Raw genomic sequence first — 67,786 nt, forward strand, 5'->3', positions numbered from 1 at the left:
CTATTTTTGAAAAATGAAATTTCATTAAAAGTCAGTGTATCTGATTTTATTAATTCTATTACATTACAACATGAAACGTTTCATCAGGAAAAAAAAAGACTGAATCAAAACCAACCCTATACTTTGATAATACAGATAAAAAAAATCTACTGCTTTCACTTCTCAATCTCATTTTAAACAGTGCAAAACTTTCCTTGTGTGAAGTTCTTAAATCAATAGAGAATGACTTATCACATTCTCCTAAAGAAATGTATTTTGTCTAATTTTCTGGGGATTTTTCCTCCCGAAAGCACTATGAAAGGCCAGTGTACCTCACTAAGCCATTTTTTCTTCTTCTTGTAATTACAAAATACTAGATAAATAAATTGATATCAGCTACCTTTGGGAAAACCAGGTTGGACTAAAAGACCTTTTAATAATTGGAATGGCAGTGCACTTTGCATGCTGTCAGTGCTCAGTGACAATTGCCACAAGACAATTGATATGCAACGACATTTTCTTTGTCACTGCTGGACAGTAGAGACTTTAGAGCCAATGATTTTCTGCCATCATCTTAAAGTGATAGGGGCCTATGAATGGTTTTAGCAAGATAAAGGATCCCTTGATATCCCATAGAGGAACTGAAATGCTTTGCTACTCTCCTGACTTGTTCCGCAGCTGTGACTCCAAGCACACACAGCTGAATGGTTTTGCTGAGGTTAGGAGTCCTCTTTTTCCTGTGAAGCTACTCCTCGGCATCAGGAGTGCCCTGCTTGCATAAAGGATAGATCATGTGGGGTGGTAAACAGCAGCAGAAATACTGGGCCTCATTTGTTGCTGCCAGGGGTAGAGGGGTGCCTATTTTACAGATTTAGAAGAAGAAGCCATAACCCATTTGGACAGACATAGCAGAATATATAGACTGTGTCAGGAGAGTGAAAATTTCACTTGTAAAACACACAGTGGAATTACTTGTAGCACATACCTAACTGACTCAAACTGCTTATTTTGTTTTTCTGTAAACCACAAATTTATGTCACATAATTTCATCTGCTTTCCTTGAGCAGCAGTTTGTCATAATAGAAGGATGTGAGTCCCTGAAATTCCTCATACAAAAACTTTCTCCAGACTTCTTTTTCTTGCTGGCATGACTGAGATAGAGTTTTAAAGATTTAGGAAGGATAAAGGACTGTTTCTGATAATGCTTGATCCTGCCTATTCCTTCACTTCATACCATTAATCATAGCAGGTGGAGTTTGTAGACAACATTTTTAGCTCAAGTCACCCCCAGTAGCCATCTCTTTTGCAAGTAACTCAGAAGTATGCTGTGGTTGGACAGACTGTCTGGCATTAGAAGCAGTCTGTTCAGGAGCATCTCACTCCATGCCTCTTGCATTTCTACACATACAGTGAATACGCGGACAGCAAATTAATCATTTACTTGAATTCAATGCTTCCTATGAACTAAAGATTCATTGCAAGTAAGGCCAGGAGTGTCTGGTTTTACTTGCACAGTACTCTGATGGAGATAAAGCATTCACTGGATGCACTGTTTTGCAAATGGGACAGTAAACAATGGGGACCATTCAAAGACATGCTTCCCTTAGGGCTGAAGCAAGGTTATACAGCCTGCCATGCTGAAAAGTCCAGAGCTGTACCTAACATTTCTCAGTGAGACCGGGATCAGGGCAGTAGGCCTATCTCATCCCTGAGCTGACCTTTGAAAGAAAGCAACTCATTTTGGCAACTCTCTCCCAACCCTCCAAACTGCATAGCAATAAGGAAAAATATGGGCAAGAGACTAGGAACGTGCCAAAATGAAATGTAAGTCTGGCTGATTTTGCCAGGTGGCAATTTTCAGCACAAACTGACAAATAAATGAAAATGGGACAAAAAAAAAAATCCCAATATAAACATTCATGAAGATTTTCCTTTTCCCTGTCAGATCCAACAAAGGTGCTGTGTCAGTGATGGCAGTCACACCCGCAGTACTTGGCAAAACATCAAGCATCTCAGGCACAGTCCTTCTTGGAGGAGATGCAAAAGGATGTTTCTATCTGTTTGCCATCAAAAATTCATTTCAGCAAGTAATCAACAAGTGAAAACAAAGAAAAATCTCCCTTCCAAACAATGCAAATCCAGGATAATGGCTAGGACGTTTGACTAGAAGAATAATTAAGCCTATCAGTACCTGACCTTGCAGGTCCTTCAGAGATTTCACTACTTACATGATCTTCACAGCCAGCTTCAATGCTGTAAACATTGCCTTTTGTGAAAATCAACACTGAAACACATTTAAGACTCTTCATTCCAACTAGCTCTTCTCTATGCTGGTCAGGTTGATAACTCTGCAAGGACAAAGAAACACAAGGAGACAGTCAGATATGGCACAGCATGCAGGAAGCTTGTGGTTCCACAACCCAAACTGAAGGCATATGTACTAAGTAACTATCCTCTGCCTAATGTTTACTGGTTGGTTGCTCTCATTTTGTTCCAGAATGGAACAAAATCCTTCCCCTCTAGAGGATAAACAGAGGCTGTGAAATTGCTCTTAAAACGCAGCCTTGATGTGAGCAAGTACATACCTCTCACTATGCTTCTAGGAACCCAAGCAATGTAGACACCTTCAACTGTCTCCAATTCCAAGGTTATCCTTTCAATCATAATGCACCACTGAAGCACAGGCTCTGCTGAACTGTGTAAGCTCTGAAATGCAAGCATCCAAGGACCTGTCTCACTTGGGGCATACAGTTATTAATACACTTGAAATTGGGCACAGTATAAGTCAAGCTCCAAGTCCCTGACCCTCTGGCTGAAGACCAGACTGCATCTTTTTGCTTTCTCTACTATTACTTTCTCCTTACTGTTTAAGAATATGATAAAACCCAGAAACGCTTCCAAGGATAATCACTTGCATAAAAACATGTCACTGAGATGATCTAGAGAATCCAAGATATCAAAAATAACAGAGGATCTGTGGAAGAGCTGAACCTTCCTAGAATGACAGGTAGGATACCTCAGTATTTAAAGTGCAACAGAGTGTCTGTATTCATACATCCCTCACCTACATCTTTCAGTGGGATGAATAGAATTAAAACATATGCAACAAATTCTGGTCATGTTGCTTGACAAATCACTGCTAACAATATCCAAATATTGCTATGGTATGAATTATTACTCACTCGTTTCAGTTCTTGGGATTTCTCAGATAATCTGGTGAAAGACAGTTGAAGAAGTGGCTTTTGGATTCTAGGTGCAATGAGAGTTGCATATGAATCAATTTGATTTTTTGTGTGTGTGTGTCTGTGTGTGAAGGAATTCTGATTTAAAAAAGCTTACACTATTATTTACAACAATAAAAACAAGATAAAATGACTGCTGTTCTAAAGGCTAATAATGCTACAGGGATTACAAACTGCAGTTTCAATAGAGTTGCCTTCATTTGCCTGCTTGAGAAGTGGCCTTTTTACACTATGAAGAAGCTAACAATTTCTTAATATCAGTACTGAAAGTATTGCTCTTCCATTATAACCCCATTTTACGTTTAAGGCACAAAGCAGAGTCTCTGTTTCATTATTGCTTAATTCCAGAACAAATGTTATCCTCAGCCTTTCAGAGAATTATAAACTGTGTCTTTATTTACTTGCATGGCACAATTTTCACACATTTGACAGACCATTGCTCATGTTCCTCATTGTCATGGTATTAGTGAAATGTAGCATAAGCTTTAAATTTCCAACTGCTGTCCAATCAATGAGAAGATCACACCACCCGAGTAAAACTATGATATGTGACATTATCTGTTCAACTGTTCTATTCCTTGGAACTTGAGAATACTGTCACAATGAAAATGAACACCATTTGTACTGACAGATTCTTCCTCTATTCAAGACTTTTAATGAATGTATTTCAGAATGAGGTATCAGATTAAATAACTTTCATGTCATATTAAAACAGAGACATTAACATTATTTGGAGCAGCAAAGTTCCAAGTAAATTACACTGAACTTACATATGCAATGCATTTAGCAAGAATAGGGTTTTCAAACATCATAAATTTGTTGGATGTCAGCTCGCCATAGAATCAATATGTAGACCTTATTCTCCATATTTTCATGACAAGAACAAAGTGAGCTCTGGTATAGTTTTCTAATGCATCAAATTAGTATCCAAAGCAGAATTCACTACTAATGCTGGAATTCACTAAAGATAACTCAGTAAAAGACTAGTGTATTTTTGATTGCCAAACAAGGCTATTATTATGCATTCTTGACATAAGACATTCTATAGAGATATTTTTTTCTTGTGGCTATTCCCTTTTAATTTGTGCATTGCATTTAATAGTAGCATTTTTATAGACTCATGTCATTCATGAAACAATGGCTCATGGTTTAGTTCTCGTTAGATATACAAAAACCTATTCGGTATGGTACAGTTCCCATACACACAGCAGACTTGTGTGGAATTTTTTTTAAATGGATACATATTTTGTTGAATAAGCTACTAGGTGCAGGAAGGCTTTCAGAATCTTCAGGTAAAGTGTCTCTGTCTTTCAGGAAAGAGAGAGAGAAAGGGTTAAATGAAATGTATGGACTTTTAGGTAAAGTCAACACCGGAAATTATGATTGGAGAATGGTGTATCAAAACTTATGCAATTGGAGAGTGCTTCAGCAGCCTGTTGTACTTTAAGAAAGGAAATTGCAAGAAAGATGTCATTCTAAGAACTCCAGTCTCACTGTATAGGGCAAGTAAATCAATTCACAGTGCATTAAGGTAATAAGAAATATACACTGTAATAAGACACAAGAAAACTGGAAATATAATGTAGCGTTCCCACCACAAACCCATTTATTATTGGTGTGAGGTTAAAAAAAAAAAAAAAAAAAAAAGTTTCCAGTTATGTTTGACACTAGCTTAATCACAGAATCACAGAATGGCCAGGATTGGAAGGGACCTGAAGGACCATGAATCTCCAAACCCCTGCCACATGCAGGGCCACCAACCTTCCCATTTAATACTAGACCCTAGGCTTCTGCAAAATTCTCCTACAGTAAAGGCTGGACTTTCATTTGCAAACAAAAGAATGCTCTCTTTCTTTATCAGCTTCCTTCCATAGGTCTGCAGATGATGAGTAAATCTCTACTCAGCTACTCTGAGTGGCCGCCATACTTTCCGAACCAAAAAAGCACGTAACCATTTTGGGATCATTGTTTTCAGTGGCACAGTCTACAATGATGAGAACAACTCTCACATACTGGCCAAGAAGTAGTAGATGTCTGCAAAAATTAAAACTGAGTGCATATCAAAATGTCAGTGATCAGAAAACTAATCATATCCTTAACTGCAGCACAATCTTTCCCTAACATTGCAGCGCTTCTTAAGAGCCCCTCAGAAATTAATCTCTAAGCCTAACATGAGGGAGTATTTCTATGACATTATTTTTAAAGAAAAAGCAAAAAGAGGTTCAGCATTATAAATGATCACCTCTCTCTCATTTTATCCACTTGAAAAACAAAAAGTTGGTACTCTTGCATTAGGTGAAGATCACAGAATCACAAAATTGTAGGGGTTGGAAGGGACCTCTAGAAATCATCGAGACCAACCCCCCTGCCAAAGCAGGTTCCCTAAACCAAGTCGCACAGGTAGGCATCCAGGCGAGTCTTGAATATCTCCAGAGAAGGAGACTCCACAACCCTCCTGGGCAGCCTGTCCCACTGCACTGTCACCCTCACCATAAAGAATCACATAATCACAGAATCACAGAACTATAGGGGCTGGAAGGGACCTCCAGAGATCATTGAGTGCAACCCCCCTGCCAAAGCAGGCTCCCTACACCAGGTAGCACAGGTAGGCATCCAGGCAGGTCTTGAACATCTCCAGAGAAGGAGACTCAAAAGAAGTTTTAAAAAAAAGTTCTTTAAAAAGTTTTAAAGAAGTTCTTACGCACATTTGTGTGGAACTTTCTATGCTGCAGCTTATGTCCATTTCCCCTTGTCCTGTCTCCATGGACCACTGAAAAGAGACTGGCCTCCCCACTATGGCCCCCACACCTCAGATATTTATAAACATGGATTAGATCCCCTCTCAGTCGTCTTTTCTCAAGGCTGAACAGACCCAGTTCACTCAGCCTTTCTTCATAGGGGAGATGCTCCAGGCCCTTTACCATCTTTGTGTCCCTCTGCTGGACTCTTTCCAAGAGATCCCTGTCTTTTTTGTACTGGGGAGTCCAGAACTGGACACAGTACTGCAGATGAGGCCTTACCAGGGCAAAGTAGAGGGGGAGGATCACCTCCCTCGACCTGCCGGCCACACTCTTTTTAATGCACCCCAGTAAGCCATTGGCCCTCTTGGCCACAAGGGCACACTGCTGGCTCATGGCCAATCTGTCGTCCACCAGGACGCCCAGGTCCCCCTCTGCAGATCTCCTCTCCAGCAGGTCATCCCCCAGCCTGTACTGGTGCATGCAATTATTCCTCCCTAGATGCAAGACTCTACACTTGCTTTTGTTGAACCTCATCCCGTTTCTTACTGCCCAGCTCTCCAGCCTGTCCAGGTCTTGCTAAATGGCAGCACAGCCTTCAGGTGTGTCAGCCAACCCTCCCAACTTCGTATCATCAGCAAACTTGCTGAGGGTGGCCACTATCCCCTCATCAAGGTCATTGATGAAGATGTTGAACAAGACTGGACCCAGCACAGACCCCTGGGGGACACCACTGGTTACAGGTCTCCAGCCAGACTCTGCACCGCCAATGACTACCCTTTGCGCTCTGCCAGTCAGCCAGTTCTCAACCGACCTCACTGTCCACTCCTCTATCCCACACTTCCTCAGCTTTGTTATAAGGATGTCGTGGGAAACAGTATCAAATGCCTTTCTAAAATCAAGGTAGACTACATCTACCGCTCTCCTCCCATCCACCCAGCATGTGACAACATCATAGAAGGCCGCCAGGTTGGTTGAGCACGACCTCCCCCTGGTGAACCCATGCTGACTATTCCAGATAACTTCCTTTTCTCCCAATTGTCTGGAGATGGCATCCAGCACAAGCTGTTCCATCACCTTTCCAGGAACAGAGGTGAGGCTGACAGGCCTATAATTACCCGGATCTTCCTTCTTGCCCTTTTTGAAGACTGGAGCGACATTGGCTATCCTCCAGTCTTCAGGGACCTCCCCCATTATCCAAGACCTCTCAAAGATGATGGAGAGCAGTTCAGCAATGACCTCTCCCAGCTTCCTCAGCACACGTGGATGCACCCCATCAGGTTCCATGGATTTGTGGACCTTAGTGCTGCCTAGGTGCTCGCGGACCACCTCTTCCCTGACTAAAGGGAAGTTTCCCATTCCCAGAGATAAGAAACAGAGGTAGGTCTTGATTACACCTACAAATAGGTAAACATTTTATTTATTTGTATAGTGGGAAAATAAAACAGATTTTAACTAACTCTCTTCACAAACACAGTGAATTAGAAATAATTTATCAGATTAACAAGCCCTTTAAGAAAAAATATTAAAACTTTGTCATGATTACTCCAATTCAAAATGCTACTGTACCTCAAACTCAATTTCTACACTTTGTAATTAAATAATAGTGGCAGAGCATTATGATCAACTAACAGAGGAGAATACAGACTTTCTTGTTTCCATGTTTGCATTATTCTATTGCATTGAGAGAGTAATAAGCAAATGATAACCTTTAAGATAGCTCTTAACAATTACTGAGTTAGAGAGCTGCACAGGGAAACTGGCACATATCATAAGTAACATGCACTTTTTGTGTAGTCTTTGGGAGCCTGATGTTTCCAACTCTGTTTTTAGACTTCATGTGCAATTACCCAGCAACAGAGAGCATCCATTTACAAACTTGTATAGTTCATCAACATTAAATTGTACTAATCTGATTTTTTGACAGGATCAAAAAACAAATTGTGTACACCTAAAGCAGTATTACGTGACAGGAAATCTTTCCAGCCCTCCCTCCTCCCTCCCCCCCTTCTTTTTGGCCAAAAAAGATAATGCAATAATGCAAATAAGTGAAGTTAAAATGCCATGGCATAAATTATTTAAAAGAAAAAAACAAAAACAAAAACAATCAACCAACTTTTCAGGAGATTTTATATCTTTTGTATCATGTTCACAGAAAGTCACATCCCCATAGAGGAAAGGAAATTGAAACATTTTAAGGCTACATCCCCTTTTCAGGGACCAGCAGGATGTGTTTTTACAGATATAAAATTCATTGTCTTAAAGGATCTACTAAAAATGCCATGTACGATGATTTCTTTGTTTTCAGTATTTGAACAAAAATCCTGAAGTTTAAAGTATTGTTTTTATTCTCTCTCTTTAATGCTTTTCTCTGAAGTTTATTGTACTTCAGTCTCTGTATTATAAACCACTGAGAATGATTCTATACTAAGGAACGGTGATCACTACTGAATATGGTACTCCAGGTGAAATATATAACCAGTAATTAGGTACTATTAATTCTATTTAGTGCGATTTATAATGTGTTTCTCCAGGAATTAAATACGGCATTTATTTGACATGTGTACCACAGTTAGGGATTTGACAGCAGGTTAGGAGAGATTGCTGTGATAATTCCTTGTTGGCCACCACATTGGAGATTTTTTATTTTTTAAAAAGTATTAACTGTGCATAACCTACTGGCCCATTTATATATATAAATATTAATAACTGAAACTTTTGACCTTGACGAACGCTGATCACTAGTACTTGAGCTATCTTGAATCACTTCATTTGTGATATTCTCATTAGATAGTCAAATTAGCTCTAAAATATACCTTCTAATTGCCTCTAAAAAAAATCCCGGTCCTTTGATGAGTTGATGTATTGTTTTGACACATGTAGCTGAATTTTTTGTATGAAAGCTTTTTCATCTGAGAAAACTTTTCCAAAATGAAAATTTCTGAGAAAAAATTGATTTCCAGTTTGTTTGGTTGTTTTTTTTTTGTTTTTCACTTTAAATATGATTTTCCTTACTTACAGTAGCAGATCTCATTTCTATCTCATTTTTCATTTCTACTTAATATCCCTGTCTTTCCCATCCTTCACTTTTTACTATTATTCAGTTAAAAGATGTAAAGTAGTAAGAAACCTGACAACAGAACTCCCAACTCTCACTCTCTCTATAACTTCCTGAAGGGAGGTTGTAGTGAGCTGGGGGTCGGCCTCTTCTCTCGTGTCATTAGTGATAGGACCAGAGGGAATGGCTTCAAGCTACGGCAGGGGAGATTCAGGCTGGACATGAGGAAGTATTACTTTTCAGAAAGGGTGGTCAGGCACTGGAATGGACTGCCCAGGGAGGTGGTGGAATCACCGAGCCTGGGGGTGTTCAAGGAAAGGCTGGATGTTGTGTTGAGGGACATGGTTTAGTGGGAGCTACTGGGAACAGGTGAACGGTTGGACTGGGTGATCTTGAAGGTCTTTTCCAACCTTGGTGATTCTATGATTCTATATTATATTCTATATTACAAAAGTTGTCTTCAGCAAGTGGAAATGGAGGCCTAACACTGTGCAACAGCTGAGCTTAATTTCAGGGGACTTCAAAGACTACAACCAAAACTAACCTTGTCTGAGCAGACTCTTTCTTCACAACTCCAGACCGAATTCAGGAGACCAAAACAAGGCTAAACAATTAGCTTTAATAGATCACTCACATTTTGTTGTAAAACAGTGCAGCATCAGCAAACTGGTTGGAAGAAAAACAAACAAAAAAAACCCTCAAAAATCTTAATGGTCTACATGTAAATACATAACTCTGCAATAGGTAATGTTTTTAAGCCCTTTCAAGATGAGAAAGAACATAAATCCAAGTGTCCTGCATCCCAGATTATTGCTCTAGTATGGGCCAATTAAATAATTGAGGAAGTCCTGAGGGTATTTGTTTCTTTTAAGCAGACTACAGGTGTACCCTGGGAAATTTATCAGCCTGTGGCTACCTTGTTAACTCAAGCAGCTGTGTGAGGTGGTATATAGAATACCTAGCCTTAGGATCCCTATCAGCTTGCTACAGATAGATTTCTTCTATGCTTGTTGGCCTTTTTTGTATTCTGTTTCCAGGTCTGTAAACCTGCCTCCGTTATGGCCTTGAACTTAAGGATGGAGGAACAGAAGCCCTGTCTTAGAGCTAATCCTTTAAAATGGGCACTATTTCTTGAATTGTGGTCTACAGAGGAACATCAATTACGGTTTTAGGAGAAGTTTCTGCTTGTGGCACTTTAATCACAAACTGAGAATTAACTAATCACTTTAAAGTCAAACAACTTCTAACATTACTTCCTATAAACAGATGCACTGTGAAAGCTGTTTTGTTTTTAAAGTGATTTTGGAGATGTTAATTTGTGTGATCAATTAGTAGAGAGCATGAGGAATACATGTGGCTCTATGCAAACATTTAAATTTTTTATTTAAACAGAACAGAAATGAAACATACCCTCTTTAATACTCAGATGACCTTCCAGACTTCCATGTACAATATCTATGGATTTTTAAATATAATTAACAACTTCCATTTCAGTATTTAAGAGCTTCAAGTTCTGTTTCTTTGACAGTCAAAAGCTAATCAATCTTGTTCTCAAATGCTAATACAAGCAATTAAAAATAACATTAATTGAAATACTGCAGGGACTGTTAGTTTTTTTTTTTTTTAACCTCATGGCAACACTAATTTACAGTACTAATTAGTGAATTGCCCTTTGTATTATAAATCTTTAGAAGGGAGAACTGGCCTTTAAAGCCCAACAGAGTGATGCAGATGGTCACTTCAGTAAGCTTTCATGCTAACTATCAGGATATTCGGTTCACCATGCGCACCGAATATGATGGATTATATTGTTTACAATGAAGAATATTAATTTCTGCATAGAAAAATGCACTGCCCATTTGTCCTGTTGTAAAATATGCAAATATCCTTTATAGGATAGATGATATTCTGCCCAGTTGTCCTAATTAGAAGAATATAACTTCCTTATGCAAAACACAGGAGGGAAAAGTAAACTGACAATATGTTATAAACTTGGATAAGACAACCTGAGGAACAGATAAAAATATACAATACATAAATATACTTAACTATATTTGATAATTGTTTGCTGTGAAATAAAAAATGATTAAAAAGTAAAAAAAACAGCTAAAAAGCAGTTTAAAACAGTATAACTGTTTAACCACTTTTTTTTCCACAAAATCATAAAATCTAGTTTAACATAGCAGTGTGCCATTTTTACTCTCAATGCCAAGACTTTAAGTGTAGTTTATTGGCAGAAGGTTATCACAGTCTAAAGGTGACTTTGATTTAAAAGTAAAGCTGGGAATCTTTAGTGATCACAATGAAGTCTGCACAAAATAAATTCTGATTTATCTTTGATGTAACATTATAGCACTATCCTATATGTAAACATGAAATTATACTTAGCTCTTTCTATAGTCTTGAAGGCTAATTTTTTTCATGCTGCATTACCATTGTGGGCTTTTGGAAATCTTATATGCATTTGTAGATTTTAAATAACAGGGAAGTGGAAATATATCACATTGCATTTTTTAGGGAAGTCATCACTAGATGAGAGGTGAAATGAAGGTAAATGAGTACAGTAAGGTGTCATCAACTTAGTACACATACACATCCTGAGGGACTTGTGTATGATCTACAGAGGTCATTGCTGAAGCTCTAACCTGCCAGAAATGCAAATATTCCCTTAAAATGGAATATCACATCTGGTACTAAATTGCTACCAGAAGTATGCTTTCTACTAGTGATGTCAGCCCTCACAAACAGAAAAACATACGTATGGACAGACCCTAATTTAAACCCTTAAGGCTCTGGATATGAAACTACTAACTACTAGCTTTTGAATAAGGATATGAAAATAGGCATTTACTATAATCTCACTCTTCAGGCAGTGAAAGTAGGATATTCAAAACCGATAAGGTAATGATTAGTTACTACTAAATGCTGATACAGATAACTTTTATTTAAAATGTTTCTTTCCTATTCCTGAAAGAAGAATATTTCTTAGGATTCTCTCCTACCACAGCTTTTTTTCAGAGAAACTTGTGTGTAAATAACCACAGTGATAATCTGATGCTGGCTGCAAGTTTATGACCTGGTTCTTTGGCTGAAGCTGAAATACCCAGAGAATAATTTATTGGAACTTCTCTGAAGTGCAGGATGAGGGTGGCCTTAAGGGATCAATATAGCCACACATTAGTGATACCAGGTATATCCACATTAACAGGGATTGTGCTTTTACCACACACTCACAGCCCCCACTATGCAGCAGCACTGCCATTGCCAGTATGGACTGCATAGCCCTCTGCAGGTCTCCTTGGAAATGATGCACTAGGAAGTGTTGGGGTAAGAAAAGGAGAAGAAAAGAAGAAAAGTAAGGGAAAAAAGAGCAAATTTTACAATGAGACAAAGAAAACATGGTTTTGGAGTCTAATCTTGATCTTAGCACCACTCTGAAGTAATTATGAAGAAACCTCGATCTGTAGGTGGTGAAATCATCTCTGCCATCAGTTGTATCAAAGGTCAGAGGCTAATATTATGACAAGAGGCTGGCCAAATATTGAAATATTATTGCAGCTTGTAGCTCATTTCATTCCTGGATTCTGAGATTCCAAACTGCATAGAGGTGACACGGGCCAGCTACAAGAAAAGAAGGAGCAATTGTACAGTTAACTATCAGCGTAAGATCTGAAAGTAAAGCACTTATTTTTCATCCAGCTCCTTCCTCATCTGCAAAATGTGGAACAGTTAGCACTGTCAGTTTTAGAAAGATACTTTAATGTTGAAGCATGGAAAATTCTTCTCAAAGAAAAAACAAAATATTACTACCTTTTCCTTCTAAATGCTAAAAGGAGAAAAATAAAGTCGATTCAAGGAGAGTACCTTGATGTAACACTGGGAAGTGTCCTTTATAAGAAAAGGAGGGAACAAAGCCAACAACTGTACTTGCTTATGCATTAAGTCTTCTGGTCTTTTGTGAACAGCTGTGGATTTTAAGCATTGTGTTTAAGAGTAAAACAACTTGTTTTTAATCTAAACATCAGAGCTGTGTGTTTGTTGGTGGTGGTGTTTTTTTTTTTTCCCTAAGAATTTATAATTTTTTCACATTATTTTTTCTGTTGTAAATCGTTTAAAAAAGCTAAAAAAAACTTTTTTTTTCTCTCTTGCCAGAAGAAGACAGCTGCTTAGCTGGTGCAATGAACCTCTTACTCTGAGAGTATGCTGAAGCAAGAGGACACTCATGAAACATTTAAAACAGTGTTAATATAATTTACAGGGATGGAACAGCAACATTTTATGCATTGCCTAACAAGCCATAATGAAGAGGTGATGTACTGATTTAAGAAGAATTAAACTCAGTGGCAATGGTAGCTAGTATCATGACATACTGATTCACCTTGAGCCTTGCTTGTAGCTGAAAGAAATGAGCAAAAAAAGAACATCAATATTTCACCTTCTTTTTGTTAACTTACATTGTTCACTTGTCAACATTTTCTGTGTAATCGCTTTTTCTTTTGCAGTCATTTCACTTTGCATGACTGCAGCCTTCACAACAAGGTAAAGAAGAGCATTTGAAAATAAAAGATTGTGACCCTAAAATGACAAAAAACAAGCAAGAAAATTCACAGGCTGTGAAAGTGGCAGCTAAGTTATTGCTTAAGACCGTCTCAATTTCAGGTTGGCAGCATCCCTCTAACATGCAGTTTAAACTGCAGTTGTCAATTCTGTAAGTAATCTCCTCTGTTCACAACATCAGATATTCCTGTTTCAATTTATTTACTATACAAAATCACTGGGTCAGTAGGTTGCTTTCCAATTCCAAATGCTAGTCTTTGCTTTATTATATAAAATTTCATGAGAAGGAAAGTTACTGGTACCAGAAAACATTCCTATTTCTGTTGTTTAGCTGATCTTGTTATTGTTAGTCAGTTTGTTTCTATGTCTTTTGCATAATCTTTTGCTGACATATAAGGAATGTTTGAGTCTTCAGGGTTGATGTGGAATAGTCCAAATCAACTCTTCCATTGGCACACGCATTCAAAGTAATCAGAAGGATCACAGAAAACATACGGTAAGCTGGACAGTATCAACAGAAATGTCTGGAACTAAAATAAAACACAGCTGCAAATGTGGAGTGTCTATAGGTTCAGGTTTTTAAACTCTACTTTTAAATGAGTCAATGTCCCAAATGCGTCTCTTCTATGAATAAATTGTCCTTTTGTGAATGCAATCCAAGGGATTTATCTTTTCCTGCTGTTCATAAAGACAGCTTGGAAGCAGGGTTGGCAGACCTGGACACAACATTGTTTTCCTAATGGAGGTTGTTTAACTCCCTGCCCCTACATTTGCACATGCTCAAGTTTATAGTGGGTTGAAGGACTATAGTAGGGCAGCAAACTTCCATTCCTTTCCTTTACAAAAGGAAGGGTTGTTCTGGGAAGATACCAAAACCAGTATATAGAGCATTCTTCTACTTCTAATGCAAACTAGCGAATACAAGACACCTCTTCCCGTTTACAAAGATTTTTAAGGGTTGGTTTGGGAGCCCAATGTGGGAGATGCTTTAATGTTGTGAAATTCAGGTTGAGTAAAGCACACAATTTCTTTTTTTTTTTTAATTGTTTGTTTTTTGTCTTTTTTTTTTTTTTTTGGTAATGCTACCTTTTGCAAATTCCACAGCAGCTTTTATGTGATCCTGCCTGCAGTGCACTGTATGTAAGCTAGAGACAAGGTTGCACACCAGTTCCTAGTTACACTCTGCAGCATAGTAGAGAAGCAGTAGATATGATTTAGCCTTTATACAACCTCTTACAATGAAATGCCTGTTTAGGTAATGCATGAAGTTACTGCTTGAATTCTCTTCTCTGCTTACACATGTTTTGGTGCAGATAACAAAGGCAGGGTTTAAAGAGCTTCCAGCCACCCTTTACCTCTTTGTTCTTTCATTAATATCAGACTATGTGATATTAATTGGTGAGACATCTCCCTGTCTTTATCTAAAACCTTGAGCACTTTAGTTTCACTGTATCATCTGCTCCCCTTACTTTGAGGAAGGGGAATGAGAAAGTGGTTGCAGTGGAGTTCAGCTGTCTGTCAGGGTGAAGTCACCATAGTTTGTTCAAGTAAATATGAATAGCCATGAGACAAGGCTTGCAAAAGAAGTTGAATACCAATTGCCTAGGCAGCTGTTTGGAGATTTTCTTTGAAAAAAAGAATCATGAGAAATTACATGAAAATTTGCAGTGTTCATATAAATTGATAATGGAAATCAGACAAAAATTAAGTGAAGAGAACCTGGATTCCTTTGACTGTTTTAACAAAGAAAATAAAGCAAGTCTAATCTGTTTCTTTCTTTCATACTCCTAGAAACATACATGTCACTTTTTATACATAAGCATAATATTTAAACAAAATGAAATACAGAAAATTGATCTCTCGAGAATAGCTTAACATTGCTACTGTAAGGCAAAATAAAATGATCTTTAGAAACACCACTCGGTTCACAGCTGGTAAAATTATATGGCTTTGATAGTGGAAATATGGCTTTGATTTTGTGATAGGAAAACACTGCCTGGGTTAAAACCACAAAAATAAAATGTTAGAAAATAAGCTATTGAAGAGCCTACAATACATGCCTATCTGTATCCAATAGACTAAATAGGGAAAGAAGTAACATCCTGTGGCTTGTCTATTTGATTTATGAAGTCCCTAAATCTTGGGGAGAAAAAAAGCTTTTGCGTAACAAACCTTCTCAAAACAGTGTTGCATGCAAAGATAACTGAGACTGAGAACGATGTCTGTTAGTCCAATGAAGCTGGAACAGATGTGATAAGCACTGCTCTTGTCTTGTTTCTACTGCTTTTGACTTAAAACTATTAAAAGGGAGGGGCGAAAGCAAATCTAATTCAAAGATGAGACAAAAAATAATATCTTCAGTGAACTTTTGATACACTGCTGCCTTAATAATAAGATGGTCTCCAAATACAGTGAATTTCATGCTGATACTTTGATTAGAAAAACACATTAGGAGCTCATTATTTTTAAGCCCTAAGCATGATTTTCTAACACTGCTAGTGAAATTGCATGCCAGCTTCTTTTTTTTCATAGGTTGCTTTTTTTTTTTTCATAGGTTAGTTGAAGGGTTTTTTTTTTCCTTCAGAAAGAGTAACCGTTAAATCATAGAATCATAGAATCATAGAATCACTAAGGTTGGAAAAGACCTAAAAGATCATCCAGTCCAACCATTCACCTATTCCCAGTAGCTCCCACTAAACCATGTCCCTCAACACAACATCCAGCCTTTCCTTGAACACCCCCAGGCTCGGTGACTCCACCACCTCCCTGGGCAGTCCATTCCAGTGCCTGACCACCCTTTCTGAAAAGTAATACTTCCTCATGTCCAGCCTGAATCTCCCCTGCCGTAGCTTGAAGCCATTCCCTCTGGTCCTATAACTAATGACACGAGAGAAGAGGCCGACCCCCAGCTCACTACAACCTCCCTTCAGGAAGTTATAGAGAGGGGAGGTTGTAGTGAGCTGGGAATAAAAATAAAAATAATTTTATAAAATATAAAAAATAATTTTATAAAATTTGCTTTTTTATTTCAGCTTCAAAGCATGAGTACTTCCAATTCCTAAAGAGGTACACTTCAGTGCAGGGAGACATCCTCTGCTTTTGTCATGCCTGATAAAATTTTGCTGATTTGGAATATGTTTTTATACCAACTAATCTAACCAAAAATAAAGAAAATATTCTGCTACTGGATAGTGACTTTCTTTCTTTAACTGACTACTGAGATACTAGATACTGAGATCACAGGCACTTTATAAATAGGCATAGATCTCCTTGCCCCTATCATGCCATTTATCACTGTGTTTGGAAGATCATCTAATTACTCTGCCAATGTAGGTGGTCGCAGAAGCTGAAGGAGTTGCTTTAGGTGTACTGCCAAGTATCTAATTTGTCTTGTCATCCTTCACATTAAGCTCCTATTTCTTGTAGGTTCATTTCCCTGTGCTCATTCCTGCTTGATAGCTGTGTTACCTTTGACTCTATAGGCCACATACTTCTCCACAAGTAACTCCCACCCTTTGGTTTCTGTGACATCAACTTATTGTTTCTTCATGTGGCTGACAGCACTAGGGAATTACTGCTGATAGATCCTCTATTTCCCCTCTGTCTCTGTTAGCATCTCTTTAGTCTCTCTCATCATTCCCTTTCCACTCTTTCCAGACACCTCCTGGGTGTCTCTGTCAGCTGTCCTGGACTCACTTATTCCCCAGCATTAATGACTCTTAAATGTACTTTTCTGCCTGTCCAAGTTTGCCTCTGTGGTACCTGATACCGGATGCCCATAGCTTCCTTAGGATGAATGTGCAGTCCTATCTGTGGCAGATATTCATCAGCTTGTGGAAGCACCTCGGTTATTTTGAGTGCTCCATCAGTTCTTTGTGCTTACAATCAGCAAAACTTCTTCCGTCTAAAATATAGTACCTTCTATCACTATTCTTCCAAATTCTCTGCCTAAATTTTATCTAAGTTCTTTCTAACTGGAATGATGTGAACATTCTTGTACCTTCACTCTCTTCTTTGCTGTTTGCCTCCTGTTCCATTTTGTTATAAAACTTGTTCACCAAGGCTATTCCCTAATACTTTCAAAATGAGCAAATTTAGCATGTGTATCTGCTAGAGTCTTTTGACACAGGATCTGAAAAATGTAAAGGAGCTTATTTGTTCACAATATATTATTTCTTCAGGCCAATATGGTCAAAATATTTGACAAGATGAATATTTACAATACTAACAGAAATGTTTAGTGTATAGTAAGTTGGCAAAGTAACTCCCTGGCTCTGCAATAGTACTGTTCATTTCTTCATGAAGAATTTTCTATAGCAATCTGTTTTACAGTATTTTTAAATTATTTTCATCTTGAACTTACAGTTTAATTTGGGCACCTCATTTTCTAGCCTGCAATTTTAGCAAAGCTAGTCCTATAAAACTGATTTGGAAAACTCTGCCTAGTGTTATTAAAACATAGGGAGTGGATCCCTGTCTTTTTCCTCACTGAAACATTATACTCAGTTTATCTTTGGGCTTTAAAAGGGATGGAACAGCTTTAGCCAGAGGAAAAGAAATTTCTTACACAGTGGAAAGCATTACTTCTTGTAAACATTCTTCTGAAAGTTGGGAAGTGAGAGTTAATGTCACTGAGAGCAGAGATTAATTTTCATCACAAAATCATGGAGTAGTTTGGGTAGAAAGAACCCTACAGCCCACACAGTTCTGATCCTTTGCTATGAGTAGGGTTGCCACCCACTAAATAGAGGCTGCCCAGTACTGCATCCAACCTGGCATTGAATGACTCCTAGAACCTGCTGAGTGCCTCAGTCTTCCCCATATCTATTGTTACTAGTTCTCTCTTCTCATTTATCATAAGAAGAATTTGCAACCCAAGAGTTAAATTACATGCAAATATTCTCATAGGCCACCTCTTCTGTCTTCTGGGATGGTAGATAGAACACTTGTTTTCCTCAGAGAAAACACTTTTAAATCCACTTTCATGCAGTTATATGGCTACACAGGAAAATAAACTTTTGACTCATCTGGCAGACAGCAAGGGCACATAAGCATGTGACATAGAGTTTTGTAACTGGTGATGATGACTAAATGTTTGGTCATTTTGAGTGCTCCAAACCTTAGCAGTTAATTCAACAACCAACTGCCCTGCTTTGTAGGATGAAATATTGAAATTATTTAGTGACTACTCAGAGATTACAAACAGTGCTGCTGAAGAGTATTTTCCACTTTTCTCTATTTTCAGTTTCATTTTACAAGCTGCATTGCAAACTTAAGCAATGAAGATCAGCCAAGAAAAGTAATGAGAAATAGCGAAAATTTCCTGAGAACAGCATTTCTAAAAGTGTTGTTCTGAAAGTGACATCTTTATAGCACCTAATGTCTGCAGAACAAGCAGATTTGTGAGCAAACATTATCAATGAATCACTTGGCATATTAATAAGGCAAAGAATAGGGGGAAACCCTGGATATAATGCAGTAAATCTGTTTATTACAAATATCCAGGTTTTACCTGCTTAGAGAAAGTGAAAAGCGTTCCAGGTACAACCATTGACAACAAGGATCATGAAGATTCATAACAGGTGAACAGCAGTGCTTTATCTAGACATGGATGGTTGAGACTTTGACCTCACACTCATACCGTGCAGGTGTCTGTAAGAGAGATTCCAGGCCTAGAAAAAAAAAGCTTGAAATTTCTGTCATTCAGTATCGAGTTAGAGAGTTTAATCTGTAGGGGAAGGGAGAGATACGAGTTGAATTGTGTCCCACCATGTTCTAAATGCTATTCCCTTGTATAGAGCACCTTTTGCTCTCTTTACCTTAGGGAAAGGCACCCAGCTTTTAGGATGCTGTTATTAACAAACATTGGACGGAGCTCAATCTGAGTTGTTCTGCAATAAGCATTTAATCTGAGTGATAGTTATATCTACAGTTATACCTACCTTGCTGACTCCTATACATATGGAAAAATGGTAGGCTATAGTATTTGCTATGAGAATACTTGTTCACTGTGAAGCTCTTCTTGTCAATTTGGGGTCCATTTCAGGAAAAACAGGCCATTCCTTACCAATTCAACTGGCAATACTGGATAATTTCATCAAAATCTGTGAACACTGGAAATCCACAAATAGTGTCCCATACTCAAAATGAAAATGCCAAATCTTGAATTTCTTACTGTTTTTGCAGAAGTCATTGTATATCAACATAGGCCCTTAAGAAATTTTACAGTGAGTACATCACAGGAGTCAGGGTATTTCTATCCTATTGGACTGCCACAAATGATCTTGTTCATCATCAACCAAGCTCTTTCTTTCTGAATAAAAGCTAAGCTTGTACATTTGTACTATGTAATCAATACTTGCTCAAAAAATAAGATTCCTCACAGACCACAAAGTGAAAACTGTGAAATACACCTCTCCTTGAAAACTTCTGGAGCTTGCATATACAGAATATGCCCCACTATCAAAAAGCTTTCAATCATGCAAATGAAATTTAAAGGCAAATGATATATATGGATTTAAATAGATGTTTAATAATCAAGAGAATAGAAAAAAACATTAATTTAATGCCACATACATTACTGTGCCTCATACCTACGTAGAGTTAGCATATTTGGCATATATGCAAAGGGGAAAAAATTAATCTGTGGAATGAGATTAGACAGAGACATAGGTTTCAACTGCACAAACTAAGAAAGTACAAGAGAAAGGTCAAAAAAGCTGATCAAAATTCCAGTAATACAATAATGATCATCTGACTTTCTAACATAGAAATATGACATAAGAAAACAGTAATGCTGCATCACAGTTTTCAAACTTATATGAGTCTAAATATTTGAATTATGTTCCACTGCACAGAAATACACAAAAATAATCACGAAATACTGCAAAAGTACACCTAAAGAAAATTTCAAAAGATTCAGACATATCCATTCCCTTTTGTGACTGATGAATGAATGTATGACTTCCTATTGAATGTAATCTGCATTCAAGTATAATTACTTCTTGGTCACATTGCAGTTAATGGTAAAGCTGTAACTAAATCTGGAATCCTGAATTTTGTCTATGTGGCATATTCAGCCATCCATGCCTGACAATATCACTCACAAAAATTATCAGTACACACTTTGTTAAGTGAGAAAATGCCCAGCTAGGCTGATGCTCACCGAATGGAGATTTCAGAGTGTTGTAACACAGGGACAGATTTACCATATCATGCATATGTACCTAAACAGCACTACACAAAAGACACTCCAGAAAAGCATGCTTGAACTGAGAAAACAGAAGGCTGGATTTCTGTTCTGACTTATAACCGTTCATTGTAAGGAAACAATTAAAAAGTGAGTTTGACTTTTCCCCATCACTAACCAAACTTGTACTTCTTCTCTCAAAACTAACTGGGGGTTGGAGGAGGAGAAGCAGTATTAGCAGTCCAACAACATTCACTCATTTCCCAAAAATAGATGGACAAAGACAAGAAAAAAAAAACATTTTTGGTACAGAAACAGATTTGAGTTTAAAGCCTCTAAGGAATTATTAAAACCCTAATGAATGTTTTAATTAACATTCACAGTGTCCTTTTAAGTGAAATCATTTAAGAGTTGCAGTGGAAACCTGTTAAACAAATTGCTACTTGGAAAAAAATCTAACTCTGCTTGTTAGTAGGTCTTCTATTTCAAACAGCTCCATGCAAACTACCTGGCATTACTAGAAACTGACTGTGGAAGATTTAACCAGTGTTTTGTTGTTTTACACCCGGATTGTGTGAACTGGTGTCTGTTGAACAGATATGCTAGGCTACGCTAGCAAATAGGCATCTTTCTGCACCCTGCACGAATAAAGAGAATAGATACTCAAAATAGATCACTTTCTTTAATAGATCAATATTGTATTGTTTTACAGGTTCAGGTACACTCAGTGGTTTGGCTAGTAAAAAAATCAATACCCACATACAGTGTGATATTTTGCAGCTGGGATCTTTGCAGGGCAGCTGGATTCTGTAGCCAACTTAGTCCTTTAACTCTTCTCTGTTTCTGTAAAGTCTCCCTCAATTAGTCAAATTCTAACATGCCTTTCAACATTTCATGAAGTGAACAACTTCTCACTCCCAGAAAGAAAAAAATAAAAGAAAAGCCACCTCTGGAGCAGGGCAGGGTTGTGGTTATTACTAGTAGTGGGCTAAATCAAAGGTTTGTTTTCACAGCGTCTAGCTTGCTTCTTTTTTTTTTCTTCTGAAATCTTTTGCATAACTATAGCAGCCATGCAGTACACTCATATTTCTGGCTATCTGTGACAAAGAGGAAAGTCTCCTGTGTTAGAAATGGGTTTTGCCTCTTGCACACAGAACTGATGTTACCTTTACGGTATGTTTTGTATGCAGTTTATAAACGCTACTTATATATGAATAAAACTAAAGTCATGGGAAACCTTTGTGTTTAAGTGAAGACATTTTTCTTGTTGTATTAATCTTCTCTATTACAACTTTCAAACTGGTGCACACGCTTTGCTTATTTAAAAGAGATAGATTAAGACTGAGAAAATTGAAATGGACTTTCCATGGCTAAAACTGACTACAGAAAGGACGCAGCAGAACACTGCCACCTCCAGTTACAGACCATGTACAGAACACACTGTCTGCATTATTCAGACACTCTGAATAAATGAAAAACAGGCGTGAATTCTGGCACTGGGCTCACACTGACTGCCAGCAAAGAGCCACATGTACATTTGAGCCTTTGATCGAGGTTGACTTTTAAGAAAATAGTAACAAAAACTGATCCTACAGAAACAAATAAGCTATCAGTCCACATACTAGTAACAGCATGTTGCCATGTTATTGAAATTCTTCTGACTAGAGACTATTCAACTAGAGTCTCTAACTTCAATACTTTCCCCACCCAGCTCACATTTAGTCTTAAGAATTTGCTTTTCCATTTTTCACATATCCTTGCTTGTTTAGTTGTCTTGCATTAGCTACAGATTGAATGCTAACAGAACTTTGGGGATTGTATGTGACAGAAAATCTATAGAGGGAGGATATGTCCGGGCTCTAGCCATGAGGGCCTGTGCCCCACGGAGAAAATACAGGTGGTAGTAGATAGAACTGAAAGATTGTATTGATTTTTTAAAATTATTGTTACTATTACTATTATTATTATTATTATTATTAGTCAATGTGAAGGAAGACTTTGTTATCCAATTCTATGTAAGACAAAGGGGGCAAAGTTGAAGCTGATGAGATAAAGAGGATGCCTATGGCTGCTGTTAATAGCACTAAAAAGAGAAGATTGCAGTAAAACAGGTAGAAAAGCATGAGAATTCATCTCCTGATGTCCAGGTGGATAAAATCTTGTGAAATTCCTGTACCTAGTACTTCTTTCACAGTTTCCAACTTTTATGCAGCTAAGGTCAGTTACTGTCACATTCTACTTCTCCTTACCTGTCATTTCTTTCTAATCTGCTTCAACCACAGTCATGAGACCTTTTTATTCCTGCATCTGCCACTGCGCTTTTGCTATATACAATTTGGCTTTCTACGCTGAGCTGATATTTTTTTCATTTATCCATTCCCCAACTTTAGACATAAGAATGCAGCTTCTATTTTCCCAGGGTGAAATTGCATTGGAGTTTGCTTGAAACACAGCAGCAATCATGACTATGCAATAAATGACATTAGTGTGATCCTATGTATGACATTTTTGGAGAGGTGATGAAAAACTGAATGAAGTTGAAGAAAACAAAACAAACAAACAAAAAAAGATTGATAGAAAAAATGAATTATCTGCTCAGACTAAGAAGAAAAGATAAATATGTTTCACTTGGCTATGTGATGTCTACGGCTATGGAAGAAACATGGTTACAAACAGTTGGAAGAAAGAACACAAAAGAAAAAGAGAAATTATTTAGCATTAAATTTAGCATTAGGACTTGGAAAGCAAAGCAATAACGAGAAAAAAATAAGGAAGTTTATTAGAATTATAGGACATATATTAGACTGGGGAATTGCTTTCCAACTATGGGTCTTACAATAATGTTAACACTGTACTTTTAAAACAATTTGTGGAATATAATTAACCTTTTAAAAAATCTTTATCTTAAAGGATAAAGCCATTACCGTTTCACACCTATATATGATTACATCATTTAAAAAACTATCACTGCCTGCATAAGTGATAATGATTCTCAGAGAGGAGAACAAGTGAGAACAACCAATGAGCATTAGGGTGGAACATGTTTCCCTGTTATTCTGGACAAATCTTTAGTGATGTTCTCATGAAAATAAACATGCTGTAAATTCAATCATAGTGAGATGGGAAGAATTCCTTCAGCCAGAAAAAAAGCAATGCAAAACAATCTGGGGAAAATATAAATATTCAAGTTTAAAATCTCCTGGAAGAAACAGCTTGATATTTATTTATAAAATATACATTTTCAACTTGTTCTGACTTGAAAAATGATATTAATTTAAAATAATTTAAGCATTAATATGTTAAATGCTCTGCATCAATCCATTCCATTAATTTTTTTATTAAAAAAAAATGTTATTTTTTTCCCAATCATTATTTAAATACATCTACTTCGACAAAACCACTCTCTAGCTTCTGCAAGGTTATACTTCAGTCCAGCTTGATTTTCATAATATATGGACAGTTATTGTTGTCAGTACTTTGAATTCATAGAATCAAAGACAGAGAGATCATAAGATTGTCCAGTTTGACCTTCTGTGTATCACAGGATCTTAAATTTCAGTAGATTCCCTGTAATGTATCTAACATCTGGGTTTGGCTAAGGCATATCTTCCAAACTACACTCATCACTGATGTGAAGACAAGAGGCACAGAATCCAGGACTTATGTAATTTGTGCCAATGTTTAATCACTTTCCCTGTTAGAAAATGTGTCTGATTTCTCATCTGAATTTGTCTGGCATTCGGCCATTGGCTCTTTTTATTCTTTTCTCCAGTAGATTAAAGAGCCCTTTAGTATCCTGTATATTTTCCCCATGAAGGTTCCTGTACGCTGTAATCAAGTCCCCTCTCAATCTTCTTTTTTGATAAGCTAGACAGACTGAGCTCTTTTTGAGTCCCACCATAAGGCATTTTCTCCAGCCCTCAAATCATTTTTGTAGCTTCTTCCTGAACTCTCTCCCATTTTTCACTGTCTTTTTAAAAAAGTGGACACTAGCACTGATGAAATATTCCAGTAGCTGTCTCACCAGTTCCTTATGCTCTTCACTGTACTTATTCATCCTCTAAAGAAAGGCAGAGCTAGTCAGAAGGCACCATCTGGTGAGGAAGTCTGGCTGGTGGGGGGCAGATTTAAATACTTAAAGAGTAGCAGAGGGGAGGGTGGAATGAAAAAGGATCTTTAAAGACTGACTTGCTAGACTATGATCATTTTTAGTATCCCCAGGAGGTTAGTGAATTCTTCTCCCTTGGACTCCTATTGCCTGTTTTTAAAAAGGTGAATAGCAGCAGACTATAAAATATGGAAAATGAAAATTTCATTGGGATTACACATGGATGAGGAGAATCAGCATCTGCCTGCTGGAAAACACAGGATTGACAGGGGTAAGGCAAGCAGGGAATAGAGAAGAAGAGAAATACCATGATCGTCAAATAAGAACAGAAAAAAATCACAATAGTCAAAAGATTACAAATGGAAAATGGGATTTCATGACCCTAATTTAAGTAGTAACATATATAAAGAGTATTGAATTGCTGAAGTTTCAGGATGCAAGTCCTGTACTCAAGCCAATGCTCACCCTGCAGAGCCAATACCTGAGAGAGGAGACTGATTAGCTCCACTCCGGCACTGAAAATTGTACATCTTAGTGAAAGATCCCTTTCTGAAGCTCATAAAGATGTTGAGTCAAGGGCAGGATGCAGAACCTGTGAACTGTTTACTTGTGCACCCAGCTGATCATAACTGCTGGGGTAGCTCATGAGAAAAAGACAGCCAGACAGCCAAAAAGCTGGATGCTGAGATCAGAGGTGACATTCAGAGTTTCAGATATAAAAGGCATGCAAGTCCAAGTGAGCTTTCAAATCACCATTTCAGAAGCTGTGGAAGCAAAGTACTCTTTCCTTCTTCTGCAAGAGCCAAAGCATTTGTCCCTGGCACTGCATTCAGCTATGCGTATTCATTCCTTTATGATCTTTAGATTGGATTTCTACAATGCAGGATGGCTGAGAATAAACTTGAAAAGTGCACGGCAGCTTCAGTTGTTACAGCAGGAGTGTACTTACTGCTGGGCACATATTAGTCCAAGCAGAAATTATACCGCATGAGCCCTGCACTGTAAGCCCCGACCCTGCATTCACAGTAGGAAAAGTATTGTTTTGCCTTTTTTTAAAATCATCCAAATAATCACAAAGTATTCCTTAACAAGGACACGTAGTAATGAAAAATGTGTAATTCTTGTCATTTTTTTATAACAGTGATTCATACACTTCCATAAACTTCTAAGAAAAGATAATACACAATACAACTTTTGGCTTCTGACCATCTAACTTTTTTTAGAAACATTCAAATACCAAAGGCACATATAGGCTTCAGTTGATCCTTTCTGAAAAATCAAAGTGTTTCTTTGTTGCTTAAGCTCTTCACTAAAGCTCCCATAGCCCCTACTAATATCCATATAAACTTCATCATTCATTTAACATCGCCTGAATTCCAATAAACTAGGCAATGCAAAGAATGGCAACAGCATAAACAACATTTTTGCTGAAGAAACAGTGTTTCCAGGAATTCACCAGCCTTTGCTATATCTGGCTCATTGGCGTTACTAGGTGAATGCAAAGAAGGGAAGGCTAACATGGAAGTATGTAAAAGGCTTCTTAAAAACTGAAACACGGGTGAGGTACAGTGTGGGTTGCAGGATAAAGAAAATTTCCAGACATCCTTCCCTTTCACATAGACTTCACAGGGGTCTTAATTCCCTTGTCAATTAATGTCAATTAATCCAATGGGACACCAACACTAACAAATACTTTTCATGCAAGTCCAACTCATTCCAGATTTTATCTCCCATGCAAGATGGTTTAAAAACCATCTCTCCATATTCTGATGCTTTCAGTCACATTCACACTGGGCAAATGTGACAAATGCACAGCTTAAGATTAGAACACCAAATTCCTGTAAGTATCAGGAAATATTTTTAGGTTTTACTTTTCCAAAACAAAATTGTGCCAGCAAGAGAGGATTTCTCCTCTCAGGAAACAGCAAGAAAAATGCATTTGATTGTTATATTGTTGTATTAAAATTAAATGTAAAAGTAAAAAGTAAATAATTTTTAAGCGTACATGAACATCAACTATTTAATTCTCCTCTATATGATTACATTTTCTTACACTGATTTCTTGCTGAAGGAGAGCTGTTAGGGAAGTCCAGAAGACTTCATGTAGCTAGTTTTTTGTTACCTCAACATGAATAAATAAATGCTATATTTTTTCTTAAGAAACCTCTATATTCTAAATTGTGTTGCATCCAAACAGATTCAACATTTTCATAGAGGTATGATGACTTGCAGATATTTTACTATTTGGTAGTTTGATTTTTCCATTTGCCAGAAATATAACTGTCCACCTACTTTTCTGGAGAAATGATTCCACAGTATCATAGAATTATTAACTCCTCAAAAAAATTCTGTTCAAGCATCAGAGTTCCTTCACTTAAGATAAGCGTATTTAGTATATTTTAAATAGTAACATTTTGCATTTAATTTCCAGGTTCCATATAGGTTCAGTAAATGATTTTCCCATTAGAGTTTTTGATAGAAGCATATACCATGCATTCATGTAGATCTTCATATTCTCTGATATGAATGTTTACTTCAAAATGTGTTCGCTGCAAGAATGTGACATTGAGCACACAAAGTCAGAGAAGGAGAGCAGAAAATCCAGACACTACATCTAGTATTAGTCCCATCTTCTTTTTGACCTTAGCTAAATTACACTGAACTTGTGCTACCTCCATTTCCCTAGTTTAAAATTGAGATGGAGGTACTTCACTCCCTGTATGACGAGGCTAAGTATTTCTTTATACAAAAATGAGAGATCCTTTAGCCAAATTGATTTAATGCAAATAAACTAATGCAATGTTATGGTTGAGAATCTGAACAGAGAGCTATCAAAAAATGCAAAGGCAAACTCCCACAGCAATTATAAAGTAGGTCATAGTGAATGTATGTGTTAATGCATTGAAGGAACACACACTTGCTCAGTCAAAACTGCAGTAGAAATCATGGCTTTAAATCACCTGACGTCTGTGAGATCAAATTATAATGCAGTGGTATAGACTGAAATTTTTATTTTCATTTAGTAAGACTTTATAGCAGATAATGCCACGTTTGCATTTTATTCAGTCACTTCCGATACTCTGCTCTGTTGATCAGTATGGTTTCCTTCCATTTATCTTGACATGGTAGCAGCTTACATGTAGAACTGCAATGACCCTGTTTCATTTGACATTGTAATATTCCCCATACAGTTGTATTTACTTCATTTTCAGCCCTTTAGAATTGAAATAACTCCTATGAAATTAAATGATGAGCTGTTACTATCACAGAAACATCATGAAAAAATAAGTAGTGAAAGCTGGCCAGCAATATATTAGCTATCCAGGCTATCCTAAAAACAGATATATATATATTTTTTTTGTAGACCCTAGCTAAGGTTCTATTCTCATTCATTCTCCTATTTACACTTCTATACATGAGTTGAGTCCAGGAAAAAAACAAAACAAAACAATTATGTAATGATTATCAAACAACATAAAGACTGCCAAATTCCAGATCCATCTACTTAAATGGTCAATAGCAGATATTTAGAGAGAAGGAAGTGAAACAGTGCATGAATATGTCTCATGGAATTCATCATTTAGGAACACTTTGAGAAAAAAGTTGTACCATCACCACTAAATTTAACAGCTTTCTCACTAATTCTCTAATATCTTTTGGAATCAATTTTCATAATATTTTGTGGTAATGAGTTCTGCACTGAGACAAAATAGATTTCCTGTTCTACATCAAAATGCAAAATCTCATTTTCTGGAACAGATATCTGTGACATTATGAAGTGATAGGTATCTAAATAGAGATGTTTATTCCAATAAACTGTACCTACCTCTCAATTACAGGAAGTATATATGCCTATATAGAATAGCTTATGGTAGTGTGATCCTGTATATGATCCTAGGAAAAACACTTAGAATGCACATAATGAGCTTGAGTTATTTGAAACTGAATTGTCTCAAAAAAGAGAGGATTAAAATTTAAAACTATCTCAAAGGCACACCACCAGCACAGTACTTCTTATGATGTGCCTCTGTGGATTCAGTAAGTTGCAGAAAGGTAACTCCAAACAAAGTATGTAGCTTAGAACTGATTTCAAAACCAGTAATGTTATGTGCAATCCATATCTGATGAACTGAAACTCACTATTTTCATAAAAGGCTGCTTATTCATCTAAAATACCCAAATCCCTTCTTTTTATGAAGGGGTTTTTTTCTTCCCCAGTGGTATTGTAATTATCTTTGAACCTGTACAACAAATAGGCAGAATCAAAAAAAAGCTACAATAGGTGCTTCTGATGTGAGGATTATGTTTTGTACGTACAAAAATCATTTCCTAAGGGAAATCTCTAAGTTGCAGGTAAGGAATAGTTTTCTCTAACTTTCTGACCACGTAGATAGCATCTGATGGTTAGCCACTGAGATCCCAAATTTTAGCTTGCACAACTGGTAGCAAAGCTGAGGAATCCTGAATTTACTTTAACAGTGTAGTCCAGTCATACTTGTTTGTAGGCAAAGAAAATCCTTTGCCCCTAATAATAGCCCAAAGGGACTTGACGAGGAAGACCAGCAGCAGTACCGCATCCACAGGGCCTAAATATTTAGGTTATATTCTCTGAGGCAACAAGTAGTCACAAAACCACCTGTGACCTCTCTCTCTCCCCTATAGAGTGGGAACTATTCTTGAGTTGCTAATGCTTCTGAAAATTTATGGTTCACGGAGGCTGGTTACTTGGAATCAAAGTAAATCACAGACACGGCATGAGGATGTGAAATACCGGTTATATCTAGATTCCCTACAGCTCAAGCGCAGATGCATTACGCAGCTTAGCTAGTCTTTAACACTGCACTCAAAACTCCTATGGTGGAATCAGGCAGTTCCTTTCTCCAGGGTCCATAGCCATCCTTGTTTTTTCTTACTTTCCATTTGTTTTTTCGATCTGAAATCAAGACACTGGCAAGTAATAAATTTACCACCATACAGAGACAGTGGTTTTCTCTTGCTGTACTAGCCAGACTCCTATTATTCTGTTTCCAATAGAATGGAGAGATTCCTAGCAGAAGCTTATAAGTATGTTGCATTATTTTCACTTAAGATACTTTTGAAGGCACATTACAGAACATTTTGGAGAAATAAAATGATTCTTCATAATTTTCCATTGCAAAACTACTGGTTAAGAGTTGAAAAACGAAAGTGCTCACTTTTGAAGATTAGAAAATTCAGATTATGGGATTAGTTTGAAAAAGAAATAAAAGAAGCTTAAGCATTCAGTAACAAGAGAATCTTGTCATTGTTTAGAGGTAGCTTCAAACATCTATCCTAATAAATTGGGTAGCCATGCTTGCGATAATGTGAAATTATGAAACTGGCTTCTAAGTGAAATTGTACAGAACCACATCCTATATTCTGAACCTAAACTATATTAAAAATCTGAGAAATGCATCATTCTGTGCTATCATCTTTATAAGTTTTTGGTTTTGCATTGTTTTGTTTTAATCTTCGAATCCCTTACATTGTTGATAACAAATTCTGCTTGATTTGAGCACTTCTGCGGTGCCTACTGCAGAGCTTCTTAACTTTTACACTATAATGTAGTCAATGTATTTATAGTTCTTGAAAACATCACATGGTAATGTTATGCCAGGGACAGCACATCTCAGAGACTCCTTAAGATGTCTGCATTGTTGTATTCTATTTGTAGAGGCATTTTTGTCAGTGGCAGTGAAGAAACAGAGCTGCAGCTGCAGCTCTTTCAATATCATTCAAGCTTATAGTTGACCCGAGGGAATCACATTATGACATCCATATTTAATTAACAATAAATCATATTTTCAGGGTCTACAGTATTGCATTATAACCTGACTGTTTTATGTGCATGTGAATGCAGCAAGAGCAGGCTAGTGTGTGTCCACGATGTAGACTAAACAGATAGTTCATGAGAGCAAAATCAAAGTGTACAGTGACAAGACATAAAAGGCTTTATAACAAATCTTAGAAGTATGAGCAGAAAAAAAAGACCCAAAAGCAGTCCAGAAGAAACTGCATTTAATGTAAGGTGCATTTTTAAAATCCTCTTAACTCTATCACCTTGCTTACTGTCAGTTTCAGTTCTGCTCTGCACTTCTCATGGCAGTCAGCATCCTCTGTATCTCGTTTCCTTTTCTGCTACATTCAACTATATTTAAGGAGAAAATCAACACCATCTGAATCTTAAGCTTTACTTATCCCTTTCTTCTAGCAATAGTTTATCTCATTTGCCCTGCATTTTTCACTATTGACCTTCTAGCTAACTCCAAATTGAATGTTCATATGCTTTCTATTTACTTCCAGCTCGTCCTGCTTATTCTCATATATTCTTGCTTCTCATCTCCCTCTTATTTACCTCTGCCCATATCACATCACATCATCCTCAGCTTCTTTACCTTCTATTAATACTAACTTCACCTCTCCTTCCACTGTCTAATTCTCACAGCCCTCTGCTCTCTAACTTTCATTTAATTCATTTTTTCCTCCCCATCAGCACTATTATTAATCTTCTACTGGCCAGATTATGGAATAACTTCTTTGCTCTTCTCCATCATCTGCCTGTGGCAACAGTTTATCCACTGTTTACATTGCTCTCCTTCATGAATTTTATGAAACTCTATTATCTCTTTTAAAAGGTTCCAGTTTCCAAAACTAAGTAGTTTCAATTACCTTTTTATTGGCAGCCTTGATCTTTGGTCTAGCTGTCATGCTTAACATATATTACATAAAATTAAGGAAGAGCAATGGTAGTAAAAGGCGATTCACAACTCTGATCCATTTTCTCTTTATACATCTCATCCAGCCTTCTGTTCATCTTCTCTTCATGCATTGTATCTAAATTAGATTTTAAGCTCCTTGGGGTAAGAAGACATCATTTTCATTTATCTGTAAAGTACCATGCATGCTTATGGCTCTGTAGAGATGTTAAATATGTATATCCACATTTATTAAAATATTGATGCTTTTATCTATCCATATAGCGCAGAAGCAACATGGCAGTGTTTAGAAACTATTTTCCATCTTATAACAGCTATAATGTGATATATTTGTAGTGGCTCCATGCTGCTCACTCTCCGTTTCCTAGTTCATATTTACATTGTTATTTCCATTCTTATTAACTAATGCCGCCCCCAAAATAAAAATTTCGGTTTTATCTGACAGCATCAAAATCTTTTTTTAAAAATAAAGCATAGGAATAACATACAGTGGTTATTTTAGTTATTCACACTGTGTAATCAGTCTTATGGGTGAAGGATATTAAGTAAACTCATGAAATAAAAAGTCTGCTATAGAGCTCCAAAATCTTTCATTTCAAATAGTCTTGATATCCAAAATTTTAGGCATTTTGCACACCTGCAGTCCTGCTACCTATCTTGAGAGGCATTGAAGTATCTGATTTTCAGAGTACAAGAATATAGCTCTTTCTGACATTTAAGGTTTCAAAGAGGGAGAAAATATTTTTTGAAAATATTGGCTGACAATGTTACCATAAGAAATGCAAGCATGTATTCTAAAAGGCAGAAGGATTTTTAATGCAAAATATAATATCAGAATACACATTAAAATTTTATATTTACAAGTGCAGTCAGTGGCTGTTGATATACTCTTCTTTTTAGTCAGGCATACTTATTTCTTGGTTAGGCAAAAAAGTAAGTATGGCCAAACCCACTGCAAAATCCACACAAGCCCCTATCATGACCCAGAGATCATTGCATGAATGAGCCTGTACATTTCAAAAGTTAGCTCAAAGATAAGGAATTATTTTTGACACCAATTGCAGAGCAATTGAACTTTTCTGCTTCACATAACACTTAATAAATGGTTAAGAATTAAAGCATTGAATAAAGTGAACATCTTTGAAAATCCTGTTTTTCAGGGTACCTGAACTGAAAACTTGAAATGGGTTACTCATTCATGGGCCACTTCGTAGGGAATAGATATAAGAAACTGTTGACTCCAAGCATCAGGGGAGAATTTACATGGGGATGAAGTTACAAGCATTTCTTCACAGAATGCTTTACAGCTGATGGATTTAATATTTATATTATCTTTGTACACAGAGACCTGTTTCAATCAGTGGCCCACCACGTTTATTGATGCATAAACAAATAGACGTAAATAAAGTATAATGTTAAAGAAAAACTAACTAAGCCTGTGTAGAGTTGCATTGGTTACAGTCAGACCACACATGTCTAAAAACTCTGCTGGACTGAATGAATGGCAAAGTAAGTCTCATTTTACCTGAATGTTGATGTCTCCCATATATGCACCAATCTCAAAGCTAGTCACCCTCATTGTCTTATTGTACACAAATAGATACGCACTAAGTGGTGATTCATCTGACTGACTTTAAATGTTTACTTCAGGATAAGACAATGTACATTGTAGAACAACTAGACCTGAAATTAAACCCATTTAAATGCTTCTTAAATTCTTGATATCTTCTTCAGAGTAAATCAAATCCAGACATTCTGTCTGCAAAGTAAGTAAACAAAACAGGGTCAATAGCATGACTCAAACACATTCCCTTGATAATCCATGGAAATTAATTTTTACTCCATTATATATCTCCAAATATGGCTTAGGGTCATATATGGCAGAGCATGGGAAGAGCAGTCCAAGGCAGCTAGAATGTGGTATACCACCTTTAGATAGAAGCAGACCCTACCAATTGGCTTCAGAGACAGAAAATGGTTTTTGCATCTTCCACTGAGCTGAAGAAACAGTTAATTGGCATGGCTGATAAGTCTAGGTTGTGACTTGGAATAGAAAGGATTAAGACAGACAGGTAGTTTTTAAATGGCTGTTTAAATTAAGGCAATGAAATAAAAAATAAAAGCGTAGCAGAAATAAAATAGAAGCAAAATGAAAATGGAAGAATGACTACCAAAAATATTAAACAAATACATGACATTCATGATTGTGATCACTTTGGACAAATATGACAGGAAAACTGGATGAACCAGTATTTAAAAATACATTCTACTTGATACATAGAGAGATGACCTCCTCCCTGTAAATTACGTCAGAGAATGCTCTCAGCAGATGGAAGGTAGAAATGGAATTTCCAGAAGATCTCAACATTGGACCAACTATGTTTGTATCAAAGTCAATAGTAAAGAAGCTTCTAAAAAATAAAAAAAAAAAAGACAACAAAAACATACCAGCATTTAATACTGTTACCTATCATGACATAATGGCAAAAGCTGAGCTATAAAGGCTTAATAGACCAGTGCAGGAATGAATTATTACAGGGACCTCATTCTGGACAGGAGGTCATATTCTGAAAGGGTATATATATATACCCTTTATATATATATAATGGTCAGATATAATGGTGCACTTCACTTCACATCCTTCACAATGAGAAGCGTGTGTTGAGCATTTCTGAAGATCAGTGCTGGCTGCTTTGTTCAATTAATGGATAGTCCTACAACACTGAGTACATGAAATAGTGTATGGAGAACCTCTTTATCTATTTCCATCCAAAGATGTGGAAACAAGATTAAAACTACTTGCTTTACTTTCTGCTAAACATTTTTTTTTCTAATGACATCACTTTACTCTGATTTATGTGAGTTTTAGCTTCAAGAATCACTGGTCATTGCTGAATGCAAATAAGCACAAAGGAAAATTACATAAAGTTAGAACAATTGATCTTTCAGCATATCAAATGGTACCTTATAAAATTTCCTGTAAATTCGACCTGAAATACTCCCATTGTTGGCTGTCATCAAGTAGAGCAGGGTCACTTTGGGAAAACCCATTCTCGGTGATGTAAATTAGAGGGTTATTATATATATCCCAGAACAAGAGAGCAGAAGTTTTATTCAGAACAGATGTAAGAAAGCCCATAAAATCAGATGCATTACCCTCTATCTTTTCTAAGCTAAAACTAAAACTAGTTTTCATCAAATTGCAGTGACCCTATTAACTTAATTTTCCATGAGCTGACCTTTTATGACTAACAATGGAAAAGCAAAACTGTGCAAATATCCATGAAGACAGTGAAATGACTTATTTTAATGAGAAGTCTAAAATATCTTTCCTGCATTAGCATCTGCTTATTGTGACTGCTCCTTAACCCCTTGGTACTGGCAGTCACCAGAAGTCCCATTGCCAGGGGTCGATCCATGCCAAGAATGCCTTACTGCTGGCATGAAAAAGATAATTTTTGGAGCTGAAAAGATGATAAAACACTGGTATTTCTTTTCAAACTGTAAAATAGCTATCAAGTATAAAGGCAATAAGAAAACAATAAGGCTTTACTTTTTATAGCTGGCACACAAGCATTAAATTAAGAATCCCAAGGTGACTTGTTTATTTATATCTTATACAATGTCTAATGCCATCCAGATGGGCTCCTCAAAAGAAAACAAATCACCAGTATTATTCGGTGGATTCTCAGATCCCCTTACTGGCCAGCTAGTAGTGGTTAAATTGTCCCGTGAGCCTTACGTCATACTTTGATATAACACAGAAGTCAGTATAAACCCCATGGTACTTCAGCGAGCCATAGACTCCCAGTTGCAACAGACCAAGAGGGATCCGTTATTTGCTCAGCCACACATGCCATTGAGACACTTAGCCTCTTGTCTGTGTTTTCTTGATCATAAGTGAAACGATTCAGAGCAAAGAAGTCAGCAGTACACAAGGCCATCATTTTTAACTCTTTACTAAGTTCTAGAAGCCTTTACGATTAGTAACATTGAACTAAACATGTAGCAGGACTTTACAATGGCTTGATACTCACCACCAATAAATACTGTCCTGACAAAGCTTTTTAAGGTAAAGGACATGTACCCTTCCTTGTGGTTTGCTACCAAATTTACAGAAATGCTGCCAATCTGAGTTCAGAGCTATAGGCACAGGTCCACGTTGTTTTCTCTAATTATCTTGACATAACGGTGCCAGGCTTTAGCATGAGCTTTTATCAAATTATGAACTGCCTTGTAAGTTCTGGTGCAAGATTCTGTTGTAGCAGGGGCTATACCTTTTCTACGACCATGTATAGCAACAACATAAGGCTCATTAATAATGATCCAAAGCTTCACTCAGTCTTCAAATGCTTTGCAGCAATATTTTGCACAAATTATCAAAGCTCTGAAAGATCATTTTAGATCTCCAACCACCTTCATCTTCTAAAAAACTGGAGTAAGTCAAAGCAATACTGTGAACAGGATGTAATTTTCCAGGTTACTAATTATTTGCTGTAATAATTGACTCCTGGAAATACTGAAAAGAATAAAGGGGTTAATTTATTAAGTGTATTACATTTTAACGCATAAAGAAACCACACTGCACATTTTGCTCTGTTATGAGATGCAAAAATTCTCTCTCAACTGTATGCTGACTACTGTGACAAGAGCCCAGAGTTGGCAAAAATGCTCAGCACACAACACATTTCATTCAGGCACATAAGACGAAAAGAGGATGCAAATTTTCAAAATAGATCAGTGGACAGCAACTCCCCAGGAGAAAAATAATTCTGATTGGTGCTGGTCACATGAAAATATAATCCTTTCATTTTAATTCCCAAATGGCAGCCTAGCTGCATGTACAAGATCAAAATGCATTGGAAAAATCCTGGCACAAGAGTTGGACAGGTAGATTTGTTCTAATGAAAGAATTTCTCTCCTTGAGAAGTGTATATTTTACAAAGTTTAGTTCCATACTCAGCAAGTTAAGTAAGACGATCTTTCATGATTTGAACTTTGTTTGCTGGTAAGCTGCTTCCTCCAGGCTGTTCTTTGTCACTCTCCATGCCAATATCAAGACAAAGAAGACACTACCAATGCGTTTAATACCTTGCAACGATGAGAATTCAATCATTTCCTCATTAGATAGGGCAACTTACCAAATCTATGTGAGATTTACAACTTTTCATGGGGCTCTGGTATATTTTAGAGTTTGGGGTGTGGTCTATTTAACTACTAGCTCGAATGTCTTGGCAATAGTTTATCCAAGAAACCAACTCTCTTCCTTTTACACCACCATTACACAGACTGCTCAATCCTTCTGGTGCCAAGAAGGATTTAGCTCACCTCCTTAAAATCTCATGACTTCCAACCTCACTTGTCCCCCTTGATAAGACAGAGTTCAGCTATAATCTCTTGGATGCACTGTTAAAAGTGGCCAGCACTGGGGATGCATTTCTAGAGGCTTAAAGGGAATTCACCTTCTGTTCAGATTTAGTAGTGGTTGACATGAATATGTTTCCTAAAGGACTATTTTTATGCTGCTCCGAGTTCACTGCAAGTTTAAATATCAAAATACCTTAAGCTCTCACATAAGCATTTTTAATTTTACCTAAATCCAAACGCAGCTACATTGCTTTTTAAGCCTTCTGAAAATATTAGATATTGCAAAACATATCATAAGCTCTGGTTCAAAGAGTATCAATTAGCATGCTCTTTTACTAGAACTATCTGGTTTAGTGAAATAATTGGAAAAGGCCAACAGTGGCCTAGAATTATTATTTGTTAAGCTACAAGGCTCCAGCCAGGAGTAGTTCTCCATCATGCTGGGGAATGGAGAAATCAGACAGCTTTTGCTTCAGAGACTTGGTCTAAATATACCAAAGTGTTAAAGAACCTTAGTGGGTTTTAGACTCCCACATATCCTAAAAAGACATAGCTGCTTAGGAAATGTCTATCTTGAGGATATGCTGCAAACACAAACAAAAGTCCAAACTAAAAAATGATTTCTAAAGTTGAGAATGCAGTAGAAAGTAGGAGGAGAAATTAAGAGAGAATAAATTAATTGCACAGATCAACAAAATATAGGCCTATGAGATTGTGGATGGTTTGTATTATTATTACCAATGTGTGAACAAAAGATGTTTTAAATCCAAACAAGAAACCGGTTCATTAATAGATATGCCTGTATTACATCGTACTATGTATTTCCAGGGGTTTGTAGGTTCATCTTGGTGTGTATTGATATTTAAAAATGTCAGCAGAGAATCCTGCATTAACTTCTTCTTAAAAAGACAATAATAAATTTCAGATTATCCTATCTTCAAGTTAAAACTTAAGGACTTGTGTCAAATGGCTTTTTTTTAAACACAGCATATACTGCAGCAATCAATTAAGAACCCAATATCTAGACAGTGACTTCTTGTAAACAAACATGTGCATACGCATCCTTTAACACAGAAAGACTCAATAAGTGTGTTTACCATGTAATTCACAATAAATCTCACAGGTAGTTTGCTTTTCCATCCGAATACATCACCAGAAGAACCGAACTTCTTAGGAGATATGCATATGAGTCTCAGAAGGCACCCTCATAAAAAGAGAAGGAATTTACTGGAACTGGAACTGTAATTTTTGATAATTCTTGCCATTTGCAACCCATTTAGTGTAAAACCAGTTTGTTTCTGTTATATTTTAACAGGGAATCATTTGATCTGGTTGTGTGTTAACTGTTGCTGAAAGAACTGCAAGGTTTACTACATAAATTGATTTGAGGAAAAAAAAACAAACACAAACACAACAAAAACAACAACAAAAAAAGCCTCTTCACTGGTACACGATCCCATTCTACCACATTGGGAATCATGCTTCTATGGGGGTTTTCTATTCTAATAATAGGTAATAGGGTTTTCTATTCTAATTTTCAGAGTAGCCTGATTTAGTTTTTATGGCTATATTTGTGGGTTATCTAAAAGCAGAAATACAGAAGAAATCTTTCTTCCAGGAAAGTGTACAGATAAGGGATTTTTGGAGACACAACAAAATTATGGGATTACAGTTTCTAAGGAGCACTTTATCACTGGAAAATGAAGGATTATTCTTCTCTCCTTGCTATTGTTTTTCTCTCCCCATCTTGATTCCCTGTCTGAATGCTGAAGTGAGGCAAAACATGCAACTCTCCAAGACTTAACAGCCCCATCGCGACTACTTCTGTCCTCCTCCACATCTGCACCCAGTGTATAGCAGATAACATTCTGCTCAGAACAGCTTTTAGGGCACAAATAACATTGCTAAAATACTTCTCAAACAAACTGTGCAAGTTTTAACCTAAAATCAGACACACCCTACAGCAGTGCTGCTTTAAGAGCCCCCACACCCACTGAGTTGGAAACAGAATGGTTTTAAAGGTTTTCAAATGCCCTCTGTTTTAGGTGTGAAATTGGTAGGGAATCTCTTGGTGAGAACAATTTTATTTGAAAGGACATTGCTCTAAGCTTTCTAATTCTTCACATGCTCTTTATAAAAATGTTTATATAGAAGATGATGGCCTTTCCATGCTAGGCAGCTACAATTGCTTCAACAGATCACTGCACAAGAGAAGTGAACTCCTGCCTAATGAAAGCTAGCCTACTTGGAGTTTCTCCAGTGCCCTTTCGCTAAATGTAAAGTTCATAATATTAATCAGGCAACTGCTTATACTACAGATCAAGTGAACATTTTCAGAAATTACAGCTGAGTTTTGTCAAAATTTTAGCTTCCCTTACCAAGTGTCTACTTGCATTCTCCCAGTCTGACATCCGAGAAACAAAAGCCTGTTCAGTGGGCTGTTCAGTGATGTTGCACAGTGCCTGCAGCACTAGCTGAAGGAATATCAGGACAGGGAAGAAACTACAAGGACTCAGCCAAATTTAAATTCGTTGTGCCACAAAAAACATTCCAAGGGAAGTACAAGCTGTGCTAGTAAAAGTGGGCCACATATTGTAAACTTTGGTAGCAAAGGGAAGGCTTCCATTCAAGCCTCTACGGGATGCTGGCACAGTTTTTGCAGTCATGCTCTGCAGGGAAAATGGCTGGTTGGTCTGTTTACAGCAGATCCCCCAGCCCCCTCATTTGAATTCCTGAAACAAAAGCTCCTTCACTCTCTAGTGAGAAATGTAATCTGCAGGATGCAGAGGACAGACTGCTGCCTCTTGAATAGACAAGCTCTCCATGACCAAAATCTGCAGAAGAATATTGCTTCTACTTCCTAGTGCAGATCAGGATAACCTGACTGACATTTTCTAAAAAAAACTTGTCCCTTTGTAGCCTTCCATCTTTGCAAGCTTCAAAACAATGAAAGAAAGGAATTATCAAGGTAAACATTGCCCCTGAAATGCAAAGCTACATATTTTCTTGATAGAATTGAGATTCAGAAGAGTAGGAGACAGAGCTAAGATTCAAAGGTTCATCCAAACGTACTTTGCTTTTGTTTTTCCTGGAACATCATCCTCCCAGAATAAAGGAGACCTCAGCCAACTGCTTTTTCCCATCCTTCCTAGTTCAGCTTCAGTTGCTTTTATAACTCATAATTCTCCTTATTTCTTCTTTTTTCCATTCCTTATTTTTTGCAGGGAAAACTACCATTTCCTTTCTTTTCCAATAAGTCATCTTCATCTTTTCCCCAGCCTATGCCAAAGGAATTAAAATTAAATCAGATGTGCAACAGATTCTATACCTGACATCTAGTAACCCAGCTGGCTTGTTTATATGTTATATCACTTTATGCTTAGACTTCTGCATCATCTGTTGAGATTGTGAAAATTCTCTTCAGAGTGTGGGCTGGCTTGTTTTGTCATAGACATAGCTGTTAGCTGAGCCTAAAGAATCCCCTGTAATGTTCTAAAGAAAATATCTGGAAAAATTATGTCCCTCTTATTGTAAAACTGTCAACAAGAAGTTCATTACATCAGAGTATGCTGATAACCTATCTAAATCTATTTGCCAAGTAAGAGACTTCTCCATTGCAAGCCATCCAAAAATATCCTCATGGCTAGGATTCTTGTAACTAAAAACATTCTGATGTAGCAAAATGATTTAGAGTAACAATTAAACTGATGTAAGCAAAAATACATAGGAAACATAATATTAATCCTATCCCAAAAGATTGTGCTATCCAAAGGGATCTAGAATATTAATTAGTAAGTTGTTGCAAACCTATAAAAAATCATCCCATAATTACTCTGAAAAAAGTTGCAATTTCAAAGCTACGCTGCAGAATAGCTTACTGGATTAATTATGCCAGACTGCAGCAATAACCTTGAATTAAAGCTGCAACCTTCTATTTTTAAGAAACAATTGCCTTTCTGGTTGATGAAACCTGTCGTCCCATCAGGTAACAGACGTGACCAGGAAAGAGAAAAGCGATAATGAGTCAATCCAAGCTGTTTGATACATTTCAAATCTTCCTCCCACAGAGTGTAGCTGCCACAAGCTACATCACCAGTCTGGTTCTTGAAAACTCGATCTCCTCCCTGATGGGTGAATGTGCCCCAGACATTAAGGCCCCTTCCATCTGTATTCCAGCCTTCTGCTTGAAAAACAAAACTTGGTTGTTACACTTTTGACATCAGAAAGCATATGTTGAATGTAAATATTTATCACAAAGTAGGCACAAGAACCTCAGAATCCTAAGAGAAAAGCTAGTGATATTCCCTTCCCCCTCCTCATATCATTTAAAGTAGCTAGGAACTTTCAAGCATTAGTATATATTTGCACTAGGTTTTGCATTTATTCATATTTTTGCTAGCTGCTAATTATTTGAAAATCCTGTTTCTAAAAGCACTCGGAGTTCTGACACGCTTCGTATTTCCTTAGCCAAAAATCTGATGTTTGCAACTCTGGAGATATTACAGGTTTTCACAAAAGGCATTTTCTAACACAGCTTCCATCCATAAATGTAAAAGATCAGTCCATATCAAAGAAAGCCTTTAGGGTATGAGAAATACATCCAACAAATAGGCACTTATGGCTTTCTAGATGTCCTTTGAAAATCCTGACAGTCTGTTAAAAAGAAAGGAATGCCATTATGAGCTATGGCCCTAGGCATATACAGGCTGAATTAATAACACAGCTCTGCAAAACTTCTGCTTTTTGCCTAGCCAAACGTTCACAGAAATGAATTTTAAATGTTCAAAATCCCTGCACCATTTTCTTCACTCTCATAGACTGGAGAAATTTCTTTGCAATTCCAAAACAGAGGCAGTGAGATTATCTTTAAAATATTCGAAATCTCACTGTTGTCTGAGATCACACATTCTTAACATTACATACTATTGAAGCCAAAGAGATGTACCTTCCTTCCTGATGAGTTTCTTTGTCTTTCCAGAGCAATGCTGTAGCAGAGGTAAACATTCCATTTTTAATGTGGAGAGCTCTGTAAACTTAAACTCCTGCAAAGTGTGATTTTATCATGAAATCCAAATGACCCCATGATGGCCAAGCACATTCACCAGCAAGATTTTTCAGAGCTCCAGTAAATGCTCTGTTACAGTTTTACTCTCTAAAAACTAAAATGACATTGTGTGTTAAAATCACGTATAAATTAAATATCAGTTGGGTTGTAAGATTAATAACTATATAATAGCTACATATCAATCCTCAATAAAAGTGTTTTAATAATCAATTAGTATCACAGAAATTAGAGATGGAGGAGAACTATTAGGAGGTCATTGAGTCCATCCCCTGCCAACGCAAGATTGCTCCCTTAAGTATATTCAGTACTTAATACACATCTGTCTTATTAAATCTAAGTTTAATGCAAGGTTAAGCATATTGAAGACACTTAATTTAAAGCATTACTAAAATTTGTAATATCCCTTCTGTAACCTAGCTTTTCAAAGATCATTGTCACATTTCATGTTCTTTACAGAATTTTATTGCAGCACGTGAACACTGATACATCCACATTTGGTTGGTCAGTCAATTAAACTCTTATGTGGGACAACCTTCAAAGTAGGTCAAATTTTAGATCCAGGCAGCTTGAGTTTCTCGTTATCTCAGACTTTATCATAGATCTTGTGCTCTGTGTGCATGCTCCTCAGAAAAATGCCATACTGTAAGTTTTCCTGCCCTGCTTTCGATTTTAAATATGCCTGCAAAAATAAATTTCAGAGGAGTGCATGTAATAACAATTAATAGTAGTTCTTTTGTGATACTCAGAACTTGGAAGCCCTTAAGAGCAAGCTTCCACATCAGTGCTATAAGCTATAGCTCCTTTTCACCACGGTGGGGTGAAGGGAAGCCAAAAGCTCCCAGACTGGGCACCTAAGACACTTTTATTTAAGAATAAGCAGCAAGTGCAAATGCTGCACCATTGCTTTTTTGCCTGCCTTCCTCCAGCAAAGGAGATGGGTGGGAGGGGGAAAGCACTTGATTTCTAGCAGACTGCCAGTACTTCTCTGGTGGTCACTAGTGGCTATAAAGCCCTGACTGGGGCTATGTAAACCAACCCACTTTTTCAGTGAGCCTCTCTGTACAGTGCTGAGTACCCAAGCTAGCTAAATAAAGTGCAGGAAGTAATCTAGCCCAGGCAACAGAGAACTCAACACACACTAAGATACCCTGCTGAGACACAATTAGCCTGCACAGAGCTCTGCTCTGCTTCAGCTAGCTTCAATGAACTGAGCCTGCTCCTCTAAGCTTGCTCAGAAACCTTAGCGCTGTGCTCTTACTGTAGACATACCCTGAGTTTTAGTGAACTTCGGGGCCAGGAAAAACAGTGATGGGGAAACTGATTTTACATTTCAAATACATAGGGGAGGCTTAGCTACCAAATCCTTACATGCCAGTATAATATGTCAATAAATGATGAATACAATGATGAACATGATGAAATGTGATGCATGTTCCCCATTCTCTGCAATTATCACAATGGAATAAGAGAAAATTATTTTCCTTTTAAGTGGAGCTAGTGAAGTAGGGCTATTAGTGATCAGATTATTTGAGTTTTCATATACTTTGCAAGTTTGCTTTTCCTCTAAATTAACTATGTTTTCATCCTTTGGTGTGAAATTTTCTTGGCTTTTTCTCTGCCCAAAAGGTAAAATTTTGTTTGAATTAATGTAGCTCAACTATTTGGCATAAGAAAGAAGTGAAGAAAAACACTTTTATCATTACAAGAATTTTTTTAAACTTTTCCCTCTCTTCAAAAAAAAAACCAAAAAAAACAAAAAACCAGCAAAAAAAAAAAAAAACCAGAACTAAAGCAGGGAGTTGAAATTTAGCATAGAAATGGCCCTCAGTAAGAAGAAGTGCCTTTGAGTGTTCTGCTGCAAATTGATTTTGATTTGACTGAGTCATGAACCTCTGAAATCTGCACTTTGAGCATGCAGAGTACAATTGGTATGATTTTTTAACACTTTGAAATATACAGAGTGAATAAGGTTGTGCTGTGCATAAATACATAGCTGACAGTGAAAAGAAAGTAGCCTATCAGCCTTTGCCTCATCCACTGTGGATCTTGTGATACATGCAGCAACTGAGTTTGGACTCTACAAGAACTATTGCTTCAATCATGCTGCCTTTAAGTCAAAAGCTGCACAGCTTCCACAGCTTTCAGGAGGAGAAATTCCCTGTAGAGTTTCTTACTTCAGTGGGAAAGGGGTCATTTGAGTAGTGTCTAGACCACATTATAGATTTTTTTTTTAACATCTCTCCCACTCAGAAGCCTTAGGAAAGCTCATTAAAAATACATTAAGAGAACATTATAGTTGCACTTCCAGCCACTCAAAAGGCAGGAAATTATAATGTCCTTCTGTATGCACACACAATTCACATTTTAAGAATTAGTTAGCAAAGCTGTGCGCGTTGCTGGACTCGAGTTAGGACCTGGCCCAGAATATTGATTCCCAGGGAAGAGCAGGCTGTTCAGGACATTAGGTGAAATGAGCAGAGATTGTTAAAAGGTTCCAGGCCTGGGTAAGTATTCTCACTTTCAGCAATAAGCAAGAACTACAGGCTACATCCTCAAAGACAATTTTAGATCTACAGCTCCCATTTAGTCACTGAAATCAATGGGAGCACAGTGCCAGTATGCTGCAGGGTATAATATGAGAAAATCAGATCTATATGTGTTTTAGTGGTCTCTAAACACACATTTATGAAGAGGGAATGGTTGGGGGCTTAGAGCTGTCAGTGTCCCTGTACCTTGTGGGTTTGCTTTCCCTACTCTGCCACATAGATTTTTACCATGCTGGGCAAACTGCTTTATTGGTGCCACCATTCAGTTTGGAACATGACACGTGTCAGGAGCCTCAGTAAGTCCTGCTGTTAACCTCCCAGCTCTCTGTTTTTCACACTCCTTGAAGATTCCTCACTAAGGACCCCCATGAGTGCTGACATCTACTAGGTAGTTCTCATGCCCTGTTTTGGAATAACCAATAGTAACCTTCCTAAATTAATTCTAGAAAAGGAAATAAAAGCTAATGGGAATATTACTTATTTCTTTTTTTTCCTCTTTTTTTTTTTTCTTCCCTTTTCTTTTTTTCCCTTCACTCTCAGTAGATAGTGGAAGCTCCTCCCCATTTCCAATTCCTAACCATACGGTTCTGAGATTTGTAAAATCTTTTACCCTCTTCTTACTGCTCGGGCCAGAAGCGTTTAAATGGAAGTGCTACATGTATTTGCATTAGATATAGCATCTATGCAATGAAGGAGAGATCTCTCCTTCCCTAGCTATTTGGCATTTAAAAATTGACACCTTCAATTTGAAATGCTGCTGTAGCTGCACCCCAAGCAAATCCAGCTGGAAAAGCAATATCCTCCAGCAGCAGCTGCAGAGGAGAGGCGAATACACAGCATTATGTGATGCTATGGAGATGCGGGCCTCATTTGCAGACAACAGTTTCTGGCTCGATCACTCTTGCACTTGTTACAAGCAGATTCTATACTGAAGACAAAAATAAACCCTGTGCAGCTTCACAGGCTGAAGGGCAAGCTATGCACTTTGCATATCTCAGGATTAGAGCAGAGAAGTTCAGTCACTAACAGTGGAAGTGAAGAAGGCAGCAGTGGAAAAGCCTACAGTGGTCACAGGGAAAGGGCTTCACTAACATACAGAGCAGGTGCCTCTTCTCCTCCCTCTTTTCCCCCACTGCCAGAGGGGTTTGTGGACCCTTAACACAACGTATATCCTTCAGAAAACAGGCAAAGGCTCATTTCCATCCCTTCCTAGCTTCAAAAAGCAGCAGCTTCTCTGCCCTTCTCACATCAAATGTATATCTTTTTTCTCTGTCCACACCAAAAAAATTGGTCTGTCCGTGCTGCAATGGATATGAAAGGCTGTTTTAGCCACTACGTGTTTAGCAATGGAAATCACTGAGTAGAAGAGAAAGGTTTATGTGGGAGTACAAGCAGAAGAGCTATCTTTCTCTTTCCTTGAAGTCTCATGGATACTCATTTTTTTTCACAGAGAAGCAGCGACAACTTTATGGCATGTGTGCCAGGACAAACATCTGCAGGGCAGCCCCTGGGTCCTCTCCTCTGCCTCCTGTCAGCACTGTACCTGCTGCCCTGTCACAGGCTGAGCAGGAAGTAGCCACAGGAGAGCTGGCTAAGCAGTAACAAGTGGGATGGACTGAAAGGAGTTGACTGCCCCTTTCCAGCAAACTGCAACACCTGGCACACTAGATGGCACTACTGTAATTTTTTTATTATTATTTATCTTCATTATTATTATTTTGAGTTAGAGAAGTTTTCTTCCCATTTATTATGTTATTAAAGCCACACTGCTTTTACCAAGGTCAATATTTGCACTAATTGGACCATCAGATGATAACACACACCCTTCCGAGAAATATTCACAACTTAAAAGTCAACTCATTAGCAAAATGAAAGCCTTTGCAGAGATACAGAGAAGCTGATTTAAATCCAAAGTGCACGTTACAGAACCAGACAGCGCAGATGCAGTGCAAAATGAATCAGACTTTCACAGCAGGCATGTGTTTCCTCAAGTGTCTTTCAAAGGAGAGGTAAAAGCATTATGAATACAAAGGAACAAGGAGGGAAATGAGGCACAGCATACCAACTTGTTCCCAAAACACACAATGACGCATATGGTAGGCAGACATGCCCCTTACACATTTCATAGAGATAACTGAAAACCAATGCAATTAATGGGTTAATGTTCTCTGTTGAAATCAGCCTCCTCAGGCTTTCACATGCAAGCTATTGGACAGCTAACAGTAAAACACACTGGGGACATCTTAAACCATGATTAATAGGTATTAATGAACCAGAGTAATTATACATGTTTTTTGCATCACTAATGTTATTGGTAGGTACTTTTTAAAACCTAAGTGACATTAATTATTTTCCCAGAAAATCATACAATTCAATTTCACAAGAGATATAACAAATATGGAGCTCAGTAACATGGGGGAGGGGGCAGGCAGGAGATTGTAGCAATAAAAACCCAATAAAAAGTTTTATAAAAATGTTTAACTATAAAAACAAGGCTAAAAAGTGTCACTGATGATTCCCAGGCAGGAATCAACATAGGCATAGATGGGTTTTAGGAGAGACTGAGTGGGTGAAAGATATTCCATAAGCAGTCTGGTCTGGGGAAGAGTGAACAAAATTTGCCTCAGAGGTTAAGGCAGGTTCAGAGTAATGAGATAGCAGACTATGTCAGATAAGTAGGCAGATACTGACAGATGCAGAGCTTCAAAATTCAGAGAAGCTGAGTTTATAGCAGCTAATCTCCATCTCTTCTGGCAACCCAATTCCTATATTTGTGACCTCATTTTGGGTTGTATTTCTGGATTCGTGAGCCCATTTCCTGTTGCAGATGTGGGACTTGCAGTTATATCTCCATTAGATCCACTTCATGTCATGGCCCTTAGGATGCATACCTGGCTCCTCACGAAGCCTTATTTCTCTGGCAATTTTCCCCACATAGAGTAAGCAGTCTCACTTCACCCTAAAATTCAGTGGTTCACTGCTCCATTGTTTTTTTCTAACACTTACAAACACAAAACTTTAAGAGAAGCCAGTAATACCTAGACATCATTTTTTTCAATACAAGTGTTAGTTTAGTGTAGTGTTTTGGGTTTTTTGTTTGGTTGGCTGGCTGTTTTTTTAAACATCTGCTCTGACAGAGACTATATGTAATTTAAAAAGCTCAATTAAGGTATTCCAAGGAAAAACTGAGTAGTTCTTGGACATTGAAAACACTTGGATAAAGACAGTTTTGGCAAGTCAATAAAAATCAAGAGTAATTGGGTCTGATGCCAAGAGTTGGCAGCCCATCTTTACAAAATGCTAGGCGTTGTATCAAGGTGAAAGGTGAACAGGTTTTGGTTCTGGCCCTTTAGAACACATGGGATTAATTATTATCAGACTATATTGTCAAGATGGGTTCTTCCTGACTGAATCTCTGTTTCCTATCTACGTATTATAAATATGTTTAGTAATATTTACCATGTAATTTAGAAATTAATCTTTGAAGAGGTTGTGAAAATTAAAGTCTCTCTCCTAAAACAGTACACTGTGCAGAAACAGAAGAAGGATATAGTTACTTTGGAAGTACAATTCTCCAAAACTGTTGAAGATAGAAGTTCACGTATTTCGCAAGTTGTCTTTGAAACTGCTACTCATAGATTTAGCTTCCTTCCCTGGCAACATAATGGAACAGCTATTGAGGAAAAACATTAACTAAAACACTTTGAAGTCTACCAGACAAAGTCAATTTTTAAAATAGTAATACAAAACTAATGAATGGGCAGCACAAGTTATACTGTCATGTGTCTGAATAGTAGCAGTACACAGTTTTCTTCAGGACATTTTAGCAACAAGCTTGGCTGTTCTCAATTACATTACAGAGATTCTTTCCACCTTGCACTGTTGCTGCAGCAGAGGACTTCCAACTTTGATAATCTAAATTGAGCCTTAATTAAAACCCTCTACTGGACTGTTGATTAGGATTTCTTCTCCTGTCTGCAATGTGTCAAAATACTGTTCCCAAGCTTAAATCAAATTGGAAATGAACTCTTATGGTGACTGAAATGAAGGGTGATGACAAACAATGAAGGGTAATGATAAACAATAACTTTGAAGGGAGGCATTTAGTGCAGTACACAGAGATTAGTATTACTTCTGATCTCATTTAATAGCTTCAATAATGAGCTAGAAGAGGGAGTAAATGGTACATTAATGAAATCTGCAGATCTATTAAACTAGGAGGAGCTGAACATACTGCCGAAAATGGAGAAATAATACAAGGGGTCATGGCAAGATTAGAAACACAGGCAGAATGTTGTAATGAGATTCAGTTTAGAAAACAGAAGAGTAATATTTGGGTAAAAAAGATCAGCAGACAATTACAGGTATACACCTGACATTTGGGCAGAACTGATAAGGACTGAGCAGTGATGACTAAACTTTAAGTAGCTCTTCAGTGTAAACAGTTCTACCATTAGCTCCCCTCTGCATTGAATCTGAGCACTGACAAAACAAACTATCAGTCAGATATTCAGAGACTTTGCAACTACAGATTTTTTTTTCCATGAAGAAAACTTAGAAGTAAGCCATCCATTTCATAGAGCATTGTCCTTCATGGAGTGAATGACATAACTGCAAACCACTGGCTAAAAAATAGTAAAAGCATGAGACTGAATGAAACAAAATATTATCCCACTGCTTCTGGTAATTTTATCATGTGGTTTGTTTTTTCTTAATTTTTTTATATATTGCTTAGGAAACTCCCAGTGCAATTCTATCTGCTATGAACTTCCCAATACTGTGCAATATATGTGCACAATATGTTGGAGAGCTAAAGCTAGTAGTGAGCAAGTTAATTCCACTTGAAGAGCTCCCAGAAATTGCAGAAAAGTGCAGCAAGCAAGTTCTTGTTCACTGGCAAAAATACATTGTTAATGGTGATGACTTTTGAAAAGTAGTGTTTTATAGCTGAGCATTTATTCTAGCAGATACTGTTATTGTGCACTTCACATCTGATGTATTTTCCATGGAAACAAATAGGAGGCATTACTTTTGGAGTGACCTCCATTTATAAAACCAACAAAAAGCACAGTATGTACACGTGGACATGAGAAAGATCCCTTGAGAATGAAACATTTTTGTTTCATCTCGTCTTTGTTGCTCCAGGGAGAGCTGTCTTAAGTTTTCCAGAAATCCAGTGTCAAGACATTTGTAGAAACTGCCTACTGGCAAAGTTTCCTGATGTGATTTTGCTGGGAAAATACCTGCTATGGCTAATCAGGTTGGTTGCAATTGGTTAGGATGATGTTGGGATGATTTTTAACTAAACTTTTAACACTTTTAAAACAGAAGGCCCAGAAGTCTTAGATACATGTGAAAGCAGTGCAATTTCCTGTTCAACTCACAGATTCATTGGCTAATTCTTCACAGAGCTAAATATGCAAAATCATGCACATATCACCTTCACCGCACACACCAAGTTCTGTTTTAAAACCAGTATGAGCCATTTTTTTCCCACTATGTGCACTTTGAAAGCCCAGCATCTTATTCAAGCTTTGCCTGACTTTGGAACATTATCCAGGTGTCCATAGGAATGCAAATGTGGAGGCTGAATGTGACTCTCTTGAAAATGTTGGCTTAGAACCTGGCTGTTTTGATGCTTCCCCTATGATGCTGCGACTGTGCCCTGAGAGGGAGATATGTGAGCTCCAGCCACAGCACACAGCATCAAAAAGCTGAGATATCTGAGGTTCTACATGAATGATGCAGCATTGTCCTTAATAGTCTAACAACTGATCTCCATGGAAATCACCTACCAGATTCAACTGAATTTGATGGAAAAAAATAACTTTTTTGAGAATACACAGCTAAATAAGTGGTTTATAGTGGTGTTACAACTGATGGATAGCCTGAAAAGTAAGTCCAATTATATTGGATTAAATATATATATATACACACACACATATATTAAAAAAGTCCTATTACATTAGACATCAGAGAATACACTCATAGGAGACATATTATGAGTGCTAATACTTGCAAATGCTTCAAGCAAGATGTATGAAACTACACAAAAAAGCAAAAATCAAAATTCTCATCTACACTTGGTTTTAAAAATTGGAATGTCACTTCACTTTTTTTAAGTTCTTAGAAGATTGTTTTGCTGAAACACTTGTAACCCAGAAAAAATACTATTTTGTATTTTTTTAAACCTTTTAGATATTTATGTATTTATTTACTTTAACACATGCCTAGAATAAGGTAGAAAGGATTCTGTTCAGATTGATTTTGTACTGGGGATATACTGAGTAAACCCAGTCATTTCATCATTTATGATGTATATAAAGTCCTGTAAAGTCCCACATTTTGTTTTCAGAATTAGCCAGAAATAGCGAGACTAGGTTTTATGGCAGTGAAACTGTATCTTTCATTTTCTTTTCTTATAGGAATGCTGTTTCTAATGTCACTGACTATGACTAATGACATTGACTATGACTTTAGCAAATATGCTTGAAAAGCTTCTTCCACCAGTCAGGATTAAGAAATCCCATTATACTAGTGCATTTACATAAAATCCACTTCTCTATATCAGCAATATGGAACTATCTACTATTAAGCAGCAGCACAGTATGAGAGACAGTAGCTGATATTACTTTTCAAAAGATTTGTGCTATGCCATTATGCTGTAAATATTTTTTCCTTTTGCAAGATATACCATCCATTGTACTCTTCATTTTTATCCTGAAAAATATTAGTGAATACTACTGCTTGCACCTGGAAAATGAGATAAGTAGCAGAGCAGTACTTTAATTTGACAAAGTAATCCAAGTACCTATTTGGACTTCAGTAAATACAGGTTATTTTTCAAACAACTTATGCTTCACACATATTTTTTGGTCTTCCAAACAGTGTTACAGATGTGCAGTGATGTCTGAAGATGATGTTATTCTGGAAGTATCACAAAACATGTACCTGACCCTGAATCTAAACTAACAGAATCAAAAGAAAATCAAAATTCAGTATAACTGTTTAACATAGATGCCTCCTGTTTGATTTAAACATACAAATAATAATAACAAACAAACAAACAAAAAGATTAAAGGATGTGACAGGTTTAATGGTGCAGCAATGACCTTTTTTATCATCACAGAGGTTGTCTACTTAGCACAGAAGTCAGACAGATGAATACAGTATCTCATTCAATTTAACTTCTTTAATCTTTCCCCATATTTTAGTTTTGCTCAGAGAAAGCTAAACATTCACACAGCATAGACAGAATCATGTACATTTTTCCTCTTCTGATTAAATACTAACTAATTTTATAAACACCACACAAGAAAAAAAAAATGGAGTTTACGAGTAAGCAAGCCTGTTTTTCTATCCACCTCCTCAGTACCTCTTAATTACCTTTTTCAAATAAAACTGGTGAACAGCTCTAGTAATGGTTGCTGTTTTAAAGCTTTTGGCTGTGAAGTGATCAGTTTCCAGTAGGAGGCAATAAGTAACGATGCGCAGATGGGAAGGCTGGCTGAATGCACATACCAAGCTCTTTACAGTCTGGCTCTTTACATTCCCATGAAGGCCTGTGGAAAAGTAGTGGGTGTTTGTGTAATTAAAGGACTATGTCGTGATCAGATTGATACAGACTGGGAGGGGGGAAAGGCAATCTACTATTTTCTAGCCTTTGAAAAGCAGATGTTGCAAATTACCATTCTGTTAGAAGAATGCATAGAGCACTTTATTAACTGTATTTAAAATACAGCCACTTGTGTTGCTGATACCCACGTCATTTTCCTCTCTTTGTCTAAGCCAAGGCAAAAACCTGTAGCAACAGAAAACTGTTACCCTTTATGTGGACTATTACTACAGCTTGTCACTGGTTCCAGTTATTTGTTTTCTTGCCAAAGACTAAGGAACTTTATGTTGGGTTCCAAGTTCTGCAGTAGAGTGTGCTCTACTGATTATAAATTATTTTTATACTCTGCTTCTGGCCTGAATCCCTGATCTTAGTGCCTGTTGTTTTTTTTTAAACAACCTTTGGCAGCAGTACGAAAATGGAAGGGAATGTTTTCCTTGGCCTCTGAACTCCAGAACGGGGCCTGTTCAGTCTCTGCAGGAACAGCCCAGTACAGGTAATTCAAAGAAGCTGCGAAGGACTGAAAGATTCTCAAAGGAGCCTGAATCGTCAGAAAATTGAACAGCCAAACTCTAACAAGTTCTCCACTGGGCTTATGCAAGGGGTTTTTCTTCCAGGGCTTATATTGGGTCCAAATTTTAATGAATCATGCCAGATATGGCAAGAAACTAATTCAAATGCTAACACACATTTGGCATTTCTGTCCAAATTTCAATTTGTTCCTTCAGTGTCTGAAGATGCTTGCTTTTCCCTTTTCTCTGATCCAACCGGGGCAAATCTGAGACCAGAAAGAGAAAGAAAAGAGAAAAGAGAAGCAATCGTGCTTCAAAGCAATGAGGAGTAGATGCAAGCCAGAGGAGTTAGCAGTTAGAAGTATTTGCAAGAAAAGAATCAAGTTCTTACTTTGCACCAGTAAGGTTAGAACATTAACTATATGCATGCCCTAAGCAGCACGTGTTGCCTAACCATACACTGAAATTATTCTTGCCTCCCCCATTTTTTTTCCTTTCTGAACATCTTATCAACAAAAACTGCTAAATTACATTACTAAATTCTCACAAAATACCTCACTTCTAACAGTTCCAACAATGAAAATAAATAAATAAGATGTTATAATCATCACTACTTTTAAAAATCCTCCTATATTCACAATTTTCTTCCTTTTCAACATACTAATGTGGAATTCCTCAAAGTGCAGTCAAATGTAAATTCAATCTTGTTTCTAACAAATACATTACAAAAAAATCCCACTTCAGACTCTTCATGGATAGAAACAGCTTCTATGATCAAAATCAGCTCAAGCTTTCCATTAAAGTCATTGGAAGTTAGATCAGGTCTTAGTTTTCACAAATATATATATGTTTATATATGTATATATATACACATATATACATTTAGTCAATCTGAATGAAAGGAGAAGAAAACATGACACATGAATGGAACCATTTTTTTTTCCTCCAGCAAAACATCTTTTTTGTCATAATTGTATCTGATGTTTCAAAAGCTACTTTCTCAGACTTCTTTTAACACAACTGCACTGCCACTATTGCAACAGGACGTTAAATGGTTATTGCACAAGTGGATTGGAATTTTCACTCTCTCTATCCCAATCAAGATTAACCAACTCCTAGCTTACATAGGCTATAGATAAGATTTCTAAAGGTTTTCTAAAGACTGTAGGTTACGTATGCTCAAAATATCTATATTTCTCTTGCAGTTACAGCATAGAATTTTGGACTGATGCCTAGAACAGACCCAAGATGTGTATCTCAGCATGCTCTGTCATGTGCAGTTTGTTATAAAGTTTGCAGTTGTTATACAGCTAGAGTGGTGCCTTAAGCATACCTTTGCCTTTCAAGGAGAAGGTTCAAACACAACAAAACTTTTGCACTCCCAGAAAAGTGTGGTGAGAATCTCAGCATGGCAAAGCAAGCTGGGAATATTTTCTTAAGAGAAGTTACTGTGATGACTATAAATTTTATTTATGGTAATATCTAGCTATTTGCATGGGTACCTTACAGCAGCCATTCGTTTATCTAGGCATTGGTTATTCTCACTCCAAAATTTGTCTTTTGACTTAAAAAAAGAAAAAAAGGATAATATTGATTTCTGAACTTTTTTTTGCAATTACTTTTCTTGTATGTACTGAGTATTCTAAGGAGAAGAGTTCCCAGATGGAACAGCAGAAAGAGAGCAAAATAAGTAGGGAATAATAGCGTCAAGTGTTCAAGACAAAGAATCCTTAAAAAAAATCACCACCAACAACAAAAAACCCACAACTGATATCAAATGTCTACAATACAGATTCCAGCACAAGAAGATTCCAGTGCTGTTGTGCTTAGATCTTCTTTCTCTGTCCCTGAAAAGATACTATGAAGGAGAAGAGACTCCCTGGAGGAAAGATAAATGATTTCTTAAAAGCCGTAAGAAAGGTCAATATCAGGATTAGGAAGACATTTAGATCTTTCATCAGGCTAATGTCCTTTTCAGGATAATATCTATCTGTACCTTCTGCAACTGTAAAATTATCATCTGTCACTGAGCACATTTCTGAAGAGTTTGAAAAACATGCAGATGGATATTTTGTTCTACAATATGTGATCAGAAAAACAAAAATCTAGTAGAATATTTTTGTTAGATTTAATTAAAGTAGGTTACTGTGCTGATTTGTCTGGAAAGCGTATGTGGAAAAAATGCTCAATGGAATAATGGAATCAAATAGTCCTTCAAAAACTGACATTAACAGAGCTTTATAAACTCAGATATTAAAGTGTCAGAAAAAAGACTTTAAACTCAAAATCATGCATCTCAGCTCTGCCCTTCTGAACATTTTGTATGCAGTAACTTCTATGTACTGCTGAGTGGATGCTAAAAACATATCATTGCATTCATAACTTTGCAATGGCAAGTTTCCTGTACTAGATTTCCTTTGCATTTTAAGTTAAAAAGTTGAATGATTGCCTGTTAAAGTAAATGCTAGAATAACAGTCCCTGTGGAGAAGTAAATCTTAAATGTTTGTGTTCACCATACAACCAATTCAAGCACGAATGGTGTAAATGATGTTATAGATTACCTTTTTATCATTCAAATTTCTCCTGTGAATCTGTCAGAGAAAGAGGTGGTTTTGTTAAATAAATAATTAGAATTGCTGTTTAAGCAAGTTGTGATCACAATGTCATGAGAGGATGGATAAGTATTTGAAGGAAGAATTGGAACTTTAAAAGATGTGGCAAATCTATCTGCAAACAATAGCTTTTTCATTGGACAGCATTATAAAACTGCTACGCTTTTCTGTTGTGGTTTATCTTTGCTGTTGTCCATGTATCACTTTAAAATTTATCCTCTTAGCAATCATTAAAACTTGAAAACAAACTCTTCCCAAACTGTGTTTGTGTACATATAGAGTAAATATTCATCACTATGATAAATGAAGGAAAGTTCCTGTTGAAGGCTGGAAATACCCTGAAATTCTGTTAGCTGCTTCAGCCTTACTCAGGGAAATCTACGGAGTAAAGCTGTTACCCTGTTCACAGCATCTGACACTTGCAACCTTCCATGAGTTCACTCATGCATCTCACTTTTTTAGACACAATGTCTCTCTATGATACTTTGACTTTGACAACTGTTGAGTCTCTCCCAGGCGCTAGTTTCCTAAGTGAAGTCTCTACATCATTTAGTGAGATAAATGCTTGCGTGTACTTATTCTGAAACATGAATCTCTGCAAGAGGAGAAGAAATAATTCAGATTTCCAAATATTGGCAATCTCATAATTTTCATTGGTTTTTTTTTTGTTTTTTTTTTTTGAAGTTCTACTCCTTTCCATAGTCAACATCATTGAAAAATATAAATAGTTTGAGTAATCTGTATACCTGTAGCAAATAGGAATAGACTCTTAATAGAGCACTGAAAAGGATGTCTATACTAAATGCTTTCCAAGCTAAATTTCTAAGTCTTCAACCTCTACAAGAAAAAAAGATCACAATGCATCATGCAAGAAAAAAAAGGCAAACTTATATGACTGTGTTTTGCTGAAATGTAAAACAGTAAGTGAACTTTGGCCACTGATCACATCTGACAACTTTCAGCTATGAAGGTGAAAACTTGACACTTATAACTGAAAAGGACAGAAAGAAAACATTAAGAAAATCATAGATGTCACTATACTCTCCTTCTGAAATACCATTCCTAGTTGCAATATAGTACAGACAACAGAGCAAGGTGATCTATGAAGCAACAATCTGTTACTAACAAAGAGGAAAAACACTAGAAAGACTGCAGATGAGATCATGGATCATTCAGAACACCCACTGAAAAAATAGAAGAGAAAAATAAAATTCTGTTTAGCTAACTTCAGTGCTTTGCTGAATTGACCCTTGAACCACTAAGTCATCAGTTTCCAAATATCCAGATTTACTAGCCAATTACTCAGCAGAACCTGACATGATCAATGATCTGAAAGTTTTCAGTTGCTTGCATTGATCAAATAGAAACACAAAACACAACTGTCAGCTGCTCTCAGTTCATTACTGATGAAGCGATGTTGAAAATAATTAATGAATAATTGGTTGAACATGGAAGAAAGAAGCCTAAGTGATATAAAAGAGTAAAGATGTTTATTGCTCATTTAATTAATAATTTGTTTTATAATTGATTTTTAAATCATTTGACTGGCAAAAGAAAGGTATGAACAATAATTACAAGCTTCCTACATTTACTCATTTTTTTACTTCTTTTAAGTGTTTCTGAAGTGAAGAAAGCAGATCTTTGTGCCTGCCAAGTTCTCTTCCATTTATTAGCAATATAAATAAATATAAATAAATCTCAGACAGTGCCAGTTATTACAAAATGTGATGGTTGATTACTTTTTGTACAAATAGGCACAAGAGAAAATGCCGTGGTATGTGAAGGTAGGGCTTGGACACAAAAAAGGAATTATTGGAAACTAATGAGCTTCCAGGTGTCAGCTGAGCTTGGGTAACTAACAACATTTGTACTGTTAGCCTGAAGCGAATCTAAAGCAAAACACGTTAGATTGATCTTCAGGGAGAGCATCCATCTTCTGTTAGCAGGATCAGCCCCAAAAAAGTGTCATGTTTGCAATGGCACATCACAAAGAACAATCTGACTTCCCTTTGTACTGATTTGAGAATAAGAACAATTCCAACTTTTAATTCAGGAATTTATTTTATCTTCTACATCAATAGAATGCTCCAAGACTGAGTTCTACCACAGCTTTTGAGAGGAAGATGCCATAAAACAACGACTACTTTAAAAAAGAAAATTCAAATCAAATTCCATACTGATTACACTAGAAGTGAATGTATGTCTTGCTTGGTCAGTTAAAATAACAGTCTAGCTGTTAGAAAATAAAGATCTCAGTCCTTATGGAGAGGGAAATTACAATGAAAAGAAAGCTGTTTAAAGGAAGGGTAAAATATGAGGGATTAGCTTACTGTTATTCTACTTTAATCTCTCATAAGTTCTTTTTAAAATTCTGTAAATCAACTTTCTTCTGCTCTGTGTCTGTTGCCATTATTTCTCTGGAATTTAAAATGTCTGTTTTGTTCAGCAAGTGGATGTTAGAAATCTTGAGCTATTAAAAGATGTTGTCAATGTTAACTATTATATAAAGGATTAAATCTTAAATAAGTAGTATTAAAAAGTGATTCTATAAACCTTTATGTTATTGGTACTTCTAAGTTTTTTTCAAAGAAAAGAAGACCAATATGAGGGATTAATAGTTAAGGTTATGCAAAATCCACTTAATCAGCATGGCTAATTTTAGCTTAAAGTAAAGCTTCTGGCAACTACGTGCATTTTGCTTTGGGGCTTTACTTTTGAAGAGAGTGATGAATGCATTTTTGAGGTAAATGTATCTTAACAGAGACTCTACCTAATGCTCTTTAGTTGCTGAAAAGGTGATTTTAATACCATCTGCATGTAGGAAAGGAAGGAGGTCTTCAGCTGTGCATCTGTAATACCCTAAAATAAGCATTTTATTTTCACATTTGTATAATATACTGCTTGACTGTACATTAGGCAGGGTTCATAAACAATACAGTCATCAACATGGGCATTGATTATGAAGACAGAATTGTTCTCCTGATATTACATATCCTATTTAGAAAAGACTAGGAAAATTGGAGCACACTCTGAAGATATGAATACAATGACTTGCCAGACTATCTGGAGCACAAATGCTGAGAAAAAGGGTGTTTCACCGACAAATGCTGCCTAAGCAAGGCAGATGTACAGACTGTCAGCTCAAGCACCCCAGGCATTTTAAGCCAGAAATATAAACTTGCTAAGAATTACAGCTCTTCGGCCCAGCTCCAAAATCACAAAGGATTAGATCATTCCATGTGAAGTGAAAAATACACAGTTATGCTCTAAGTCAAAATATAATGATGACCAGCAAGAGTCAGATAAAATCTAGCTGCATCTCAAATTGGTGGGGCAAGATGTGGGCAAAGCAAGGGTCAGGTGTTTGGTGAATTCAGGTTTCTTAAAACTATGAAAATCTTAGGGGGTAATCTACCTCCACACAAGAAAAATTAAGGACAATGGCTACTATTCCACAGTGGATTATGAACGGTTTTTCCAGTGACAAAAGCAAGACTAAGTTGGCAACATAAGACTATTGATTTACAACGACATTATTCCAATTGGAGACCTGAGTGAGATTTGGGTGTATACCTTTGTTAGCTCATTGCTATTATTTATACAAAGGGATGCTATGCTAAAATTCATGTTAAAATCCTAGCATATCAGCATAGGATAATTTATCACAAGTGTAGGTTCTTTTAGGCACCATCAGTACAACTTTTTTTTCCCTGTGATATGAATAAATTAATTGTATATGCAGCTTTGCTTCCCTATGTCTGATGTCAAGCCCTGAGAAGGTCATCCCAACATTCTGTGTTTCTTAGGGTTTTCACTATTATTTTTTTCACTGAAATCTTTTTAAAGGCTAGGAGCATAAAAGGTGATATACTAACTAGTCAATGCGGTGTTGTGTGTATGCAAGTGTTGTGTGCGTGGAAAGTGCTTCAGGAGATGCCTCAGAAGAAGACATGAACTCACAGTGGAACTAATGAACTTTCTCTTGGTCTGTACACATGGTTGAAGAAAGCTGAGGCCCTGTGGAATCTCTTCACGCTTAGTGAAATTAGGAAAAGTCAATAACTGAACCAGAAGCCACTTGAAGGAAACAGAGAATCTCAAGAGCAAGTCAGAAGTAATACTTTTCCTTCTTGAACTACATTTATTCTGTAATGAAGGCTGTGTCTATATATTTACAGAGGTTAGGGTTTCAGCTAACTAGTTTAACTGCTGTTAGTTGTGATACTGAGCTAGCAATTAAGCTTAGCAATCTATGAGGAATTTGTATAAATACTAAGATGGCAAGCCTGCACTAGACACGGTGTTGGCTGTTCAGCCATGAGTTTTTGATTTGCTGGGTTATTATTTTATCAGCGCAGTTTTGAGAGCCTTGCATTACTTAGGTAATATTAAATATGTAGGTATGCAAGACCCACAAGAGAATTAAAGTATATCTACATTAGAAAGACCTTCTTCAAGATTGCAAGTAGAAATTAGATTGATTATATTCAGTGAAGCTGAGGTAATATGTATTGTACTATTTAACTTTGTTAAATACCATCCAGTAATAAAATTCTGCCTGTTTAAAATCTTTTTGTTTCGCTCACCAAGTCTTAGTTATAGTCTTCGATTTTTGGTTTAGAACACTGTTTAATGGATCATTGTATGGTAGTCTTTGCTACAACAGCCCAGAAGAATCTGTATTTCTCTGATGGATAAGGTTGTTAGAGGAGATTTGTGAGAGATATGTCTTTGAATATAAATTATGCTAATAATTCACTTAAAAATCTTCAGGTTTTGGAGTTTCTGCTTCTCCCTGTAGATTGGCTTTTAGAGAATAGTAATTATGAGTAATCAGAATTTGAACTTGAAATTACTTATACTGTTGTAAGTTGTTTTTTTTTGGGGGGGGGGGGGGAGTATTCATAAAATATATATCTATAATTATCTTAACATTTGTTATCTTGTTTTATATACTTACATATGTACATGTGCCAAATGCATTTCTATGGGGCAGATCTGAAAAATAATTTAAAATTCTTAGAGAACTCTTTGTGTTTGCATACATGCACCAAAAGTATCTCATTTAAAAAAAAAGAAAAATCTACCTTTCCAAATCTTGGAAACATTCCTTAAACCGCATTTCAAGCAATAAGCTCTGGCCAGACCTACCTAAATGAGATGCTGTAAAGTTCTTATAAGTGAAAATACTGTTACTTATGAAAAAATCTGTCTAGGTATGCTACAACAAATGATTTTTCTTCTAGAGTAGAAAGTCAAGTATTTGCACCCATTGTAACTTACAAGGAAGAATGTTAAAACTTAGATACTTCATAAAACTTTGCACTCTTTGCTGCATTTGTTACTTCGAAACACCAGTGTTTAAAACAAGCCAGTAATTAGCTGGCATCAAAGAATGGAGACATCTGATAGGCTGCAATCTTCCCAGAAGGTTTTGTAAAAGGTTCCTGACACGTCACATTCTCAGAAGTGCATGTGGGATTCTTAAGTGGTTGAGAATTCAAATGTCTTCGTAGCCTCTGATTTGGAATCTGAAGCCTTAGAAAGTCTGCTGCTTGGGGCGACATATTTAATGTATCTCACGTCTTCTATTTCCACATTGCAGCATCAACTCCAGCCATATGTGTTTCCAGTAACAGCAGTTCCACAGTCATTCTTACTTACTGTCTAGTATACTCATTGTAAACAAAATTTCTCCTTTGTAATTTCCCATTTGTTCTCAGCAAGCAGTATTTGCAACCTAATTAATATACATATGTATCTGTAGGCTATTAAGCTTTGCTTTCATTCTTTTCTATGAAATGAATATGCCCATGAGTTACTGAGAAATTGAGTTAACAAGAAAAAAAAAAATCACAACTAAATCAATTCATTTTTATTATAAGTTTTTGACTCTTAAACAGATTTTAAGATAACTGTGATTGTACTAGTATGCACATTAACTATGGAGGGGAACATATGACTTTTTTTTTTTTTTTAATATATCTTTCCATGCCATACTTTTACTGAAGAAACCCAATGCAGTATTTTTCTATAATTTTAAATATAAGCACCCGATCTTGTAACCCCAATCTATTTAATGATATTTTATCCTTGCCCTTTAAAAAAAAATTAATTATTCAAGTCATCTGGTACTTTGCCGAAATTAGAAGGCACAGCACTTGAGAGTGCAAAGCCATTCCTGATGAAGTCAGAAGCAATTTTGCATTTACTTTAATGCAACATGGGCTATATTAAGGGTGCAGAAATTACTGTGACAAAATCTTCACTGACTAGGATTTTATTTGTTGCCTGTATCTTACTGGTTCTACCCATTATATATTAAAATAACCACTACTGCAGTCTGTAAGGACAGACATAAAATCAAGTCTTCATCACAATGGTATTTGCTTTTTCTTGTGTAAAAGATTTTGTTCATTGCATCTCCATATTGTCTGTGCTCTGGATTTCTATCTTTTCTACATCTGCTGCCACTCTAATAACTAAAATACATTTGTTGTCCTTTATTATCAGATTTGATCACTGCACACTGCTCAGGTTTGTGCTACCCCTTTTATTTGGGAAGATTGTCTCATACAAATCTGGAAAACTACCTGATAATCCTTACTTTAAACTTATAAAAAATATATTTTCCTCTGATAGCTATGAAAAATCTTGACAATGGTAAGGAAGCTAACGTGCTTGCTACAATTGCTATCTATAATGCTTACCAAAAAATCTCATTGATATCTCTCTTCTCTATCAGCTGTTGTCCCTTGGTCTCTTATCAGATCTTAGCTTTTGGGCCTACAAGTTTTTGTTCTGTTTTCCAAAACATTCTCTGAGTTGTCAAAATAAGTAGGTGGCCATGACTGACAATAATATGCTTATCTACTACGGTAAAACAAATGAACAAACATAAGAATCTTTATTTCTTTTATTAGTATAATAAAAGATAAGAATCTTTTATTTCTTTCATAAAGAAAGCAGAGCAAAAGTTCTTGGAGACATGATGCCACTAGACATCCTTTCTCACTCAGTCACAACAAAAAGGCATAAACATTTCATGAATTGAGAAATTTTTAGATGAATGAACAGAAATATCAGTCAACAGAAGCGATGTCAATAAATAAATCTGAGATAATACTGCAGCAATCAAACTCTATTTAGACATGCTTTGGCGTATCTAATATGTCTAAATAAAGAAACTCAGCTGTGTAGCAGAAAAACGATGCTGATGTATACTATTCTGGTGCTGGCATGGAACCAAAATGGATGAAATTTTTGCTGTTCTACTTGGTTTCTTTATTTAGGTTTTCTGCTGCTTTATTGTAGGATGGTTGTGGGCTGCTTTTTTTTTTTTAATCCTTTTAAAAAATGCAAACAAAACCCCTTTCACATCTAAATTGATCTATGTAGGTTGTCAGATAATCTAAAATATTTTTGTTCTCTTCCTGGCTACCAGCTCAACAGTTCATAAAGTTTCCCAGTGTTTGATTTATTTACCTGTGTATACATTTTTTGCTGCTTCAATCTAATCTGATTTTATTTGGCTTCTTTCTGAGAATGCTATGTGGAACCACTATCAGTGTTATTAAGAAGTTCTGCATCTACCACTTTACCTGTATGCATTCATTATTCTTTCAAAGAATCCAATTAGTTTGGTTTCACTTCATTTGTGCTTTTTACAAATGTGCTACCAATTTATCACTGCATTTTCCTCAAGCTGTTTATATACTGATTACTCTTGCTTTGCTAATTCTTCTAGTTATTTGTCAGGTATTGAAGTTAAATTTAGTGGCCTATAATTCTTAATCTTTCCTCACCCCTCACTTATTCTCTTCTTTAAAATTTTGATATAACTTAAACCCCAATCCTTATTGGTTTCCAGAGGCATATAAATAATTGAAGGCAGATTTTGAACTAAGCAATAAACACTAATGTTTGACTAATAAAATCTAGTTTGAGTAATAAATGACTTCAGTGAGAAAAGGAGCAAGTTGTACTGAAACTGTACAAGAGAAGTAGATTCCATTTTTGTCTCACAAGGCCATACCTTCTCTTGTTGCCTGTGCTTTTTGTTTTCTGCAAGCATGTGTGCAGTTCAAAGTAAAATGTTGACACTGCTGTTTGCTTATTATTTTTGGATCATGAATCAACTGAAATTAAAGATCACTGCTCTAGCCAAACTGGAGCTGGAGCTACAACAGTAAGAAATAGCATGCCAAGAGCCAGAAGTGATGTAATCTTTGGCTTCATGTGAGAGAAAAATTAAGTCCTATCAAGACAAAGAAAATGGGCACTGTTTTAAAAAGGCAGAGTAATATAAAATATTTGGTTCTTAAGTAGCTGAAGACTGATCCACAAAAACATTTCTTACTTAAATCTCATCAGCTCTTGTGATACTGGCCTTAAACTCAATGCTCAGCTGCAAACGGCTAAACAATTTACAGGGTGGTAAATCTGTCTATATTACTCCTTTAGCTAACACAACTGAACTCTTTTTAAACACCCCTTGTTTTCACAGACTGGACAAAGTTATGAAGCTCATAGTCTTTCAAGTTAGTATCATTAGCTCCCTCAATATCCAGCTTTCATGGGAAGGAGCACACAGGCTGATCACAACCCTAGAGGGAATTGTGGAAGATGTCTCACTAACACTGTTTTACTCCTGCAGCAAGTATTAAGATCTATGCATCAAACCTGAAGCTAGCCACACAAGCTCAATGCCAACCAGCATTTCAGGAATGTTTTTGTTTGTTTGGTTGGTTGTTGTTTTTTGTTTTGGTTTGGTTTTTTTTACAGCAATCCTGCCATCTTCCATCCTGCTTTGTGACTTTCTCTGCCAGCAACAGGTAGTCAGTTGACACATCTGGCATGCAGCGAGAGGAAAATCTACAACACAGTATTGCAAACTTAAATGAATACAGCTCAGCTGTAAAATGCCGCAAAACAGCAAGTAATGGACAAACATAACAGGCCAGCACAGGAATGGAGAAAATGCAGTTCAAGGCTACATATCTTGTATTTGGAAGACTCATGTTTGTGAAAAGAACACAATTGTTTTCAACTCATTACTGTGACCATGAAGAATGCCAAACATCTATAAAACACATCATTTTTCTTTTCTTTTCTTTTTTTTTTTTTTTTTGCAATGTTCAATTATCTTGCAGCTGAGATTCCAAGAAGAGACTGCTAAGCATAGTTCTTACTCAGAGAAGTTCACTTTAATATGTCTTTCAAAGCTGAATAAATTTCAGAGAACAGATGCAGTGTTACTGTTGTGAAAGTATTCAAAGCATTATGACCTGTGCAAACTTTTAATCTGGAAAAGCATAGCAAAAGTCAACATGCGATTTAATTGTTCAACAGGAAAAAAATTCTAAATTAACATCTGCCATTTTCTAAGTACACCTCCTAAGTGCATTTGAGCTCATTCTTTCTTGACACAAAGTTTGAATGATTGAGTTAACTTCATAGATATAATTTCTCTCAGAGTGCTGTAACACCTTACCAAACATAATTCTGGTTTAAAAGAAATCTGAGCTACACATTAACATTAGGATACATGTTATTTGGGTTCAGTCTTCAATAAATAATACACCTAAAGTTTCCTTAAGCTCAGATGTTTCTAGTGTCTCTTATGAGAGACTTCATTCTAGAAAATTCTGCACCATTTTCATTCTAAGTTGGGAAATAAATGATGGGGCATGATATGATGGATAAGAAGTTCAGGGTAGCAATTTGGATCCTTTAGGATTGCAGCACATCCGCTTGCATGGAACTTGGATAAGAACCTGTACAAAACAAGATAATGACCTGAGCAACCAGAAGGGAATACTTTACCAAGAGAAGCAATGAATTCTCTAGCTCTGGGTATTCTGACAAGCATTTTTTTTTTTTTAAGAGTGTTTCTATTGGATACAATTTATCGAGGTCAATACAGGCTTTCAGTAGTTTCTCGTAGTATAAGTTAAATCACACGATGCAACAACTAACATTAATTGCAACGAATCTTGTTCTTTTCTCCAATGAAACATCTTGGTCCACAGATCAAAACTGACACCAGTTATTGCTCATTGCTAAGCAGTCCTTTAGCAAAAGCAAAATCTACTCAAATTTGTTATTCAGAATACTGCAAGGGATAAAGTTACTAGTAGATCAATTCTGTGGTGATCCCTATTCATTTTGAGGGGAAAATGATTCTGTAGATTTTCAGTCTTACACTTCATTCCGAGAGATGGTCATTTATTAAATTCACAATATGCACAATTCACAGTAAAATAATGGATACTCAAGTATTGTGGTAATCTGATGAATGTCAGTTCCTTCAGTCAAAAGGGACTAACTTTCCTAAACAAATGTGTGATATTTTGTTATCTCCAGGTACTGCTAGTGACGATGGAAGGAAATATGAGCGAATCTTAAATATTGCTGATAGCAGAGGAGACTGGCAGGCCATGATTCACAGCAGTAAGTAACTATTCCAAATGAAACACATTTACTCAGTCTTCAACGCTAATTTTAATGAAAAAATATGAAACAAAGATCAGATCCGCTGGGAAAATAGGTAACCTTTTAAACTGATGTTCCCTGAACCACAATTAATTTAGATTTAATAGGACAGTTAATGTATGTTATTTGAATACTGATTATTAATTCACAAAGGATTAAAAGTTATATAATAGATTCGTAATTGTGAATTCGTAATTGTGATATGAACCTATTGCATAGCCACAGTACTCTGCAAATACGTTTGAGTGTGTAGTTGCTATCTATTTTGTATATTTTAACAGTTTTATGAAGTCTAAATTAAATACTTAAATCTCAGCTGAAAATGTCTTAGGGAAATGCAAAGCAGAACATGGGATGCATTTATTTTGCTATGTTTATCAAGATCAAATCCAGCAGTTTCAAAATCAACAAAAATGTGAAAAGTCTGTGAGGTCTGCTTGAGTAAAAAGTTTTCACTGGATAATTTCACTGCTAAAATGCCTAAGAAAGTAAGCAGGTGTCAGGATGATGAAGTATCCAAAAAGCAGGATCCAGAAATTTTGCTGTTGACATCAAAATGCATTTTTCCTTATTTCCGTCCTCCTTAGAAAACTTGTGATGATGTATTAATTGCTATTTATTATGCTTCCTACTGATTCATGTTTTATGACTTGTGCCTGCTTACCAGAAGTAAAAGTAATACTGCTGATAAAACGTAGTAGGATAAAAGACCCCTATGAGCCTTACTGCAGATTTCTCAATGTTTTTATTGTAACTGAGGGTGGCACAAAGATCACTTCTCTAATGACCGGAGCAGTAGCTCTGAGATCAGACAGGCATGCTATAATCTCTGCTGTAGCTCCACCTGCTGAAAGGTATAGGTTTGAGTTCAGAAGAGCACCATAGTTAAGACACATTACAGCTTCTATTCCCTTGCTGCTTTTTTTGCATCTGCATGGTACTGGCTGTGCCATGTCTTCATATTACATAGGGTGTACATGCATCTTGGTTACTTGGTAACAAGAAGAATCAAGCTTCTGTCTGAAGTGCAACATGATACTAGTCGCCATCAACAGGCCTGTAACTCCTGCATCACCTGAGTGTAGGTATACCTCTGAGCCTAGATGTGTTTCTCATCGTCCTCCCATTTTCCTTCTTTTTTCCCTTGCTCATTTTCTAACAATCTGGCATGGTGTTGTAGGACACTGAGCTACAGTCTCATGTCAGTGTGCTGCTCAAGGCTGCTTACCTTTGGCCAGTGTCGCTTTTTTATTTTAACAAACATATTAGCCTTTCCCCTTTTTACTTTTTTCCCTTCAGAGTTTTCTGCCTCAATTTTAGGTATTTGCAAGGGAAATAAATAGAATCTCTTGTTTCAGGCACCATTATGCAGCCAATAAAATTCAGACTTTTCTAGAGTTAACGTGCTGTAAAATCTAAGGTGATAAGAATTGGGAGTGAAGGAAATTCTTCAAAGTATTAATGTTAAAGAAGTTTAACTCCTGAACCATTCATATGCTTAAGCATCAGACAGCTTCTCTTTCATGTGTTGTTCACACAACAGTGCAAATCCCCATCTATCTGGCTAGACATAATCACCTTCATCTTGGAATACCATTTCCTAGTTTTCAGCCATAAGCACTGATGTGTTAGTAACAAAGGAGTTCAGCTACTGTTTTCCCTGCTAGTTTTTCCCCCAAGATCTGTGTGTTTGGATTCTTTGCCCATTATAATATCTATTAGAATACTTATTGAAGTATAACAAGGAATAGAAGGAAAACTCTTATTTCTGTTTTTATTAGTAGCTTACTGCTTGGAAGCCTCTAAGCTTATTAATGCAGATTAATGTGCTCTTGCAGTCCAGAAAGCCAACCCTATCCTGTGCTGCATCAAAAGAAGCGTTGCCAGCAGAGCAAGGGAGGTGATCCTGCTACTCTACTCTGTGCTGGTGAGACCTTACCTGGAGTACTGCATCCAGATGTGGAGT

At 36.7% G+C, this 67,786-nt stretch overlaps 1 protein-coding gene across 1 annotated transcript; it reads right to left on the minus strand.

Moving 5' to 3' along the window:
* Positions 1 to 34,573: 34,573 nt before the first annotated feature.
* Positions 34,574 to 46,694, minus strand: LOC125692560 (cytosolic beta-glucosidase-like). The gene is given in 7 exon segments (XM_048943242.1): positions 34,574 to 34,697; positions 35,359 to 35,488; positions 35,967 to 35,979; positions 35,981 to 36,033; positions 40,928 to 41,155; positions 45,326 to 45,398; positions 46,653 to 46,694. Coding segments are annotated over 7 exon segments (663 nt in total).
* Between the last annotated feature and the right edge of the window lie 21,092 nt (positions 46,695 to 67,786).

Source organism: Lagopus muta, chromosome 4 (assembly GCF_023343835.1).
Source record: "Lagopus muta isolate bLagMut1 chromosome 4, bLagMut1 primary, whole genome shotgun sequence".
Lineage (NCBI taxonomy): Eukaryota > Metazoa > Chordata > Aves > Galliformes > Phasianidae > Lagopus > Lagopus muta.